At 42.2% G+C, this 72089-nt stretch overlaps 1 protein-coding gene across 1 annotated transcript; it reads left to right on the top strand.

Annotated features, from left to right (window-relative positions):
• Positions 1-17461: 17461 nt before the first annotated feature.
• LOC149298600 (elongation factor 1-gamma-A) lies at positions 17462-40609 on the top strand. The gene is made up of 10 exons (XM_089487371.1): positions 17462-17473; positions 23704-23862; positions 24039-24102; positions 24266-24408; positions 24502-24645; positions 34470-34599; positions 37547-37742; positions 38048-38220; positions 39923-40047; positions 40403-40609. Exons 1-10 carry the CDS (start codon positions 17462-17464, stop codon positions 40559-40561), a joined length of 1305 nt encoding a protein of 434 aa, XP_089343497.1. The 3' UTR covers positions 40562-40609.
• Positions 40610-72089: the final 31480 nt, after the last annotated feature.

The following is a 72089-nucleotide window of genomic DNA, read 5'->3' as shown; positions in this document are numbered from 1 at the left end:
GTTAGGAAAGGGGGAGGGTTTAACTCTTTGTATTTCAGATCCTTGTCCCTAAGGAAGAACACCACCCCGTCTGTACTGCCACTATATTAAGGAAAAAAGAATTCACGGTGAGTATAAAATTCCTGTTTTTCTCCATGTTCAATGCACCTACACAACTATACTGGGTTATTTTTTCTCTTCCAAGAAAGAGCTTTTTTGGTACCAATTTTTTACAACATATATAAAAAAATAAAAAGTTCATAGTTATACACATGCAAATTTCTCCATAATAGTTAAGTTGACAGAACCCCCCCCCCCTAAATGTGATTTAACTATATTGATTTTGAAAATGCTGCTTTTTACAAATATAATTTTATACCGTTCTGGGAATTATATAAATACTACAGAGTATAGTATTTTGTTAAGTTTATTTTAACTTATTATATTATAATAGTGAGCACAGTATCTATGAAATATCCACAGAAATGAATAATTTTTAAAGAACTTCCGGGGGCAGACCTATCCCTGGTGGCTGCTTTCTAACAGAGCTCCCCTGGTTACAAGAGGTAATCCCTCTCCGTCGGCGGCACCGAAGTGGACGGTGTTTCCGCGGCTCACCACCGTGCTGCCCTTGTGTGCCTTACCTGTTGTCTCGCAGGACCTTCGAGGCTCGTTTTTGTGCTGCCTGGAATGGAGATTGAAGGCGGGGGGCCACTCCTGGTGGCTGATATAATCCTGCGGGGGACCACCGTGGGAGGTCAGCTGGGATATGACAGGGCAGCCACTGCTTGCTGGCCTGGAGTGCTCCTATTGCTTCTTTATAGCTGTAACCTGTGAGCCACTTTTAGTGACGTTCTGCTGTTTTGATTCTTCACAGGGCTGCAAATTTTTCCTCTGATGCTTTGTGTCCTTACTTTAGATATACTACCTCAGTGTGAGTCTGCCCTGTTTGGCTGCCTGTGCACTCTGCCACCTTTTTTACCACGGCATTCTATTGGCCCTGTCACTGGGGAATGAATAAGTTCATTGCCATGCCGCAACGTAAGACATCTCGGAAGTCTGGAAATGACGGACAGCCCTCTAGGACTAGGGATACACTGATGGACTCATCGCCGTCATTTGAGAAACCAGGGTCTCCGCCTATGCCCTCACCGGCCGCGGCCCACACGGCGTCAGAGGTGGCGAAGGTGTTGTGGCCTCTCTGATTCCAGGAGCGTGCATCAAAAATTGATGCCACCTAGGATCAATTTTTGTTGCTATGTGAGCTATTGTGTTGCCTATGTCTCACTTTCATGGTTTACGCTGCTGTCATCTTGCATCTTATTTCACATGTCCTGGTGAAATAGGGTATTGGCTAGTTCAGCCCCATGTGTGACGCATAACACTGTCACTAAACCATGTCCATAATTTTTGCTCATGGAATGTTAATGGACTCAATACTCCAGTTAAGTGCAAGAAGGTGCTGATCCGTAGTAGGCGACTGCGTTCACAAGTGTTCTTACTGCAGGAAAGCCACAGGACAGATACAGATGCGTCCACGCTTAGAGCCCCGTGGGTGGAAACATATGTTTCGGCCCCAAACAATATTCAAACACCTGACAAGCACTTAGAACAACAATTTAACCCAGATATAGCGCTTCCAGACCTTTTACACATTCCCTCACCACAACTTCCATCATTGATTGTGGACAACCCACTTCTTCATGCGACTACGGGTGTGGGAAGTGGTAAGAAAAAGACTCCAGTGGAAGGTTTCCTTGTTTCAACCATTTTGCAATAATCTGTTTTTTCAAGGGGGGCATCTGATCCCTACAGTAGTTGGGTGAGCCACGTTCGACATTTAATTCCTTTTGGGGATTTTCATAATTTTGGTCTACTGTCTTTCAGCTGTAGTTTTGCTAGTTCCTAATTGACGTTTTTTTGAATGGGTGGACTGGACTAATCCTCTGGATAGACAGCTTTAGTTGTCTTCCTCGAGGTATATCACCGCTAAATCTGTTTATGGGTTACTACGAGACATCTCTGGTAGTGCCTGCATTTCTAAAGGCCTGGAGGCATGGGTGATTCACTTCTCCTATGTTGACAGGTCAAATTTAATCAGATCTAGATTATCCATGTGTAGGCTGCTTCGGGCCAGCACCTATGTTGAAATGCAGTTAAAGATTGTTCATCAGGCGTATCTCTCTCCCCATTGTCAATTTCTTATGGGAATACTGCCCTCAGATTCTTGCCCTAAGTGTGGTCCGGCAGGAACAGACATTTATCATAACTTCTGGCAGTGTCCCCTCATACGCTCTTTCAGGCGTAGCGTACAAACTTTTCTATCTGCCCTGCATGGCCGTAATCTTCAAATCACTCCAGAGGCTGTTATTCTTGGGCTGTTGTCATTACCTTATACAACATGTTTCTTCCTGGCTGGGGGCAGAAAGAACATACTATATCGGTGGATATTATTATTTCTGTTTAGAATGGATTGGTAAGACACATCATTTAACAAAGAAAGAGACACCAAATAGTTTTTTAAGGTATGGGAGCGTTTTATTGACACACTAGACAACAACAAACAAAAATAAAGCACACAAAATAAAGTAAATAACCGTTATAATCCACAACAAAATATTCCATAAATTATATAAGAAAAATAAAGAGAATGTAAACTTATCCGTGGTGCATACTAATTGAGAACATATGGCACAACAGGTAAAGCCGGTAGTCCGTACAAACTTGAGAAATAGCCAGTCACACTGGTGTCGCCATGGGAGGTCCGAGGGAAACAGAGACCCAGAGGCACTGAACAGAGACCTGTGCCTCATCGAGGCCGGACGTCGATATTTCTCAGCTGCATATGTTGTGACAGAAACACTCGATATCTCGCGTTGGGTATCCTCCTCTCACCTTATTGTACTTTCCAGCATATACCAAGCACTCCCTCCCTCTCATTCTGTTCCTCCCCACACAATCCGTCTTTTCTCTCCACTCTCTCTTTAAATTGCTGTCATATATCACCCTCCAGGCCCTACCTCACAGAACATTCATGTATACCAGGTAAGTTGGTTCGTATACAAATATTACATCTTACGAGATATTTGCATAAATTGATGGTAAGTATACTAAGACAGAATGTTTCACGTAATAAACGCAGCCCAGTCCAGACACAGAGATACAAGTGCATATGCATGTGAAGCAGAACAAAAGTGCAGTAGGGCATGTCAAAAGAGTAATGATACATATTGGTACATGAAGTGGCATGTGTAGTAGTCTCATAGCTCCATAGCAAGAGTCATGCAGACTGCGAGCTATAGAAAAAAAAAAAAACCTCAATGAAACCAAACATAAACATAGAGTGACATTAAGCCCCGTCTGGTGCAATACCAAGCAAATTCCAATGAAGGTGAGCAGGGAAGTCAAGGGCAGCGCAATGTAATAGAACTCCAGAGAGTGGGGACGATAGATTACACCCAGTGTGCCGGAGGTATGTGTGGTGCAAAATTGAGTAAATATAAGGGGATGCACAGACTTAAACGTAGCCACGCAGTAGCGTAGAAAAAGAGTCGGATGCAAGAAAGGACTAACACTTTTGAGGACTTGACAAGGTCTTCCATGTGGCAGATGAAGTCAACCTTTCTTTACCATGCTAAGATTGGTGGGGTCCTAGGTTGTTTCCAGTACCTAGGTATGACCGCTTTAGCGGCGTTAAGGAGATGGACCGTGAGGGAGCGCTTGTATACCCCTACCCCACAGTTCTTTGACCACCTTTCTTGTCTTATACTGGGTGTCTTTAACATTCCTTTAGATATATCTAACAACTTTGCTAGCTCCAAACTCCTCTCCCTGACATCCTCCTCTGGTCTCTCTCAATGGACTAATTCCCCTACGCACGCTTGATCTGCTCCCTTTCAGATTTCTCCATATACCCCTTCCCTCTGTCTGACCACCACCTTCTATCCTTTTCTCCAGTGCTAACCCCTAACAAAACAAACTTACAGTGCTCACCTCATATTTGTAGGCCATTACCAGAAAATACCATTACCCAACTCACTTGAACTTTTCTTACCTTCCTTTTTAACCCTTTCCTGCCCAGACACAGCAGCCTCTTTTTATAACAATACACTTGCTTGATCCCTCGACACCATAGCTCCAATTACTACATGTTACCCCCGACAATTTAAACGCCAACCATGGCATACCAAAACCACACAGTTTCTTCAGAAGTGCTGCCGCACGGCTGAATGCTACTTCAGAAAATCAAAATCCAGCGAAGACTTTACTCACTATAAATTCATGCTTCACACCTACAACTCTGCCCTCTCTCTTGCCAAACAGCTCTACTTCTCCACTCTCATATCCTCCCTTTCTTACAACACATGATGTCTTTTTTCTACCTTCAACTCCCTTCTCTGTCCCTCCACACCCACACCACAAACCTCTCTCTCACTGCCCAAGATCTTGCTACCCACTTCAAAGAGAAGATCGAGACTATTAGAAAAGACCTCTCTTCTTTACAACCCCCTCCAACACCACCCACCACCACTCTCTCAACTCCTCCCATACTAACTGCCTTTTCCCCTACAACTGAAGAAGAGAGAGCCACTCTTCTTTCTTCCTCTCACCCAACAACCTGTCCCCTTGACCCCATCCCATCCCACCTCACAAAGTCTCTATGTCATCCCTTGGTCCATCACTTACCCATCTATTTAATCTTTCTCTATCATCTGGAACTGTACCATCAGCCTTCAAGCATGCGCTAATCACACCCATTCTACAAAATTCTTCCTCAGATCCCATCTGTTTGACTAACTACCGCCCTATCTCTCTGCTTCCTTTGACCTCTAAGCTGCTTGAACGGATTGTGTACAATCGCCTTACTCACTTCCTCTCCTCTAATTCCCTTGACCCTCTGCAGTCTGGTTTCAAACCCCTTCACTCTACCGAAACAAATGCTGACCATTCGAGCAAAGTATAGAGTCCTTGTCTCACGTGTTTCGCTTAATCATAGACTGCAGAGAAATACCAAAACCTGTTCAGCTGCATCTACAGATTATAGAAATACCTATGCATAGGTTTAATTTTTTGGACATCACATACCACGTATCAGAACATTGCCTTATATTTGATTATGATTTTTTTCTGCAGGCTCTGTGCAGGTCAAAAATATCCCCAAATCTTGAAAAACTATTTTAAACTTTTGAAACTGTATTGAGAGTATGTTTTAGCACCCGTAACCTTCTTTTTTTTGTTTTGTTTTTTTGTTCCATAAAATAAAAATGCACAATCCTGGCAGAGAGGGCAGTAGTAACTGTAATCCTTCTATCTTCACTCTGCAACACTTCTGAGGATACTTTTTTTGGAGGCAGGTGGGAGATTCCTGGTATGAAAATGTATGCCAACAAGCATAAGGACATTTTCTGACAATTTTTTTTAAAGAAAGAACATGGCCTCTGCTTCAAGGGTCGACGTGTTGTGCATTCAGAGATGGTATTCTGCATACCTTGGATGTTACGAGTTGTTATTTGAGTTACTGTTGCCTTTCTGTCATCTCGAACCAGTCTGCCCATTCTCCTCTTACATCAACAAGGCTTTTTCGTCCACACAACTGCTGCTCTCTTGTTATTTTCTCTTTTTCAGATCATTTTCTGTAAACCCTAGAGATGGTTGTGCGTGAAAATCCCAGTAGGTATGCAAAATCCCATCTCTGAACGCACAACACATCGAACCACTCCCGTCAGCTAAGAAAAGGAAACTAAGGCTACAATTTGCACAAGCTCACCAAAATTGGACAATGCAAGACTAGAAGAACGTTGCCTGGTCCAATCAGCCTCGATTCCAGCTGCGACATTCAGATGGCAGGGTCAGACTTTGGCGTAAACATGAAAGCGTGGATCCATCCTGCCTTGTATCAACGTGCAAAATGACATCCCAGTTTTGGTGGTTGTCAACAGAGTGAGTGCAGCCAGGAGGATTCAGGTATTTTCCCTGATATGTGTGCGAAATGATAGGGTATAGCCTGTTCTGCTTTTGCATAATTTAAACAATTTTATTCTATACTGTGATCTTTTTCATGGGACTTCCTGCTTGAAAATAAGCCTCCTCTTAAATCTCAGTGATTTACTCAAAGAACCTTTTAGATAAAAGGTTCTCTGAATATTAATACTTCCGGATATACCAACCAATAACACAGCTGCAACCAACAAAAGACTCTCTACTATCTAACTGGGTAGTAGAAGCATTATTAAACACTCATCTACAGACACCAAACAAGCCAGAAGGCTTGTTTTTCCCTCAGAAATCTCATGGTGCTGCCACAACCACAAGGGATTCTGGGTAGGCGAATGCAAATAAGGTCAACAATTATCACCTTTTAATGCTTCTACCACCCCCTTAATTTTGGTGGAAGGGTTTTCCATCACCTTTACCCACCAAACCTTATGTAATTTTACTATCTAACAGCAAATTCAAAACCAGAAGTGTGGCGCTTGTGTAAAACTAGCAGTATAAATGATAAAATACATACAATAATAGAATAGCAATCAAATCGTACTCATAGAGACAATATAATGGGATGGATTTCCCTTAAAAATACTTTACTCCCAAACTAATCAAATTAAACATACCAGTAGTTCAGTGGCTTTGTAAGTAACAGCAGCAGTAAAACAGCAGCAAACATCAAAAATGATGTCACGGGCCACAATGCAGCTCCTCGTCTGAGTACCCGCGTCTCCATCGTTGTCTTCTCCCACCATCCGTCCACTCTTTATAATGCCTGGAAAAAGGGTTACTAACACCAGATTTTAGTGTGAAACATTTATTGATCTCTCTCTTAGCAGGATGGTACCTACAGTAGAATGAGCTTGGGTTAGCTGCCAGATATTTTATGGCATACTTATTACTCTCTAAAACTATGTCAACACTGATCAGTTAAACCCCTTAAGGACCACGCTGTTTTTTAAAAACATTTTTGTACCCTTTAGGACCAAGGCTTTAGCATTTTAACATTTCTGCGGTGCTCTTGTTTAGCTGTAATTTTCTCCTCACTCTGTTATGGAACCACTATATATCAGCAAGAAACGCTTATTGCTTTAATGAATATAAGCTGGCCTCGACCAATAAAGGGTTACACCTCACGCAGATACGTGGGAGACGCAAGTAGCAGTGTATTCAATTATCTATGTTTTACTAACCACAAGCGCCATCCGGCTATATCTAGTTGCAGGAAAGTATCTAACATTTGCTTCTAACGGTTTTCTGCCTATTTCCACATAGTTTCAGGATTAACCAATTAATAAGCTTTACGTAACCTGACGTCTCTCTTTCCGGACACTATATAATCTATAATATAAACAAAATAAAGCAGAGTGATTTTGGACCTGACCCAGAGTGTGTCGTGTGTCTTATTTCTCTCTCCGTGCACGTACATTTATATTCACATAATTTGGAGCAGTTCAACAATTGAAGAAAGGCTTTATTGGAAAGCATCCAAAACAGTTGGCGCCCAACGTGGGACTCGAGGAAGTTGTACCTGTCGGAGGTCCCTCCCGGGGAGAGTTCACGCCGTGAGCTGACGATTGGACCCTGGGACTGCAGCCCAGTTACAAGGTGTAAGAAATCATTTTTATACTTTTATTTTGTTCTGCACATTTTAGGCCTGAATGCAACTTGAGTGCTAGGAACATATGGTATCAATTAAGTGACGTAGTTTAGAGGGTCTTCTGTGGAATGCCGGTGTATCATATGACTGTTCCAATAGGATTCCTTTACGTATACCCTAACCAAATGTAAAGGGGTATAAATTGGCAGGACTACAAAGACAAAGGCTCTTTCCACGCTCTCACCTTCATCTCACCAAGATATTTAGCCTACAGTACCTTTTATCAACATTTGTTCCAGCATCGGTATTGTATGAATTGATAATTTGTTATCGAATAAACCTGATTAATAAGACATAGAAGCTGTGGTCTTGATTGCTGTTTGATCACTGGAGAAGCTTAGATATTCAAGACAAAGAATATTCTAACAAATTGACGAGCCAGCCAGTCTTTAGTCAGTTTTCTACGGCGAGCCTTTACTGCACGTTTGTTTTTTACTTTTCCTCTTCCGACAAAGGGGGGATAGTGTGCAGTTGTCTGAAAAGATCAAAGAGATCCTCTGACTAAAAACAAAAAACCTAGAACTTGTCTAATAAAGAAAAAAATATTTTGTTTAAGATTTGGTTACCTACATACATGAGTAGAAGATTAGTAGCTCCAATAAGTTCTCCTATAGTGGAGAATGATGAAATAATTCATGGAACAGATAAGGATAGACTCCAGCAGTTGATTAAGTTTACAACTGGAAATACCAATCCAACAATTGATATACTAGAAAATCTGAAACCTACAATTTCAGAGGATCCATTTTCTTTCTTGTTAAGATTTGAGCAGGCTTACAGATTAGTTTTTAACATTTCTGATGATGAATGTCCTGTCTCTATGATTCAAGTTTTTGTTAAAAAGTTTAACTACCTGGATCCTACTAGCATAGCAATTGCTTCGGATATGCAGACACTTGAGGATGCTGCTGCATTTATTGATAAAATCAGGAGAGAATGCAGACATGAAGGGGTTAAAATGAATGTGTCTGTGGTTAACATGGTTAATAGCAAGGATATAGGTAGAAAGGAGAGATCACATTTCATTCACCCCCCTTCTCCCCCTCAGGAATTTAAACAAAAGCAAATGCAGAATCCCAGGGGACACAGGTTTTGGAATAAAGAGTCTTTTCACTGTTTCTATTGCAAGAAACTGGGACATTTTAAAAGACAATGTCGCAAATTTCTCTATAATAAAAAATTAAAAGAGCAAAGAAAATCAAATGGATTTGTTTACGGTTCAGATCCAAATGTATATACTAACAGGGCTGTAACACCTCAAAGAGATTTACTTTACACTCCAATGATTAGGCAATTTAGGGAGATTGAAGTTAATAAAGAAGATTTACCTAATACAGGAACTACACAGGAGTATGTTTGTTGTAAGTGTCGTGAGAGCTATAATACGTAGATATATGTTGATTCAGTATACAGGGAGCTAGTATAGCAATTAACTCTAATTCGTACTGTATCCCTGCACTCTGTCTTCTATGAAGATGTTTGGAATAAGTTAATTTATTTATAAGAAAAAACTATATGAACAACATCAGATGTGTTATATGTTAAAGTTTTGTTTTATTCTGTAAGTTAAGATCCTGTAATGTTATATGTTGTATATGTTAAGCTGCAACTACATAGTGTCCATCATTTGCAGAAGTACAAGTTAGGGATATTTCCTTTCTTGCTTCTCAGGTTGATTCAATGATGTATAGAACATTACATCATGTTTTATAGTGAGGTGCTACAATAATAAATTGAATCAGCTAAGATTTTGATGCTGCATATCTGTTGTGTTTTTTAGGTTGTATATAAGAGTCGAATGGACAATGCAAATCATTAAAAAGTCCATCATGGCAAAGATACCTAACATTCAAGAAGAGATAATCTTTTTTGTTTCTAGCGGTTCTGACGGCGACCATACTGATGATTGACGGTTCTAAGGAAGATCTACAGAGTCAAGAAGATCTACAGATTTGACAACCAATGTATAGCCAATTTAACAATACTCAAGGGTTCCCAGACATAATGAAGAAGAAAAGAGAAATTGATGATTTCAATGGTCATGTGTGTTTTGGTGTAATGAAAGAGTACTTATTAGTTTGTAACATTAGAATTAACGTTACTAGACAAAGTAATGTGAGGTTAAATGTTACGATCGTGCCCAAACATTTATTTAGTTGGATTAAAGGGACCTACACACAAGATGATGATAAATTTGGGTTTTGGGAACATATCATAAACAAAGTAGGTTTATTGAGTATAGTAATAGGATGCAGTAATAATGTATGTGAAGGTTTAATACTTATGGCAGATAAAGAAGAAACATTGTTTCCTATGAGAGTATTGAGAGTACCTGTCAGTAGTACACAATTATTATTTTATAAATTAGAGTATCCTGATTTTGGTTTTTCCACAGATGTCAGAACCTGAACAGTTAGACTTGTCTGCATGTTTACATTTTGTGTCAAAAATTACCATATTTGCTCGATTATAAGACGAGATTTTTTTTCAGAGCAAATGCTCTGAAAAATACCCCTCGTCTTCTAATCGGGGTCGTCTTATAATCAGACCTCAAATAGAGGTCTGACTATGAGACTAAGATCCAGATCCCCCGCACCGCTGCAGGGGACCTGGATCCTTCTGTCTCCCCTCCATTTAACACTCCCCCCCATTTAACACTCCGCCCCATTTAACACTCCCCCCCACCCCACACACACTTACCGGTGCTTCCAATTTCCTGCTGTATACCGGGGAAGCGGTTTGACGTCCACGCGATCCGCGTAGACAACTTCCGCTGCAGCAGGATGGAGGTGTGGCCACAAGGAAGGCAGAAGGAAGACTGCTGCCCCGGTATACAGCAGGAAATTGGAAGCACCAGTAAGTGTGTGTGTGTGTGTGTGGGGGGAGTGTTAAATGAGGGCATAGGGCATTTCTGGAGGCAGAGTGCTCTTTGAAATAATATGCCTTTTAACCCCCTAAATGCCAGAGAATATAGAGAAAGGTAGAGTATGTGTACAGGTAATGTCTAATGGGGAATTGATTAAAGCAATGTTTCCTAAATGTACGCACACAAAAGGTCTGGATTGTATTGATGGTGATCCAATAGCAATCTATATATATGGAACTCAGATTAATGTTTCTCAAAAGTTAAATATGTTTTGCCACTACAGTTTCATTTATCACAAGTAAGTGAATTTCCATGGCAAAAGTGGGCAAATGAGATAAGGAAAGATGTAGGATTTTTAAATGTCTTACAAAAACAATTAAAAGAAGCACAGATTGTATTTCAAACATCAAACATGGAGGTGGAAACATCCACCGCATCAAAGGGACGATGAATGGGGCCATGTACTGTCAAATCTTGGGCGTGAACCTCTTTTCCCTCAGCCAGGGCATTGAAAATAGGTCATGGATGGGTATCCCAGCATGACAATGACTCAAAACACATGGCCAAGGCAACAAATAAGTGGCTCAAGAAGAAGCATATTAAGGTCCTGGAGTGGCCTAGCCAGTCTCCAGACCTTAACCCCCCCATAGAAAATCTATGGAGGGAGCTGAAGTTTCGAGTTGCCAAACGTCAGCCTCAAAAACGTAATGACTTGAAGAGGATCTGCAAAGAGGAGTGGGACAAAATCCCTTTTGAGATGTGGGCAAACCTGGTGAAACATCTGACCTCTGTGATTGCCAACAAGGGTTTTGCCACCAAGTAATAAGTAATGTTTTGCAAAGGAGTCAAGTACTTATTTCCCTGAGTAAAATGCAAATCAATTTATAACTTACCTGAAATGCGTTATTCTGGATTTTTTTGTCAGTGGGCAAACGTACAAAATCAGCTGGGGATCAAATAATTTTTTCCTTCGCTGTATTGGCAGCAGGATCTAATATATATATATATATATATATATATATATATATATATATAGGCAGAAGGGTCTAATATTAACCCCTTAATGCCCAATGACAACCCAGGCACGTCAGACAAGTGGTCAGGTAACAACCAATGACGTGCCAGCTTAGATCTACAATCACTTTCTTTGCTTAACCCCTTCAATCCCCTATAGACGTACCGGGACGTCGAAAAAACGCCCACAAAGAAACCCTTATGGACGTCCCGGTACGTCCAGCCCTTCGTGCAGCGTCAGGGACACATCCCTGCCGCTGCACGGGAGACCAGGCTGTCGTTTGACAGCCTGGACTCCCCCCTGGCAGCATTTTTTTAAATGAAAATTAAAAAAAATATATTAAAAAAGATAATAAAAAAATTATTAAAAAAACCTTACTTCCCATTGCCCTAGCATAACATCTAGCCAGTATAACCCTTCTGCCCCCGTTCACAACCCCCTAACCCGTTAAGCCATAGGCATAAAAATTATACAAAATTGTACACCTTATAGTATGCTCCCTGGTGCTGGGAAAGTCTGGAAAATCTATATAAATTAGGTATTTCTGAAATCTGGACACCTGAATTGATAAACTTGGAGGGGGATTTTCCATCACTTTACCTAATTTTGTGAGGATTCAGAGGGAAAATGTAAAAAAAAATTAGTTTAATTTTCTAATCTTCGCTAGTTTTTACTAAATTTCTCATTCTAAAATTTTCAGCTTATCATCCAACTATGGTATCAAACGAAAGCTCTATCTCTCCTTGAAAGAACAATATATAGTTTATATGGGTACACTATTCACAGAAAAAGAGAATCATTGCTAAACCGACATACCCCAAAAATGGCAAAATTGCTCTGGGCTTTGAGGTACCAAAAACCCCTGGGATTGAAGGGGTTAAACGGTGTTGCTGTAATACATCTATGTGGAGGCATTCAGCAACACCGAGATTGGCATTAGGGCCATGTCTGGCCCCTCTCTGGGGGCGTCAACGTCCGCCATACAGTACGCCCATTTTAAAAGAGTTTAGGAGGCGCTTTCTAACACTCACCCCGGAGATCTGTCACAACTGAGAAAGACTTTGCCACTTGCACGATGGTGGAGCGTCCTTTAAAAAAATAACTAAGTTGGGAAACTTCGCTAGAGGATCTCCACTTTGTTAGGGATATTAATGAGACAAAATAGGCAAAACCAATATTTCGTCACACACACAAAATAACGACGCTACCAAATATTGTACTACCACATCCACAATATTAATTTAAGGAGATACCCTATATTTTATCTCCGATCCTAAATTCTTTCAGATCGCCGAAAATTATAATTCAAATTAGATAGATAGCCACGATAGTCAATAAAAATATTATTTATTGTAAACACAATTTATAAAATATCTATATGAGTCACACAGTGCATAATATAAAACACAAAATTCTTAAAACATGTCAAAAATAAATCAATTCAAATACAGTATATTATCGATAGTTATCAATATGAATCGTTATTTTATGAGTCTAACACACAATTAATTTCCAGTCCACTCAGCAACCAAAAATTGATAATAATCAGGGCAGTAATAAAGATATCACTATTTCTCTTATATTAGTTTAACTAACATGACAAATTAAAATAATTTAATTGTGTCTAAGAGTATTAGTGAAGTTCCTAATAGATGCAAATAATGTCAAACTTCGTCTATAGGTAAAAATACCTTTTCATTATTGTTATTATCACGGGTTATAAGCTGCAGTCTCACAAGCTGTCATATACAATAATGCAATATACTATTTCCCGGAAACAGGGAATTCTATACGAAGAAGACAAAATTCATCTCTGTTCAGAATAATAAAACAATTATATTTACCACCATTTGTTGCTGTTGTCCAACTGGTCCTTGTAGAAATTAATCCAGATTCATTGTCAAGAAATTAAGTGGGAAGAAATATAACTTTCTACAAATTATATAGGTTAGGACTCAAGTAACTCTAAGAGTGAAATATGGTGCCAGGATCTTAAGATTCCAATTCTCTGGGGTAAATTTGGTGAATAAGTCCGTCAGGGTCTGTCCATTTCAGGGTGCGATCTTTTTTTTTTTATTAAAGACATAAGCTTTTAAAGACAGGGCTTATTATCATTGCCTCCACCTCTTGATTGGAATTCTCCAATCATAACGGTGGGTTTTACCCATTATAATTATGATTTCTACTCATATTTACACCGTTGTAATTTCTTAATTTACCTGTGAAAGACGCTCTGGTCTAAGAATTAACTTAAAACCATTACATATGTGTTTGGAATTTATCCTTGGTCACCCTAATCGCCAGGTGTTACCTCCTAGATAGTAACTCAGGTCTTGGTAGTCTTACCATGTATCCCCCATTCCAAGTTACATTTCTAAAGATATGCAGTGTCTACTCCTTAACTTTCTCATGGAAGATAACATTAATTGTATCATATATACGCTGAAACATCATTATACATGAATACTCCTTTGTTCTCAATTATAGAGGGAACAAGGACAAAAAAAAAATAATCACTATATGATTAAGTAAAATAAAATGGATCTGACTCCATTTTGTGTTCATGTAAAATACAGAATATGTGGAATACATGTTTTCTATCATAAAATATCTGACAACTTGCAGGTTGAATATAGTCAATAGAGCCCAGCTTTCTAATCACAATGTGATTAGTAAATTAGATAAAAAATACTAAACAAATTGGAAAAAAATAGCTAAAAAAAAAACAAGTGGTAATATTTAAAAATAATTATACAGTGATGTCACCATGAGAGGAACCATCCAGTTCCAGCAAAATATAGAAAAAAGTCCAAAAAGTATAAAATAAATAAAATTTAAAAAAATAAAGTTTATTATTATGAGCAAGTGCTAAAATTAGCGCTGTATCTTCCCAAAAATCTTGACATGGAAAGAGTTAAAGCATTTCAAATACCGAAGGGGTGTCGAATTTAAACAAATGAATGGTTTGATGGGGTAAATTCGAGTGGCCGGGCTCAAAGATAGGGCATAAGCACAGACTGACCAAAACAACCCGACAAACCCATGCACTGTACTCGGGAGAGGTTGCTGAACACATATTGGGGTCTTGTTCGAAAGTGACGTATACCAGGAGCTGTAAATCCATAGATACAGAAGAAAGCCCTGTGCTCAAACTCCCATCATTCTTGGGCGGCAGCAATGGCTATAGTAGTCATCAGCCCAAAATACATAGAACAAACACCGAAAAATAGTTACCTGCGCACTATCCCACCTGTGCTTATTTAGACAAATGGAGGTTTTTAGTTTCACTCCAATGGCCATTAAAATGGAAGCTCGCCTGCCACGTCATGGCAAACCTCTTAGGCGAGTCCTACACTACACAATTCACCTCGCTGCTGTGAGCTGTAAATCCATACCTGAAGCGCAATTTTTGTGATAAAAAAAACCACAAAATAAATTACTACCACAAAGTTTGTAGTGGTAGAATTAGTGCATGGAAAGGGTTAAAATACCAGCATTTGAAATACCTTGAGGTGTCTAGTTTTCAAAAATATATGGTTTGATGGGGTATATTGCATTGTCCAGCTTCAAAGATAACCGAAATAGCACATGGGGCAGAATGAACAGTGTGGAAATAAATGGTTTTGAAATAACATAACGCTACTTGTACTTATTGCCATACCTGGGAACTTCTCGGCTCTGGCTACCCAGAGCCATCCCTTGCGGGCAGGGGCGGACTGGGCCGGGGGGCAACTGCCCCCCAGGCCGCCCTGAATCCGGGCCGGCAGACTGATATTCAACGCAGCCGCTTAGTTTGCGGCTGGATTGAATGCGCCCGTCGTGCCGGTAGCGTACCTGGCGGGGGGCGGCCCGCCCCGGCTGCCGCTCATCTGAGGGGTGCCGGCGCGGCAACTGTGGCTGTGCGCCGGGATTTGAAGCCACGCCCACCATCTTCCGCACCGGAAGGACAGGACACAGAAGAAAGGAAGAACGAAGAGGAGGAAAAGTGACAGTGACAGAAGAAAGGTAGGACAAGATTAAGGGAGAGTGGATAATGTGCGAGTGATGGGTGTTATGCTGAATGTTTGTGAATGAGGGTTTCAGATAGCATGGATGTGTAAGTGTTGGGTGATAGCATGGCATAGGGAGGCTGTAATCACATTCCTTTCATGCCCAGATTCCAGCATATACTGGCTGCCTAGGCATGATAGGAGTGTGATTGCTGTTATTAATTTTTTTTGGTCCAGCTTTGGTGTGTTAACAACACTTTTATTGGACAGAATAATTATATATATATATATATATATATATTGCAAACAGCAATCACACTCCTATCATGCTAAGTCAGCCAGCACATGCTAGAACCTGGGCATGATAGGAATGTGATTGCTGTTAATTATATATATATATATATATATATATATATATATATATAAATTAATATTGTTGTTGATTTTTTTTTTAGTCTAATTTTGGTGAGTTACTTTTAATAAAGTATTTAAAAGTTTTTTTTTTGTTTTGGCCATGTGAATGCTGAATTTTCAGTTTAGGTCCAGAATTTTCATTTTGGTGCATCCCTACTATATACTAAGCCAGTCACTGACGTGGTAGGCCTACACCACATCAATGTTTGGCTTAGTATATAGTGATAGGGGTTGTAATGCAGTATTGTCAGTGTCTGGCTCAATGTATAGTGATAGGCAAGCATTGACGTTCATGTGTGCCTCAGTATATAATAGTTATGCTGTACCCCTGTCAATGCATGCCTAACCATAGAAACTATGCAGTTTTAAAGTGTGTGTGGGGGGGTGCCACATATAGTATATGCCACAGGTGCCAAATACTCTCGGTACGCCCTTGCATCATGTGGCAGTCAGACCCAATGGCTGTGCCTCAGCACTTTGTCCCACATCTTAAAAGGGGTGGGATGAAGAGCTTAGGAACAGCCATTGGGCGGTACGGTGCGTGCATGCCGGCCGCTTTGATTTCATTAAGCGCCGGTGGAGTGACTGCCGCACGACAGCCGCTTTCAATGTCGCTCGCAGCCGCTTTGGTGGCGCAATGGGCCAGTTGACTAGACTTGCCCCCCAGGCCTTGGGCTGCCAGCCCTCCCCTGCTTGCGGGACGAGGCAGGGACTGCACACAGACGTCAGCAGGCGGTCCCACTGACGTCGGGGGCGTTCCTGCTGACGGCAGCGGGTAACACCCCCATTTCAAGGAAAAAATGGGCAGGGATCGGTGTGTGTCAAGACCCCGCTCCCGCGACCCGGAGGATTCGGGTCTTGACCCGGAGAACCGGAGGCGCAGCGCTCACCCGGCAATCTCCTGGTCAAACCCGGAGAGTTCGCAGGTTTGCCCCAGTAACTTGCAGAAACAAGCAAAAAAAACATAAAAACATTTTCATTAGCTGTTTTGGATGAGTAAAAGATTTTTAAAATAAAATAATTTCTTATTTTTTTTTATAGGAAATTAGATATAAATATGATCAATGGTACATAATGGTATCTGAAGAAAGCCCTTCTTGTCCTGAAAAAAACAATATGTAACTTGTGTGAGTACACTAAATGAGTAAGGAGAAAATTACATCTAAACACGAGCACCGCAAAAGTGTTACAACAGCCTCAGTCCCAAAGGGTACAAAAAGTAAAAAAAACAGCCTGGTCCTTAAGGGGTTAAAGAATGAAACCTCATCAGCTCTTCATATTTCAACCACGGTCTTTACGTCAAAGAGATAAGTACAATATATATACAATACAATATATATATATATATATATAAAACGATTTAATAAAAAAAAAATATATATATATATATATATATATATATATATATAACAAAAATCCCACTTCCTACCGCAAGGTGTCACACATATAATCTATGCTTTTTAGCACGGCAGCGTCAACTGCGCTTTACGGTTATTTCCTCGTTTACGTTAGCCTCGTTGCTGTACGGCTCCTCCTTTTCTCCTCGTACGAAGATGGCTGGTGGGGTGAGTACTAAGTAGGTCTGCGGGAATCCAATGCCATCTTGTATCCTGGGTTACTTATTAGCCGGTGTGTAAGTCCGTGATTGCCGGGTGGATACCTCCTGACCTTATGAGCCTTCATTTTGAGTTTATTGGCTCGAAAATTGAGATGTTCCTATATGTGTGACGCCTAGTATACTTGAAGGGGCTCCCGGGGAGCTCTTTACAATAGCATAGTAAAGTACAAAAACGTTTCCCTTATCAAAGTTTCTGTGCCAGTCGAACCATAGATTTGTAAAATGCACGTGGTATATCGCAGTGATTATATACCTTGTATGGTTTTAGATAGAGTAAATGTGTTTGTCGTAAACGCAGAAGAAACGAGAAATGCATGTGCGCAGGACCGGTTCTAGCTTTTGAAAATAACTACACCTTGTGTAAGGAATTATGTATGATCGCATAATTGTTTTAAATAAAAATGCTTTAGTGTGATGTATTTTCTAGAGTTATGTTACACATGCATAGCTCTCTTCTCATTTTCCACTAATGGGCTTCTAAGAACAATGGTAGCTGTAATCTCCCAAATCGGTTTATACAGTAACATCACGTATGGGCAAAGTTAATACTCCTATTTCATAATTCACCTATGTCCATTCAAATTTAATGTTTCTTTAGCCCCATCTTATAGTTTTGTAGTGATTTGTCACAGTGTAATGGCATCACTTCAGCATACCTCTAAATTCCCCACCAAGGAGAATAATTGGGGGCTGGTTGGCGGTGTAAAAGATTTACTGTATTCCCATTGGTTTACATATACACGTTATAGAGGACTGTTACTGGGCACACACATTCTGATTTGTAGTTGGAGTCTGATTTAAAATTACATTTTATTTTCATACAACTCCTCTGTTCTGTAAATGCCTTTTAAAATGGCTTGGCTGGGAAAATGCTGGCGTTTTTAGGATTTGTACCTAGCTCACATTAGAGGCAAACGACAGCCGTCATATCCACTTTAACCCCTTCAGGACCGGGATTTTGATACTAACGTGTCGCTAAAGGACCGGAGCCGTTTTTGTGTTTTTGCCATGTCTTTCTTCAACTGTAATTTCTCTCATCAATTGGTGCACCCACACAAATCATATATTGTTTTTTTCAGCACAAGTAGGGCTTTCATTTGAAACCATATTAAGCTGGGTAGTACATTGTTTTGTTTGAAATAAACTGGAAAAAGTGGGGAAAAATGAAAAAAACGCATTTTTTTACAGTTTTGTATACATACAAATTGTACACACATTGAACCAATGGGAAAAAATTATCCCAAATATATTCATTAAGTTGTCCTGATTTGGAAACCACCCAACATGGCCAGGATTTTTATCTATTTTGACCAGTATAGGGCAAATATTGCAAGGCATGTATCACGTTTTTGGAATGTAATTTTTTTCAAATTTGGCATGGTAGTCTAATAACTGCAAGTTGTCACAGATACTGATTATCCCCCCAAAATTATATGTTTATGAAAAGTAGATAAGTCAAGGTGTACAATTAGGGTCATTTTGACACTTTTCAAACAGGGATTTTATCGCCAATTGCTGCCAAATTTTGAGGTATTTTTATATTTTTTTGGTTTTTTTGCATATGTTGCTTTAGATTTCATATTATATTTTGTATAGAATATGTGCAACTGCAGAAAAAAACACCAAATTGTGTTCACCAACATCCCCTGGTTCCAACAAGGCCTAACATGCATGGTTCATTAATTTTTTGAGGAAGCTATGAGGGCAAAACTGGAACATGCGCATTTTCGTTTTCACATTTGGAATTTTCAGAAATTGGTTTCCTGGGCCCATATCCCATTTGGGACATTTTGGAAGCCCCCCACTGTAAATTACCCCATAAAAGTATATATGAGCAGTATACAAGTCAAGGTGTTCAACTAGGGTAGTTTTGACAGTTTTCAGCTAGCCATTTCTTCACTTATGTCTGCCAAACTTCACAGGGAGATTATTTTACTGCTTTTTTAACGCATACATTTCAATGTTGCACTGAATTTCTTGCACACCATAAGTGCAACAGTGGAAGAAAACACCACATTTTGTTCACCAAGATCCCCTGATTCCAACAAGACCTCACATGCATGGTTCATGCGCTTTTTGAGGAAGCTATCAGGGCAAAACTGGAACATGCGCATTTAAATTTTTTTTAAATATTTTTTTTCATCAGATTACTTGTAAGTGACGGGTTTAGGCCGCTGACATCAATCAGGGAGACCGATCAATAATCAGCGACTTAAAATGTCACCGACAAGTGATCAGGTAATAATTATGATTATTTCATTTATTAATAATTTGTGTTTTTTCATTATTACCCTAGATGACCCCTCTCTCTTTGTAGAGCAGGGTCATCCGTGGGCTGCCATAATGATCCGATCACTCCTATTGGCCAGGAGCGATCTGATCAGCCCAGCCCAGCATTTGACCTGGAAGCACCCTGGACTTTCAGGTCAGTGCTGTTATTTTTTTTTATTATTATTTTTTTTTATTATTATTATTATTATTTTTTTTTTTTTTATATATATATTTTTTTTAACTCTTTCAATGCTGATGCTCCATTGAAGCACAGCATTGACTGATATATTTAGTCCCCACAAGCTTGTGGGGACTAATATTAACCCCTGCAATGCTGCGATGGGGGTCATACACAATCGCAGCATTGAAGGGGTTAATTGAGGAAGAGGTGGGGTAGGGGTTAACTGAGGAAGGGTGGGGGGGTCTGGTCTCCACATGATATCAAAGAACCCTGTCTCCCTGTCCCTGAAGCTGCCTCTGGCAACTGGGACACAATCTCCAATAGACTGGAGATTGTAGGACTGATCAGAGGACTTCTGGGGGGTCGTTTTTGCTGTTGCTGGTCTGCCTGGAAGACCACCAGCAGCAGAGCCCCCTACAAAACGGGAATTAACCCCTTCAATGCCGCGATTGTCGCTGCATTGAAGGGGTTAACGCTGCACTGACGCTCTCATGGAGCGATCAGGCAGCCGGGGGGTGTTGGATCAGGTCCCCACACTTGTGTGGTGACCCATTCAACACCCCCCCCCCCCTTCCCTGAAGCTGCCTGTGGCAGCTGAAACCGCGATTGCAGATTTTTCTGCAATCGCTGTCACTGCCTACAAAATCACTCCGTGGGAGCGATCATAGGCTTGGGGGCCGTCTTAGACAGGCTGTGCTGTCTGCCCAGGAGTCCTGGGCAGACAGCAGCAGCAGCGCCCCCACGATCACCGCGATTGTGGTGATGTGGGGGCGTTTTTTGGAGGAGACGTACCTGGTACGTCCCGGTCTACCAGTGACTGTTAACCAGGAAGTACCAGGTACGTCCCGGTACTGAAGGGGTTAAAGCATATGCTACCGGAGTTACCTTATTTTTTCTATTATATGCATATAGTCGTGCTTTTTTATTTTATAATGCTTCTGAGAGAGTTATAAAGTGTTATAAGTGTGCTTAGTTTTGTTACTCTTTCATGGAGCAGTGACGTTATCTGTTAATTGGTAGACCTCAGTGTACCTATGCCACTCTGGCCCCCCAGCTATGCCTTATAACCCCTATATGCCCCTTGATATGCCCGACCCCGACTTACTCCCCGTGTCCCTGACTCCTTGGTGTCTCTAGTAGGGTCAGCCAGTGAGCGTCTGCGCGATGTGAGCAGACAACCTCTGCTTCTGGTCGGCACTTTCGCTGGAGCTTCTATGACTGAGCACCGGATGGTCATGTGACACCAGTGCTCCATCATAGAAGCCCCAGTGGAAGTGCCAGCAGTAGCAGAGATTGTATGCGCGCATCGCACAGACGCCCACCGGCTGCCGGAGAGAATGATCAGGGTCCGCTGCGGCGGATCCTCCTCTCAAACTCCGCTGTGCTGGCTGGTACTTCTGCCAGGGCTTCTATGGTGGAGCACCGGAAGGTCACGCTGGTGCTCCATCATAGAAGCACTGGCGGAAGTGGAGGACAGTAGCGGAGGATGTCTGTGCGGATCTAGATGTTAGTGTTATTATCTGATAAGGGGTATTTTTCAGAGCATTTGCAAAAAAAAACCCCTAATCTTATAAAATCGATTCAACTGATCAGTAATTCAAATTGTTGCCAACGAATTTCATTATCGATTATCTGTTTTATCGATTAGTTGTTGCAGCCCAAATACCGTATTTGCTCGATTATAAGACGACCCCCCCCCAAAATCTGAATATTAATTTATGAAAAAAAGAGAGAGCCTGAATATAAGACGACCCTATAGGAAAAGTTTTACCAGTAAATGGTAATTCATGTAAACTATGTGAACAACTGTTTGTTAATAAAAGCTAAGATTGAGAAAAATATTTTTTTTATTTCCTTTTTTTACAACCTGCCCCCCTCCCAGTTATGCACATCTGCCCCCAGGCTTGCCACTCTGCCCCAGAAATGCCTTATACCCCCTATATGCCACTGTGCCCCATGATATGCCTTTTAACCCTCTAAATGCCACGGTGCCCCATGATACACCTTTTAACCCTCTATATGCCACTCTGCCTCCAGAAATGCCTTATACCCCTATATGCCACCCTGGCATTTAGGGAGTTAAAAGGCATTATGGGGCAGAGCGGCATATAGGGAGGTATAGGGCATTTCAGGAGGCAGAGTGGCGTATAGAGGGTTAAAAGGACTTTCTGGAGGCAGAGTGGCATTAAGGGGGTTAAAAAGCATTTCACAGAGCACTCTGCCTCCAGAAATGCCTTATGCCCCCCATTTAACCCTCCCTCCTCCAAACTTACCGGTTCTTCTGATTCCCCCGGTGCTTAGTCCGGGCAGCGTGTAGAGCTCTACGCGATTCGCGTAGACAACTTCCGCTCTATACGCTGCCCGGACTAAGCACCGGGGACTCAGAAGCACCAGTAAGCTGGGGGCATACACAGGAGGATCCAGGTCCCCTGCATCTGGATCTTAGTCTCATAGTCAGACTTATTTGAGGTCCGATTATAAGACGAGGGGTATTTTTCAGAGCATTTGCTCTGGGGGGAAAACCTTGTCTTGTAATCGAGCAAATAAAGTATATGTGTTTATATTTTGATTTTTTTTTTTTTTTTTGTGACAGTGGGGATTTATTTTTACATGTTACCAATTTTTTTTAAATGTTTATTTTACTAATCACATTGTGATTAGTGAGCTGGGATCTATTGACCTGCATGTTGAAAGACCCTCTGTGAACTCTATCTGACAGTTGGCGGCAATGCCATTTACTGATGGTGCTTGTGGTTGCTATTCGGAGCAGGGGGTTGTGTTATTGACATGCCTCGATATCGAGGCATGTCAGCAACACCGATTTATGCTTAGGAAGCGATTGCTGATCACTTCCTAAGTTCTTTTTTTTGAGGGAGGGCTTTCCTCCCGTCATCTACGGCCAGCCTCGCTTGTGAGGCTTCCGTGGATGCTGCAAAGCCGCAGATCACAGCGATGCTGGTATTTAACAGCAGCCCGTACATGTAGGGCTTTGCCACCAATGCATTGCATCATGACCCTGTACACGTACAGGCTTTGTTGTAAAGGGGTTAAGAGGGAAGGGCCTTAAACCCTCTTCCAGGTGATTAAACTTCTCTGCTGTGCAGTCCAATAAGGCTAATGCCTGAACATCAGATGTCGCTGATAGAATAATAATGACCAAGAAATCGGTGCACACCCAGGGAATAACATTCAAAAAGGCCTAAATATTGGGGATTCTGTATGGCCATATATTGCTACTATGTCAAAAGTACATACCGTATTTGCTCGATTATAAGACATGGTTTTTTTTTCAGAGCAAATGCTCTGAAAAATACCCCTCGTCTTATATCGGGTCGTCTTATAATCAGACCTCAAATCCAGATCCCCTGCAGCTGTGCTCATATATTGTGAAGGTATCCCCAGCGTTTATGCCTTAGGTGTTTTTTTAATGTTATTCGCTGGATTTCTCATTTATTTCAAAGATGCTCCATGTATATTACTACAATATTGACTTGGTAACTTGTAAATGTATTGGTGATCAACTTCATTCTAACATGAGGAATGAGGCAACCTACTTAATGTTTTTGGGTAAAGAGTAAATGGTACTGCTTTCCCTCCAAAGCAGGAGGGAAAAACAGAACGCGAAGGTGTTAATTTTGCTAACTGTTGAATACATGCATGGGTGGCTTTGCGTTACTTGTCATATACGTAAATGTGTTCGCTAAATGCATTGTTTTTCTTGTCAGACTCTGTACACGTACCCTGATAACTGGAGGGCATACAAGCCACTCATTGCTGCCCAGTATTCAGGGTTTCCAATCACTGTTGCCGCTTCTCCGCCAGAGTTTCAGTTTGGAGTGACAAATAAGACACCAGAATTCCTCAAAAAATTTCCTCTTGGCAAGGTAAGATTCAAATGCACGCTTGTACATGCTGAAATTTAGCCAGGCCGTGTGTGGGTGGAGTTATAGAAAAGATTTGTATTTAAGTGAACATAGGCGGGGGAGAAGATATCTAACAAAATACATGGAACATAAGACGGGAGAGTTGGCATAACTTGCACATCTTGTTCTGTTTTTAGGTCCCAGCGTTTGAGGATAGTGAAGGTTTTTGCCTGTTTGAAAGTAGTGCCATTGCTCATTATGGTGAGGGCCTAAAATGTCTTCCTTTTACCGTTTCTCTGCTCCGTATGTTCCGTGTCTTGCATTTTGTCTGCCTTTTCCTGTCTACAACAATATGTATTCCTTACCCACCTTTTGCTTTGTGTAAAATGAAAAATTCTCAGTGTTCACAAATGTTTTCTTGCAGTGGGAAATGATGAACTGCGTGGTACATCCCGTGTAGAGCAGGCTCAAATCATTCAGTGGGTCAGCTTCTCAGACAGCCATATTGTACCCCCTGCTAGTGCTTGGGTGTTCCCAACTCTAGGAATCATGCAGTACAACAAGCAGGTATGTTTTATTGCCTTCTTTTTTTGCCAAGGAAATATGTGTAATATATACAGTTGAAATTCATCTTGGAATTTTCTCCCCAATCCTCCCCAGGCCACAGAACAAGCCAAGGAGGAGGTGAAAAACGTGCTGGGTGTGTTGGATGCACATCTGCTAACACGGACTTTCCTTGTGGGGGAGAGGGTCACGTTGGCTGACATTGCAGTAGCATGCTCTCTTCTTTGGCTTTATAAACAGGTAAATGACAACTTATCTCTGTCTTGCTTTTCTTAGAAGCATTTAAGGTAAATGTATCTCTGCCTCCAAAGTTTGGGTCGGTAAAGGAATTCAATTAAAAATTCAATGAAAAAATTATAAAAGCATATAATACAGTAATGTAGATTAGACATTTTTAGCTTTTGTTCCAATAAACTTTCTCTGGTGGATGAAGGGACAGTTTGTTGCACTTGACAACCCTACAGAAAGCTTATTTAAGTAATCCAAGTATGTTAATACACATTCTTCAAAAATGAAAAACTTACCGGAGAGAGAAACTGGAACCTTTGCCCACTGCATGGTTTGATTCGTCCCACTGAAGGGGAATCTGAAGTTTGTATCTATGTAAAACTCTACCAGCCTGTCCTATGTGCATCGTAAGAAATTTCCAAAGCAATAGTTTGGTACATAAAGTCTTAGCTCTGAGAATGATGAATTTATTGTTGATTGTGTAACAATAGGAAGGAAAGTTTAACTTTTCATTTTGAGGAATTACCTAAACAAGTAAAATCTATTAAAGCTATAATGGAGTCTATGTAAGGAAAGGCCCTTAGGGACATGTTTTGTTCCTAACCCCCCAATATTTTTTTGGGCCTAAAAATAAAAACATCCTGTATTGGAGAATCTGTTGCACGAATAGATAAATCATGAAAAGAAACATTATGTATCTTCAAGATGTAAGTGTATTTTAAGACTTAATTTATTAATGAGAGCCTTGGATTAGCCAGGAATTCTACTACCTCAGTTGAAGATAGTTCAGGCATCAAAGATCCTATAGATCAAAAGACAGAGGCAGCCATGTGATGTTTATCTTCAGGGTACAGCCCTATTTTGTCTACAGTGACACTTACAAAGTCTCAAAGATTGTGGCTTCTGTAGATTGAAATAGATTTAAAAGGCAAAACTCGGCAACCGCTCTGTCACGGTCAGGACTACTTGCCAAGCCGTGACTGTGTGGAGGGCATGAAGTGGTTAATAGCACCAGGCCTCTGGATTTACTAACTTGACCCCTTAACAAGGCATAAACTACACCAAATTAACCCCCGAATCCTGCCTGTATCCCCCCAGGTAGTCTGCCACCACTCAAGATTTTGATACCGGATTCGTGAGAAATCCGAATTAGAACCTTTATCAACCCACCCCGGGCAACCAACATATATATATATATATATATATCTATCTATCCCGTAGAACTTAATAACAATACGGTAACGTGTTATCCTCTCTTAGGGTTTGTGGATATCGATACTAGAGCCCAAAGACAGACTTGGATTTGGAATATTTTAATAACAAAAAGACAAAGATTACACAGTGCCAGAATTACAAAAACAAGACATACAAAAGAAAAATAAAACAGCAAACAGTTCTTAAAAACAATAGGACTTAACCCCTTAAGGACCGGGCTCATTTTTTCTTTTTGTACCCTGTGGGACCGAGGCTGTTTTAATACTTTTGTGGAGCTTGTGCTGTAATTTTCTCCTCACCCATTTAGTGTACCCACATAAGTTATATATTGTTTTTTTCAGGACAAGATGGGCTTTCTTTAGATACCATTATTTTGATCGTATCTTATTTACTATAAAAAAAAAACATGATGAAAAATTGAAAAAAAACACATTTTATGACTTTTATTTGAAAAATCTTTTACTCACCTAAAAAAGCAAGTAAAAAAACTAGCTAAAGAGATTCTTCTACTTGTCCTGAGTTTAGAAATACCCAATGTTTTTATGTTTTTTTTGCTGTTTTTTGTAAGTTATAGGGCAGTAAGTACAAGCAGCGTTTTATGATTTCCAAACCTTTTTTTAACAAATCTGGTCAGTCTGCCTCATCTCCTCTTTGGAACATCTTTGAAGCCGGTTAACTCAATTTAACCCATTCAAACCATATATTGTTGAAAACTAGACACCCCAGTGTATTTCAAATGCTATTTTAACCCTTTCCATGCAACAGTTATTCAACCACACTTTGTCAAACTTTGTAATAGTAATTTTTTTTAATTTTTTTTCACACAAATTGTACTTTAGTTTAGGGCTGCAACTAACGATTATTTTCATAATCGATTAGTTGGCCGATTATTTTTTCGATTAATCGGATAAAAAAATGAATGTAAATTTTTCATTTATTTAAAATAATGTAATAAACAAATTATATTAAATACAAACGCAGAATAAAAAAAAACTGATAAAATGCATTTCTTGCCTTTATTTCGCAACCAGCCCCCCCCCCCCCCCCCAATTTATGCACATTTGAGCCCAGGCTTGCCACTCCATCCTCCCCAGACATGCCACACTGCCTCCCAGACATGCCACACTGCCCTCCCCACATATGCCACTCCACTCTACCCCCAGATAAGCCACTCCACTCTACCCCCAGATCTGCCTTATACACCCTGATACACCACTCTGTCCTCCCCAGACATGCCACACTGCCCTCCCCACATATGCCTTATATACCCTATATGCCTTATACCCCCAGATATGTCACTCCGTCCTCCCCACATATGCCTTATACCCCCCAGATATCTCAGAGTCACAGACCATACTTTTATAAATAAGTACTGGGTTAATCTTCACTGCCCCCAGGACTTATATTCCCCTTAGTTTGCCCCCCTTTATCTCTAACTGCACCTTAAGTTAACTTTAATAAATTAATAAAATTAACCCTCAGTCCTCATCATTAAATTAACCCTAAACACCCCATTAACCATAACTGCCCCTAAATTAACCCTAAAGACCCCATCAACCACAGCATCCCCTAAATTAACCCTAAAGACCCCATGAACCACAACAGCCCCTAAATTAACCCCAAACACCCCATTAACCATAACTGCCCCTAAATTAACTCCCACCTCCCCTAACTTTCAGAAGCCCAAATATTAATTTTATACTTACAGTTAGATGAGTGTCACAGCCATGTGGTTCTGGCCTTCTGGGAGAAGGAAGGGGGCGGGGCCAGTTGTCACAGTGATTACAGGGATGGACTGGTAAGTAGGAGCTGCTGCTGTGAGTCAGACTAAACAGATTATATAATGAGGGGTATTTTTCAGAGCGTTTGCTCTGAAAAAACCCTCATTTAATAATCAATAAAAATCGATTCAACTAATCGATAATGAAATTCGTTGGCAACGATTTTCATTATCGATTATCGATTTTATCGATTAGTTGTTGCAGCCCTACTTTAGTTATAGATATACAGGTTCTGGTATATGTCACTGTCAAACACCCCAATGTGTGTTCAGGAACATCTGAGTACAGCGATACCCCACATGCATGGGTTTGTTAGATTGTTTGGCTGGTAAAGGGCTACTTTTGAGGCAACACAGACTTTTAGCATCTGGTCATTCTGCCTCCATCTCCTCTTTGGAATATCTTTGAATCTGGTTAACTCAATTTAACCCCGTCAAACCATATATTTTTGAAAACAAGACACCCCAGGGTATTCCAAATGCTGTTATTTTAACCCTTTCCATGCACCAATTATACAACTACACTTTGTCAAACTTTGTAATAGTAATTTGTTTTATTTATTTTTTTCACACAAATTGTACTTTAGTTATAGATATACAGGTTCTGGTATATGTCACTGTCAAACAACACCCCAATGTGTGTTCAGGAACATCTCCTGAGTGCAGTGATACCCGACATCCATGGATTTGTCGTGTTGTTTGAGATTTAAAATGCCACATTTGGGAAGTGCGCTTTTTTTTTTCTCTCCATTTTGGTCAGTCTGTACCTATGCCCTATCTTTTTTATATATATATAATTAGACACCCCTTGGGTATTTGAAGTGCTTTTATTTTAACTCTTTATTGAGCTTTTTGACAAATTTTAGCACTTTTATAATAAACATATATTTTTTTTTTTTTAATACTTTTTTTATGTTTTTTTTTTACACATTTTGCAGGTACTGGATGGTTCTAGTGACATCACTGCATAATTATTTTTAAATGTTAGCACATTTTGTTTTTTGTTTTTTTATATATTTTACTAATCACATTGTGATTAGAAAGCTGGGCTCCATTGACTTGCATGGTTGAATGCAGTACCTGTATTCAGCCTGCAAGTGGAGCCAGGGTTCTCTAGAGGGTCTGGAGACCATCTAGCGAACTCTTTCATCTTTATTGGGGTTTTTTTCCCGGGCCGCCGCCATCTTGCTGATGGCGAAGATCACCCCGGCAGCTGCGGCTGTGACCGCTCTCCGGAGTTTCTCTATATCTCTATCTATATCTCTCTCTCTATATATCTCTCTATCTCTCTCTATCTCTATATCTCTCTCTCTCTATATCTCTATATCTCTCTCTCTCTCTCTCTCTATATCTCTATCGCTCTCTCTCTATATATCTCTATCGCTCTCGGATTTGGAATATTTTAATAACAAAGACAAAGATTACACAGTGCCAGAATTACAAAAACAAGATATACAAAATAAAAATAAAACAGCAACACTTAAACACAGAACCCTCACTCACGAGTTTCTCCAATAAGCCGGCCTGTGGGAACTCCTTAAGTCCAGATGGTTTCTTACGATGTTGTTCCGATCAGAGTATATCATGGAGTTCTCCTTTGAGGTCGCTCCATTGTCCCTAAATCAGACTTTTGCAAGCAAACGCCCCTCTGACCACATGACTGATTATATGACACCATCCCCAAGAATCGGGTCCCATCTTTGATGTGCCAATAAGTTATGGTGGGGTAAAGGTGATGGAAACCCCTCCACTTAAGATAGGAATGGAATTCCTATAACTCAGGGTCCTTATCTGTTAGGCCATGAATCACCACAGGGGTCCTTTGGGAAGATGACACCTCTAGCCAGAACAGATACAGAGGGCATGCACCAAAAACACATTTAAATCAACCTCAGATTAACTCATTGAATGCTTAAACAAAGAAACTAACCACCTCTGCTGGGTTACCCTTCCATGCATCCACTACATTATCAGTTAATCATGACAAGCTCCTTCAACTGAGCCCTGCATGGTTAGCAGTGGAAGTTACATGTGATGCATGTATTTCAGGGCTCGACAAATCCCAGGCACCAGGTCGCCATGGCGACAGAGAATTTTGTCCTGGCGCCTAGGTTTTCTCAGCCTCTTACATCCATAAAAAAATGTGGATGTAAGAGGCTGAGTAACCACACGGGGGCGCTGCTGCTGCTATCTGCCCAGGAGTCTGGGCAGACAGCACAGCCACTCAGAGCCCGCCCCCGAGCCTGAGATCACTCCCACGGATCCTGTAGGCCAGGGGTGTCCAACATGCGGGCCAAATGCGGCCCGCGAGACCTCGAGGTGCGTCCCGCGTAAGATCGGCAGCCAGGGCAACCGATCTTACACGAGCCGCACCTCAAGCCCTGCTACTTACTTGTGGGAGGGTCTTCTGGACAGCACAGAGGAAGCAGAGTTCACGTGACTTCCTACTTCCTCTGTGCTTAAGCTGAAGTCTGTGAGCGGCATCGAGGGAGCTGCACTGCAGGTAGGGGGGTGGGGAGGGTGTTTGAATGAGTGTGTGTGATTGAGGGAATGAATCTGTGAATTAATGATTATATGAATAAATGAGTGTGTGTGATAGCATGGATGTGTAAGTGCTGGAACCTAGGCATGATGGGACTGTGATTGCTGTTAGCAATCACACTCCTATCATGCCAAGTCAGACAGTACATGCTGAAACCTGGCTAGCTGCCCCCCTTGTGTATTGATGCTGCCAGCAGTATGGGGTCTGCACATCACTTACAGCCATCCTGTACCAGCGTGTATTGGCTGACTTGGCATGATAGGAGTGTGATTGCTAACAGCAATCACAGTCCCATCATGCCTAGGTTCCAGCATTTACTGGATGGGTGTGTAAGTGCTGGAACCTAGGCATGATGGGACTGTGACTACTGTTAGCAATCACACTCCTATCATGCCAAGTCAGCCAGTACATGCTGAAACCTAGCTAGCTGCCCCCCTTGTGTAGTGATGCTGCCAGCAGTATGGGGTCTGCACATCACTTACAGCCACCCTGTACCAGCATGTACTGGCTGACTTGGCATGATAGGAGTGTGATTGCTAACAGCAATCACAGCGAGCACAGTCCCATCATGCCTAGGTACCAGCATTTACTGGTTGCCTAGGCTAACATGCCAAGTCATATTGCTAATTTTGTCCAATTGTGTGTTACCTACTTTTATTAAACATGTGAGTTTTTATTATTATTTTTAAAGGTGGGGGTCATTTTCGGTTTTGGCTAAGTGAACCCTGAATGTTTTGGTCCAGAATTTTCATTTTAGTTCATCCCTAGAATAAATCTAGGGAATCCTGAATTTGTAGTCGCAAAACTTTCAAGGCCCAGAAATCAGTGAGAGGAAGAGTAAAGGTTTTGTGTCATTTTACTTTATTTTAATCTGCATATTTTATTAAAGGCCATAATTTTTGTCACAGTGAAAAATGAGTGCGGCCCGCGCACGTATACAATTCTGATGAAGTGGCCCACTGCAGAAAAAACTTGGACACCCCTGCTGTAGGCTGAAATCGCGGTTGCTGCAAAACCAGCAATCGTGTTATCAGCTGCCACAGGCAGCTTCAGGGAAGGGGGTTGTGTGTTGATTGGTTCCCCACACAAGTGTGGGGACCTGACCCAACACACCCCTGCTGCCTGATCGCTCCATGAGAGCGACAGTGCAGTGTTAACCCCTTCAATGCTGCGATCGCGGCATTTAGGGGTTAATTCCCGTTTTGTACGGGGCTCTGCTGCTGGTGGTCTGCCTGGAAGCCCAGGCAGACCAGCAACAGCAAAAACGAGCCCCCACAAGCCCTTTGATGATTCCTGTAGGCATGGAAGCCTACAGCAGTCATCAGAGACTCCCCCTGCAATGGCTGGTCTATAGACCAGCAATTGAGTCCCAGCCAGGGGCAGCTTCAGGGACAGGGGAGAAGGTTCTTTGGTCTCCACATGAGTGTGGACACCAGCCCCAACACCCCCCTGCTGCCTGATCGCTCCATGAGAGCGACAGTGCAGCGTTAACCCCTTCAATGCCACACTTGTGTATGACACATTCGTGGCATTGCAGGGGTTAACATTTTTCCCCACAAGCTTGTGGGGACTAAATATCAGTCAATGCTGTGCTCCAATGGAACATCAGCATCGAAAGAGTTAAAAAAAAAACAAAAAAAAAAAAAAAAAAAAAAAAAAACAGCACTGACCTGAAAGTCCAGGGTGCTTCCAGGTCAAACGCTGTGAGTTTAGTAAGTGGGCTGATGATGATCAGATCACTCCTAACCAACTGTTTAAAAAAAATCCTGGCTCCTAACTTTTTTACCTGGCGCCTAGATTCACAACAAATTTGTCAAGCCCTGATGTATTTACTATATTAAGCTCCCTGCTTGGGGTATGCCTGTTTTTGTGTCTGCAACCAGGTTCAGTGAACTCTGGCCTGCTGAATGTTGCTTTCTGCGACAATTAGACATGCAATGTTGGTGGCAGAATGTTCATAACCAGTTGAGTGGGAAATCCTTAGTAACCACTCAGATATCTGTGATAAGACCCTGCCATTAGGCTGGTGAGTTCACTTCTGCTGTCTGAACAAACTAAGATCGTCGCTTCAAATTTCAGAAAACTGAAGTAGTTTGGTAGGCACTTCCAACACTTTCACCATGTAACTTCATGTTGCAGTTCAGATAGCCAGACAATATAACAATAATCAACAGAAGTACAAGCTCTATAACGGGCGTCCAACATGCGGCCCGCGGGCCAAATGTGGCCCACATGACCTCGAGGTGCGGCCCGCGTGAGATCGTTAGCCAGGATCACAAGAGCCCTGCTGCTTACTTGTGGGAGGGTCTATTCTCTGCTTCCGTCCTTCCTCTGTGGGGAGAACGAGGGAGGCCGCGCCCCCTGCTGAAGTTTGTGATCGGCATCGAGAGCTGTAGAGCAGGTAAGGGGGTGGGGGAGGGTGTTTGAATGTGTATGTCAGATTGAGGGAACGAATGAGTATATGAATGAATTTGTGTGTGATCGCATGGATGTGTAAGTGCTGGAACCTAGGCATGATGGGACTGTGATTGCTGTTAACAATCCCACTCCTATCATGCCAAGTCAGCCAGTACATGCTGAAACCTGGCTAGCTGCCTCCCTTGTGTATTGATGCTGCCAGCAGTATGGGGTCTGCACTTACAGCCACCCTGTACCTGCATGTACTGGCTGACTTGGGATGATAGGAGTGTGATTGCTTACAGCAATCACAGTCCCATCATGCCTAGGTTCCAGCATTTACTGGTTGCCTGGGTATAAAAGTGTGTTTGCTGTTAGAAATCACACTCCTATCATGCCAAGTCATATTGTTGATTTTTTTTCCAATTGTGGTGTGTTACTTTTAATAAAAGTGTGGTTACACACTAAAATTGGACAAAAAATACAATGCCCAGCTAACCAGTACATGCTGGAATCTGGGTATGCTTGAGATTGCTGTTAACAATCATAATATATCATTTTTTTTGTACAATTTTGGTGTGTAACTTACTTTTATTAAAAGTGTGTGGGGGGTAATTTTCAGTTTCGGCTAAGTGAACCCTGAATTTTCGGTTTTGGTCCAGAATTTAGTGCATCGCTAAAATAAATAGAACTATTTTATTTTTACTTATCCAGAATCCTGAATTCGTAGTCACAAAACTTTCTAGGCCCAGAAATCAGTGAGAGGAAAAGTAAAGGTTTTGTGTCATTTACTTTGTTTTAATCTGCATATTTTATTAAAGGCCATATTTTCTCACAGTGAAAAATTAGTGCAGCCCGCGCACGTATACAATTCTGATGAAGTGGCCCACTGCAGAAAAAACTTGGACGCCCCTGCTCTATAACATTGAAATGCTTTTTAAAGATTCAGCTCTGATTTCGGCAGTTTATATTTTAAGGAGCAAGCATTCTAGCAGACAGGCTAAGTAGGTGTTACTACCCCGAAGAAGTATATTCTCTGAATATAAACGTTTTCCAAAAAATTGAGTACAGGATGGGAAAACCAGAAATTGGGTTTAATTGCAACAAGATAGGGGCCAAAGACATCTATACTTTCATACTAACAATTTGCATCTAGAGATTCTAGATGCTTTCACTCAAGACTGCTTTCTCGTCTTGAATATAGTTATGCTGTGTGTCCTGCAAAATAGGAAGACATCAACAAACAGGTCCCTTTCAGAAAACAAGCCAAGACCCCAGGGCCTTAGACATAAAGGCTGTTCAGATTGTTTCAGGCAAGAAAAAGATGTTTATTTCAGTCTTTGGTCAGCTTTTCAAAGAGCTTTGCATAAGCTTGCAAATTGTTCTGACAGTAACTGGTGCTTTATAAATAAATGTAATGTAATAATCTCAGGAATTGTTGCAGATAAGTGTCATTTTTTCAGATTTCCCTCTTGTCATTTTATGTGAGGAACCGTCTAACATAAATTTGAGAATTTAAGAATCTGAGAATTGGGAACTCTGGCTGTACATGAGCCTTATATTTTCCATGCAAGTAAGGTTGTATTATGTTTGCCTTCTTCAGACTAAGTTTTTCCAGTGCAGTTACTCTTGACTTAGAAATTGTACCATCATTCTATCCAAAGATTTTTTCATCCCTTGGATGTTACAGGTTGCTTGACTGTTACGCAATATACAATTATGTAATATTACACACACAATACACTCACTGACCACTTTATTAGGTAGACCTGTTCAATTGCTCGTTAACACAAATGGCTAATCAGCCAATCACAGGGCAGCAACTCAATGCATGTAGATGTGGTCAAGCCTACTTGGTGAAGTTTAAACAGAGTTTCTATTAAAATTTATATCTTTATCTAGGTGTTGGATCCCTCATTCCGTCAGCCATTTGGCAATGTCACAAGATGGTTTGTGACTTGTGTGAACCAGCCACAGTTCCATGCCGTGCTAGGAGAGGTGAAGCTGTGTGACAAGATGGCACAGTTTGATGGTAAGAGCCAACTACAAATGATCAAAGGTTTATTTTTGATTCCTCTTGAAGTTCACCAGTGTTCCTATATGAACATTTTTGGCCTCAAACCTTTCAGGTTGGTAGTAAATAAGATAACGAATATATGATTCAGTCGAGAAACTAATCTTAGGAGGCCACTGATCACCATGCTTCTTCTGATTATAAAAAAGAGGGTTTTTTTCCAGAGCAAATGCTCTGAAAAACTCCTCTCCTTATATAATCTGACCTCAAACAGAGATCGGATTATAACACTAGAATCCAGATCCCCCGCAACGCTGCAGGGGACCTGGATTCCCCTCACTGTCGGCCGGTGGGTGTCCGTGTGATGCGCACAGACAACTTCCGCCTCTCTCCTCCACTTCCAAGTGAAGGTGAGTAACGGAGGCTGTCTGTGCGCATCGTGCAGACCCCCACCGGCTGACGGAGAATCGAGGTCTCCTGCAGAGGATCATCCTCTCTGTCAGCCGGTGGGGGTCTGCACGATGTGCACAGACAGCCTCCGTCACTGCCCTTCACTTACACTGAGGCTTCTATGAAGCTGCAGTGAAAGTGCCTGTCGGCAACGGAGCCACCCTCCCATACACCACTCTGCCTCTCTCCCGACTCCCTGGTGTCTTGTGAACCTCCGTTGCTGAAAGGAGGCAGAGTGGAGTATGGGAGGGGGGGGGGGGAGGCAGAGTGGAGTATGGGGGGGGGGATGAGGCAGAGTGGAGTATGGGAGGGGGGGAGGAGGCAGAGTGGCGTATGGGAGGGGGGGAGGAGGCAGAGTGGAGTATGGGGGTGTAATGAATTTCAGGGAGGCATATCTGGGGGAGGCAGAGTGGTGAATCAGGCAGTATAATGAATTTCAGGGTGGTGCAGGGCATTTATGGGGAGCGGAGTGGCATATCAGGGTGCACAGTGGCATATAGGGAGGTATAAGGCATATAGGGGTATAAGGCATATCGATATTAGGCATAAGACATATCTGGGGGTAAAAGGCATATCAGGGGGCTCAGTTGCATATCACTGGCATATAAGGAGTATAAGGCATATCAGGGGCACAGTGGCATCTGTGGCATATGAGGTATAAGGCATATATGGGGCAGAGTGGCAAGCTGGGGGTCAGATGTGCATAACGGGGCAGTTTGGTAAATAAAAGAAAATATAAACAAGGCTTTTTTCTCAGTTTTTATTAAATATGAAAAATAGTTAACATATGAATTAATATTTACTAATAACTTTGTATTAAAACCTAGTTTGAGAAACACTGTTCTTGTAGCTTTTATTATGTCAGTAAAATAAGAAGGTGAATAGAGAGAGGCCATTGCAATAAAGAGATGAAAGTGTAAATTGTACGTTTTTTATTGCATTATTTGAAATTAAAACATATTTTTTTTATTCGATTAATCGGCCAACTAATAGATTATTAAAATAATCGTTAGTTGCAGCCCTACGTTACTATTAATCATTAGACGTGCACTGCAAGCAAAATTGATTCAGATTTTGGCCGAAATTCAGAAGTCTTTTTTTATTTTTTTATTTAAATGTTATATTCTGTATGACATTTCATACTGGACTCGCCTATTTCCTTCTGGACTCGCCTTTCGTTCTAGAAATTAGTTTCCCTCAGAGTAAAGCCAGTTAAAGAGATGCAGACGCTGGCACATGCAGCCCCATGAAGCAGGACTGGATTTCCCCGATATTAGATAGATATCATAATGCCTGGTTTTGCCACCAATATTAGTGAAGAATAATATATATGATACCGACGAAATATAATAAAAAAAAATCTACAAATTACAGGTTTGGCTAGTAGCATAAATGGGCAACTGTCTATCAATTAAACTCTACTCGGGAACAGGGGGAAAATGTCTGCTGCAGTCCCTGTAATACACTACAGTAGTCACTACAAGGAAAAATTCCCAATGGCTTTTGGACCCATCAATCAGCCATAACAATTGAGACCACCCCCTTCTTTTGGCTACTTCTACCCATCAGTCATTAATATTTACCCTCCTTACTTTACTAAAATGGCTTGTAATAGCAGCAACAAATCTAATTAATACAACCCTATATTTTCAGAACTTTTGCGATTCAATTTCGTTAGTCTCGTCGGAGATTGCCCTAGTTCTCAGCGATTCATATGAACGCACAAAACAGGCAATTTAAAAATAAAGTCCGTACGAAAATGAATGCACAAGTCAATCAGTATTTTGCTATGTTCCTTCAAGGAAATGACTTGGGATGAAAAAGCATTGTCCGGAAGTACTGTGAAAATACACCTCTTTGTGGCTACGCAGGATTCTGTGTATATTAAGTCTTCAGCAGGACCAGGAAAATTAGTGAGCAAGTTGTAGCTCCTGGAGAGCCAGTTACAAGGATGGTACTTACTGATCTGCTTAGACTTGTGTATGATGTAGTCCCAAAACAATGTTTATCTGACACAACCTTTTAATGACTTCTTTCACCTTAGGCTGTACCATGTGATGGTCATCCCCTTCGAAAAGTGTTCTAGTCATAGACAGGGCTGACCCACATTCAGACACTGCTTCTAATGATCGAAAGGAAAGGGAGAGGATTTAAAAGTAAACAAAAAATCTTTCAAGAGCTTTGCCAAGATACTCGGATTAATAAATTAAAAAAAAAAAAAAAAATTATCCTCTAATTTAAAAATTACTGTAACTTACCTTTCAAACTGCTTTATCATATTGAAGCTTTCATATATAATTCTTCACATGGCTTAGCTGACAGTTTCATACATTTGAAAGGTTGTCCTGTATTGCAGTAGACCTGAAAAAAACTGGCTGCGTGATACAGGTAAAAAGTAGGTGCTGATTTTGGTTAAATAAGTACCCATTTAAGTTCAGTTGTAATACTTATTTTAAGAATAAAATGTGTACTGGTGTTGCCAATTAATGTTAAACTTCTACAATAAAACTTACAGCCAAAAAGTTTGCAGAACTTCAACCTAAGAAAGAGACTCCTAAGAAAGAGAAACCAGCAAAGGAGCCTAAGAAAGAAAAGGAAGAGAAAAAGAAGCCTGCCCCTCCTTCAGCTCCCGAGGAAGACCTGGATGAGTCTGAGCAGGCCTTGGCAGCTGAGCCAAAATCAAAGGATCCTTATGCACACCTCCCAAAAAGGTACCTGTATATCAGAGTCTGGTTACCATCACATATAGTCAGTAGCAGCCCTGCATGTCTCTTACCACATTACATTTTTAAATGTCCTTGACCACTCTGTAAATACAGGTTAGGTTTGCCCTGGATATTAGTGATATGTCTTTCAGGATATTTCACTGCATTACCAGTAGATTTTGCCGATCTTCTGGCACTTTTCCTTGAGAGAACCCCTTTTTCAAAATGTTTTAGCTCTCCTGCAAACACAATGTGGCTAATCTCCGGCCTCCAGTAACATACATACACTCTCCTGCCATTGTTTTTAACAGCTCCTTCATTATGGATGAATTTAAGCGGAAATATTCCAATGAAGACACTCTGACGGTGGCTTTGCCTTACTTTTGGGAGCATTTTGACAAGGAGGGTTGGTCAATCTGGTACTCAGAATATCGATTCCCTGGAGAGCTCACTCAAACTTTCATGAGTTGCAACCTCATAACAGGTAAGGTTGGTTGTTTATGTAGACATATAACATTGTCAAATCACTACAGTTTTGAACAGTTGATCATTTGTGAAAGCCCCCACCTCTTCGAAATGCCCATAAAATTGAAATATCACCAAATTTAAGATTTTTGAGATCTTTCAGGATAAGTGATTTAGGCAATCCACTACATCTGTGTCCTTATTTAGATAGCTTTCTGCATTTGTCTTTAGTCTAATTATTCCTTGTGTATCTCTAATAAAACTTTTTAGCTATATGAGTGAAAGGAGAGTGCTTTAATATTCTTCTAAAAGAAAAAATGAAAGCACTTGCATGACACAGATCTCGACAGGAGAGTGCTCCCATTGAAAGAAGTGGCAACACTTTCTACTCATGTGTGCTGGAGTCTGAACATAACCCAAACCCTAGCTTTCCCTAAGACTTGGTAAACTTTTTCTCCTGGAGGCATTTGGGGGTGGAAATGGGCAAACGCATATGGAGGGATTCTGCAGAATCTTGAATTACTGTGGGTTGTTTTGTTTTGTTTTGTTTTATCACACCAATGCAAGCAACATCCTCACTTATTACCAATGTAATAAGTTCTGGGATCGAATTCCTTAACCCCTTAAGGTCCATAGACCGGTCAGGCATTTAACGACCTATGACGTGCCTGACACGTCATTTCATTAAACAAGCTTACAATCTGTGATCACTTTCTTCGCTTAAACGGTGTTGCTGTAATTCCTTGATGTCAAGGCATTCAGCAACACAGAGAAGCTCTCCAACCTGTCTTGGTTCTCTTACAATTGTTTAAATGCATCTATCTCTTTATCCGAAGCTCCAGGAAGATACCTCATATGAGCTTCCTCCAGAAACACAACTTAGTGTAGCGTCACCAAAGACGTCATAATGTGTTCCAGGGTAGCACTACCACTTTTCTGAACCTTTGACAATGACTTATAGCAGTCGCAATACATGCCAGTCATTGTATAATGTAGTAATCGGTCTACGGGAAATCTACTGCACTTTTGTTTGTGATCGCTTCTAGCCAATCACATGCACAGGTAGTTAAATTATTTAAACCATTACCTTTTTAAGGGGTTAGATTTTTTTTATATGTAATGTTTAATGCCTATTAAGTGGTTAGTGGGGAATTAAGGTTAGGTAGGAGTTTAAAAAAAAAGAAATTTTAAAACAAACCGTTGGAGTATGTTAATATCAGGGCAATTTAATAGACTTTTGGCAATTTTTTAGTGATACTAGCTGCGGATACATTTATATACCTGTAAAACTCAATTTTTTCATTTATTTTTATCCATTAAAAAGCCCCTCCCTAAAATAGACAGATGGGGAGTAGAAAACACAAATTTGTACCTATGTAGCATAAATTGGCACTGATCCTTAGGGGTTAATAAGCCTATGATTTTTTTTTTTTGTTTTTATAATTTAAATTAGCAATACGTAATGTGTAATGAGAAAATCAAAGTAGGCAGCGTTAAGCAATGTCTCAGAGAAAGCTGAGGTCTATTCACATGGGATAGCTTTCCTGCCACTGTTAGACCATAGAGGAAAGGAGCTGCAACTCTCTAAGGTAAGTACTACATTTGAATAGCAAGTTAAATGCTTCAGCACTATGTATAGAGCAACTTTCTGACACAAACCAAAATGTGCATATAAAGATATAAGGTCTGGTACCAAATAGTTCATTGTTTTTAACTTTCAGGTATGTTCCAGCGTCTTGACAAACTGCGTAAAACTGGTTTTGCCAGCGTCATTCTTTTTGGAAGCAACAATGACAGTTCTATATCTGGGGTATGGGTTTTCAGGGGCCAAGATTTAGCATTTACGGTGAGTTTGGTTTTATTTTCCTTATTTGTGTAGTGATTTGATTTTTATTTTTTTTTTGTTTCAATTGAACTGTAAAGTTACACCTGTGCTGAGAAGTAATAGTACTAAGCAACCACTAGTGACACTTTACTATTAGTTGTGCTACATGGGGTACTTAAATACTTGTATAATTGGAATGAAAATGGCTACTACTGGACAGATGGCTAGATGACCGCTTACAATTGGTGCCGTGTTTACAAAGGAGGGTGGCTCCCCGAACTACCACTGTAACTGTAGCAAAACTAAATTGTTCTGGCTTTCAGTTAACTAATTTGAAAACGAACCCCATGCTTCAACTAATTTCCTCTGTTTACAGCTTTGTGATGACTGGCAAATAGACTATGAATCTTATACTTGGAGGAAGCTTGATCCTGACAGTGAAGAATGCAAGACCCTTGTGAAGGAATATTACTGCTGGGAGGGTGAATTCAAACATGTGGGCAAGCCTTTTAACCAGGGCAAGATCTTTAAGTGAGAACCCAAAGAGAGAAACGGTCACCTTTTGTCTCTCTTAACCTTTTAATTTAACAAAGGCCGCAAATAGAAAATAAATCTTGAGTCAAACAGTGTGCCCGTGTTTTTTTGTTTTTTGTTGTTTTTTTACGCCTATGCACATAGTCTCACATTATTTTTCTTAAGAGCTTCACATATGCTTTAAATATTGATGAAACCATTTAACAAATTGCTTCATGCCTGTGGGGATCAGATTGTTGGTTGTTTTTTTTTTTGGTAGCTGTGTTGCTGATCAGTTAACAAGACAGTACTTCTTCTCAGTCACTGTTCTTTTAACATATATTTTTGACAGCTCACCCAACATTTACAAAGAGGCAAGTGAACATGTTCTCACAACTTAGTGTACTTTGCTTATTTTGTATTCTAATACATCCAGACTTTATATGGTAGTATAAGTTCATTATGTTCATGTAGTCACTCACACCAAACACTGCCAGTCACAACCGCCACTCACTCGCAAGATGGCGGCACCCATTAAAAAAAAAAACAAAGTTGAAAAGAATCTTCAGGAGAGTCTCTCCAGACCCTCTAGAGAACTCTGGATCCACTTGCAGGTTGAATACAGGTACTGCATTCAACCATGCAAGTCATTTAAAAATTTGCTAAAAAAAAAAAAAAAAGTGCTAACATTTAAAAATAATTATGCAGTGATGTCAGCAGAGGAACCATTCAATACCAGCAAAATGTAAAAAAAAAAAGTCTCCAAAAAAGAATAAAATAACTAAAATAAAATAAGTTTATTATTTTGACCACAATGTGGTTAGTAAAATATAAAAATATGGAAAACATAATTATGCATTGATGTCGCCATCAGGGCAACCATCCACTTCCAGCGAAATGTAAAAAACAAAGAGTTGGAGTGTGTGGCCAACTTATGAACAGCATGGGCGTGTGAGACTGCTGCTCTGCCTACCTAACAGGATTTAGGCAGCCCAAACAACGTTTTGAGAGAGAGAGAGAGCCAATATCACCCTATGGAGGGGTAGAAGATGCAACCTCCCACTCAGAAGCATTTCACTCTAGTGATGGGAAGTTCGGATCATTCAGTGTGACTGTTTCCCAGTCCCTCCCTGCAGTCACACTAACGCTTGGCCCCACCCCTTTCATTAGAATCAATGAACCCGCCTGCCTACTCTAGTGATGTCACTGAAGGCAGAGAATCGTTCAAAGATTAGAATCTTAAGGGGATCCGAATCATTGACACCATACTTAAATACATTAATAATCTTCACTGCTGCCAGGCTTTAGATTCCCCTTAGTTTGCCCACCTTTACCTCTAACTGCACCTTAAGTTAACTTTATTAAATTCATTAAAATAACCCTCAGTCATCAGCATTAAATTAACCATAAAGACCCCATTAACCATATTAACCAATGAAGGTTATTAATGTATATAAAAGTATGGTGTCAGTGATATTCTCTGAATGATTCGAATCCCAGTAAGATTTGGATCCCACTAAGATTGGGATCCATGTAAGATTCTCTGCCTTCAGTGACATCACTAGAGTAGGCAGGCAGGAGGGTTCATTGACTGTAATGAAAGGGGCGGGACCGATCGTTAGGTTGCCTGCAGGGAGGGACTGGGAAACAGTAACTCCTGTGAGTCACACTGAATGATCCGAAGATTCGGATCATTTCAATGAGCGACTCAAAATGATCCGATTCACTTTACTGATCCGAACTTCCCATCACTAACCTTTATGTCACAACTGGTACAGACACCAACTAGAAATGATTTTTGTCTGGATTTTGTTATAACAAAGAATGTTGATCTACTGTCAAACATTCAAGTGGGGGAGCACTTGGGTAATAATGATCACAATATGGTGTTTTTTTAAATTAACTCAAAAAATAAATTGCACATAGGGAATACTAAAAAATATAATATTCAAAAAAGCCAATTTCTTTTTTTTTTATATATCAATATTTATTAAGCTTTTTTTCCCAAAAACAATATATGGCTTTGTTCTATACAAAAATTAAGCCATACATAAACACAAAATACACAAACAACTAAACATAGGACAAAGATAAATAAATAGATACATACAAATAGTTAAGAAAAAGATGGAGAGAAGGCTATCCCAAATACCGATCGTATTTAGGCTTCAAGGAGGTATATAATTTTTTCCTGTCATACAGTGGCAGTACGACTGGGTAGTGTTCTCTCCTGTGGACAAGATGCTTAAAAGAATAGAAAGGGTTAAGTCACGGAGAACTCCTCCTACTTACCCATAAAACCCGGCTTCCCCTGAACAGCCCCAGTTTTCTTCTTGTCCCGTACAGGGACGGACTTGATGCTGTGCTGGGGAATTTTCCCCGAAGATCAGAAGTCTGGTGAGGCACACGGGTTGTTGCCTGGGGGTTTGCAGCCTCCGATTGCTCCCCGGGTGGTGAGCAGAGCGAGGTCCCCTCCGTAGCGATGGACGTTACGGAGGGTTGTGTTGCAGTTTCTTTTCTTCGCGGCTGGCAGAGGAGCATGCGCAGTAGGTGGAACACATGCCCGGGTGGCGTTGCGTTCCACCGAAGATCCGATAGCGCTACTGAGCATGCGCGAATCGGATCTTCTGGAGGGCGCCAAATTCAAACCTATAAAGGTTGTTTTTCGTTCCTGTCTGTCTGCATGGGCATTTCTCAGCACAGGATACCGTGTCACCAGCCCCCCACACGGTTCTGAGGATTTGGAGGTAAGATTATTTTATCTTTTCCTTCAATATTCTCTTCCTCCAGAAGATATATATATATATATATATATATAAAAAAAAAAAAAATTATTTACGCTTGTATTTTATCTTTAACCAGATGTCTAGTTCGGTTTCACCTGGATATAAAGGCAAGAAATCTGCTCCCATTCCTAGAAGTCCACTTTTAAATCAAAGCATGTGGCTTGCTCTGTGTGCTACTCCTCTGCCAGATGGATGCAGAAAAAAGATGTGTAATGCCTGCTCGGCAGAGCAACTCATTAAAGACAAACAAAAGGACTTGCAATCCTTCCTGGGATGGTTTCAGGAAAACCTAGCATCCAGGTCTCTGTGGCTCAAGCTCAGTCGAGGGTTCCGGGTAAATCTGCCCGTAAACGCAGGAGATCCCGGTCTTCCTCCAGATCAGATCTCTCATCAGGAGAAATTTTGCAATCTTCGTACTCCTCTACCTCGTTCAGTTCTGAGGATGAAGCGGTTTTTCCTCCCCAGGAGCTTCACAGATTCACTAAGGAGGTGACTCGCATGTTATCAGACAAAAGAGCTGGATAAAATCAAGGGTTTTCCTATACTTCCCAAGTTAAGACAGCTAATGGAAAGAGAATGGAAATACCCAGGGAAGAGGGCTTTTTCTCTCCAGGCATTTTAAGCATCTATTCCGGCTTTAAAGTGAAGAGCATTGGGATGAACCCCCCAAGGTGGACGTCCACATAGCCCAGCTGTCGAAAAAGACGACCATTCCCATTGGAGGTGTCTCAGGTCTGAAGGACTCAATGGATAGAAGAGTCGAGACTTCTTGCTGCTGAGCGGCAGTGGCCAGTACAGCAGTGTCTAGAGCACAGAGTTGTTGGATACAGGCCCTGGAAGACCGTTTGCCGGATGATCAAGATTCCGAAATCTCCAGACTACTAAAAATTTGCGATTTTCCAACAGTTGTTCTTACAGATTCCTCTCAAGAATTGGTGAAGATATCCGCTAAGAATATGGGGTTACCGTCTGGGGCTCGTAGAGCCTTATGGTTGAGATCCTGGACGGCGGATTCAGCCTCCAAAGCATCTCTATGTGACTTACCTCTTGAGGGGAGTAAATTGTTCGGAGCACCATTGGAAGATTTAATCAAACAAATGTCGGAGACCAAGAGGTCTCTTCCTCAGGATAGACGTCCTAGATGGAATAGGAGATATCCGTACAAGACAACCAGGCCTTTCCAGACGTCTTCCAAATCGCAGAATTTTCGGAATTTCTACGGAGAGAGAAAGTTCCAGGACCGTCCCACAAAACAAGAGAAAATAAAGTTCTGACAAAGTGGGAGGAAGGCTGCAGCAGTTCAAGCATATTTGGGAACAGACTATACACAACAGTTGGATTCGGAAAATCGTTTCAGAGGGGTACAGGATCGGTTTCTTCTCCCTTCCCAGAAGTCAGTTCCTGATCTCTTCATATCCTTCCTCGGTGAAAAATGTAGCTCTACATTCGGCGAGCCTATCTCTCCAATCAAAAGGGGTTATAGAGAGAGTTCAGATTTCTCAACGCTTCCAAGGAGTCTATTCCAGACTGTTTCTAGTCCCAAAGCCGGACGGATCCTTTCGACCCGTTTTGGATCTAAAAAGAGTCAACAGCTGCATCCAGTATCGCCACTTTCGTATGGAGAAAATTTCTTCAGTCACCCACCTTCTTCAGAAGGGAGACGTCATGGCTACTTTGGACCTGAAGGACGCTTACCTTCACGTGCCAATTGCAGAGATTTTCTCAAGTTTGCAACCCGTACAAAAGGAAGAATTCATTTCCAGTTCAAGGCCCTTCCGTTCGGTCTGTCGTCGGCCCCAAGGATCTTCACAAAGATTTTGTGTCCCTTGACGGCTTCTCTAAGAGAAAAAGGGATTTCCATCGTTCCTTACCTGGACGACTGGCTCATCAAGGCCGAATCTTCAAGGGAGCTCCGGGCGGATCTAGTCACCACAATGCGATTGCTGGAAGTGCATCAACCGCAGCAAATCCAACCTCAGACCTTCCACCAGGATCCAATTCCTAGGCCTAGAGGTGGATTCGATTTCCCAACGTATATTTCTTCCTTCCAAAAAGATCAGGAAAATCATGAGAGGTCAGGTCGCTTCAATTACATCCGACTTGCTCTCTCAGGAAGGCCATGATCATCTTAGGTCTACTGACAGCTTCCACCCCAGCAGTCAGGTGGGCAAGATCTCAACTACGTCCCCTTCAGTGGGATATTCTTCAGGGTTGGTCCAGGCGAGAGGATGACCTAGACCGGGACATAACTATCTCGAGTCAGGTCTTATCCCAACTTTCCTGGTGGAGGACCTCTTCTCATCTTTCAGAAGGCCTTTCTTTTTGTCCTCGCAATTGGATAACTCTTACCACGGATGCTTCCGGTATCGGTTGGGGCACCCATTTAAGTTATGACTTCAGGCAAGGAATCTGGTCTCCGGAAGATTCGCTTCGTTCGTCCAACTACCGGGAACTAAAAGCGGATCTTAAAGCACAAGTAGCCTTCAGGCCCCGATTGGAAGGTCGTTCCGTGAAGATTCAGTCAGACAACGCTACAACAGTCGCATATAGAAACATATGTGGGGGTACACGAGTAAGGAGCCTGCAAGTTCTTTGTTCGACCATAATGAGTTGGGCCCAGCTTCACTTGGAAGACTTATCGGCACCCACAAAGGAGGCTGCGACAATTTCATTGCAGACGATCTAAGCAGGCTAAGATGGTCTCAAGCAGAGTGGTCCTTGACCGAAAGAACCTTCACCTCCTTGGTTTCAAGATTTGGCCTTCCAGATATAGATTTGATGACCTCCAGGCGAAACAGGAAGGTACCGGTTTTTGCCTCAATCAACAGGCAGGATTTGCCCGACTTCCTGGACGGTCTGTCCATCAAGTGGAACTTCCATCTGGGATACGTGTTTCCGCCTGTCGCATTAATTCCCCGTGTCCTCCAGAAGATTCGTGCGGACATGGCTCGGGTATTAGCCGTTATCCCTTACTGGCAGAACCGCAGTTGGTTCTCCCTCCTAAGACAACTGAGTCTAATGTATTGGGAACTGCCTCCCTCGGGTCAATTGTTGGACGGCGGCAATCTTCCTCCAGATCATCTCCACATGTTCAAGTTGACGGCCTGGCTACTGCAAGGATGATTCGTCGTGGTCAGGGTTTTACGGAGGATCTTTCTGACTTGCTGTTACGATCTGTCGGGCTCTAATTCAAAAAATTATTTTCGGGTCTGGAAGAAGTTCCTGCTAGGGATGTTTCGGTTTTTTCTCCTTCCATCAGCTCCATTTTGATGTTTTTAAAAGATGTTTTTTCTACGGGCCTTAGTGTCTTGACTCTAAATGGTCAGATATCGGCCAAAAAGTCATTTTTTTCTTGAAGACCTGGCTTCTCATGTACTGGTTAGACGTTTTTTTAAGGCCATTACAATTCAACGTCCTCCGAGAAGGACTCACTTCCCGTCCTGGGATCTTACCGTAGTTCTTAACGCCCTTTGCTCTGCTCAGTTTGAAACTATGGAACAAGTGTCGTTGAAACTCCTCTCTTTAAAGACTGTGTTCTTAGTGGCGATTACGTCCGCCAAACGTGTAGGTGAAATCCAAGCCCTTTCATCCTCGAACAAGTTTACCATCTTCCATCAGGATAAAGTTGTTCTCCACCTACAGCCCTCCTTTCTTCCGAAGGTTTTGTCAAAGTCCCCTATTAATCAGCCCTTGGTGCTTCCATCATTTTTTCCGTCTCCTTCCTCTACGGATGAAGCTAAGTGGCATATGTTAGATGTTAAGAGAGCACTAGAGTTATATATTGCTAGGACTTCCTCCATCCGTTCCACCGACCAGCTTTTCGTTTCTTGGTATGGTCGTTTGGCGGGTAAGGCTGCCACTAAAGCTTCCTTGTCAAGATGGATCACGGAAACTATTCAAGTGGTCTACCATGTCTCTGACCTACCTTTGTTATCTCCGATCACGGCCCACTCAACCAGGGCCGTGTCTGCCTTTTGGGCTGAGAAGGCTTCCGCTTCACCAGAGGATATTTGCAGAGCAGCTACGTGGTCTTCTTTCAATACATTCGTTCCTCGCTACCGGCTAGACGTCTTCTCATGCTCAGCAGCGGATTTTGGGCGTAAGGTGCTCCAAGCTGTTGTTTCCTGAGGAATTTATTGCCCTCCCCTTTTTTACGGGATCTTGTTACATCCCAGTCTTACTGCCACTGTATGACAGGAAAAATGGGAATTTTTAACCCACCGTAAATTCCTTTTTCCTTAATACAGTGGCAGTACGGATTTCGCCCCCCCTTTATTCCTAATTATTTTTGCAAGCAGTTTTGTGTTCTTGTTACTTACTGGGGCTGTTCAGGGGAAGCCGGGTTTTATGGGTAAGTAGGAGGAGTTCTCCGTGACTTAACCCTTTCTATTCTTTTAAGCATCTTGTCCACAGGAGAGAACACTACCCAGTCGTACTGCCACTGTATTAAGGAAAAAGGAATTTACGGTGAGTAAAAAATTCCCATTTTTCCAGTAATCTGGTCGCGCCCAGTTACATTTTACAATGGTGTATTGTGATTGCTTTTATCTCCTCCCATTTCGGCAATTTTTTACTTTTCCAATTTTTCGCTATATATAATTTTGTGGATAAAAGAATATCAGTGATTAGGCTTTTATGTACATTTGAAACTTTTGGCCAGTCCTAAGTGAAGTAGGGAAGAATCCGGTGATAGAGGTAAATTTACCCCAGTTAGTTTCTCAATCTGACAAAGAACCTCTATCCAGAGAGCCATCATATAGTGGCATGTCCACCAAATGTGTAAAACTTCCATCATCCTTTCCACATCTCCAGCAATTAGCTTCGGTGTTTTCGTACATTTTTGCTAACTTTACTGGGACAAGATACCATCTATAGCATACTATAGCATCTATAGCAAGTTTTCTGTTATATTTAGACAGTGTATTACACTATTGACCGATCTTATTGTGTTTATCCAAGTATTCCAGGAAATATTCCTATTCAAGTCCTTCTCCCAGGTCTTAATAGCCCTCACTGGCATATTTTCATAATTAGATTTAATTAAATTTAGACACTTAGTAATCATCCCCTTGGTATTTATCATGTTGTATATAGAATTTAATAGTACCCATTTCTCTCCATTATTTAATATGTCATATTTTGAAAAGAAGCCTTTAATTCTTAGATAGGAAAATAGCTCTTTGGTAGGGAGTGAATATTCCTCCTGTATCTGGGGGAAGGATTTACATTTCTTATCAAATTATAGATCCTGGATAGTTAAGATTCCGGCCTGTTTCCACATTGATAATTTAATATCCTCTATCCTAAACTCTACCACTTCCAGTGGAAGAAAATCCGCTATACTATTATGAAGGGCTAACTTCTTCCTAACCATTCTCCAGATGCCTAGAATGTCTTTTAATACCAGAGATCCTAGTCCTGCCTCACAGCTACTTTCTACTACTCTAGTAGACCATGGCAATACTGCTAGCCCATCTAGGCCTATAGCTATCTCCTCAATTTGGTACCATACTTCTTCTTTTATTCCACTAATCTGAGCCGCCATCGCGTGTGCTACCATACAGGCCTCTTGATATTCATTTATATTTGGGACTCCAAGGCCCCCATCGTTTACTTTCCTAGATAGGAGTGTCAACCCCAATCTTGGCTTCTTACCTTGCCAAATAAACTTGTTAAATGCTGTTTGGATCATTCCTAGCCATGCTTTAGGTATCGCAAGCGGTATCAACTGGATAAACCCGGATTGATCACGTGAAATTAAATCCGGAATTACTTCTTTTAGCCTTTTTGCTAGTATTGCTGCATATATTTTAATATCGCTATTTAAAAGTGAAATTGGCCTATAATTAGAGAAAATCTCCGGATCTTTGTTAGGTTTTAAAATAGGGACTATATTAGTTCTTGGCATATCCGGGGGGAAAATCCCCTTTTCTATTATCTCGTTAAAGGTTTCGCTGAAAAAAAGCAAATTTCAATAATATAAGGGCAGCTTTACAACATATAAACTGGCAATAAACTCTTTAGTGAAAAAATCACTGAGGAAAAATGGAATATCGTCAAACAAATATTAGAAAGGTACGCTTCTCAATATGTACCACTGGGTAATAAATACAAAAGAAACAGATTGAAACCAATGTGGCTTAGTTTGGAAGTAAACCAAGAAATTAAAAATAAGAAAATGGCTTTTAAATCATTTATATCGGACAAATCAGAGGCATCCTATATAAGATATAAGGAAGCCAATAATGCATGCAAAAAGGTGATTAGAAGGGTTACACTAGAAAATTAGACAGTTCTTTCAATACATAAATTCTAAAAAAAAAATAAAAAAAAAATGAAAGTGTAGGTACACTGAAAAAAGAGATGGGTGTGTTAGTTAACGAGAACCAAGAAAAAGCAGAAGCTTTAAATAACTATTTTTCCTCAGTATATATTAAGGCACTGGATATGCAAATAACTACTGCAAGAAAAGTGTGATTGGATGACTCAGGAAAAGGTGCTGCAGCAACTAAATAAAGCTCCGGGGCCTCACGGTATTCGCCCACGAGTACTTAATGAGCTAAGTCTGGAAATAAGTGAACCTCTGTTTTATATCTTCTGGGATTCTTTTCTTTCAGGAATTGTACCAGAAGATTGGATGAAGGTAGATGTGGTTCCTATATTCAAAAAGGGTTCAAACTCTTTGCCTGGAATTATAGACCAGTGAACTTAATTTCAGTGACTGGGAAAGTATTTGGAGGGTTATTAAGGGATAATATTAAGGAATTCATTGGGAAAAACAGTATTATTAGCAAAAATCAGCATGGTTTTTTGAAGCATAGGTCATGTCAAATTAACTTAATTGCATTCTACAAAGAAGTTAATGGAAGTGTAGATCAAAGTGTTGCAGTGGATGTCATCTACTTGGATTTTGCCAAGGTGTTTGACGTGGTTCCATACAATAGGTTAGTATTCAAACTGAAAGAAATTGGTCTAGATGCAAATTCTTGTTCTTGGGTAGAACATTGGCTTAGTGATGGAGTACAGAGAGTTGTGCTAAACGGTAATTTTTAAGCAGGACAAAAGTGGTAAGTGGTGTCCCTCAGGGTTCTGCTCTGGGACCAATTATATTCAACATATTTATAAATGATCTTGCAATAGGCATTGAAAGTCATGTTTCCGTGTTTGCAGATGACACTAAACTCTGTAAAGTAATACAATGTGAGTAGGATATTACTTTGCTGCAGATGGATTTAGAGGAATGGCACATGAAATTTAATGTAGATAAATGCAAAGTTATGCATTTCGGGGTAAGGAATGCACAAGCAACTTACATTAAGTTAATTAAGCATAACAACAAATGAGAAGGATTTGGGAATTGTTGTGGACAACAAGCTAGGCAACAATGTGCAATGTCAGTCAGCAGTTGCTAAGGCCATGTATAAAAAAGGGGCATCAATTTGCGGGATAAAAATATAATTTTGCCTCTTTATAAATCAATGGTAAGACCACACCTTGAATATGCTGTGCAATCTTGGGCACCTATTCTAAAGAAGAATATTATAGCACTGGAAAAGGTTATTATAAGACGACCCCCCAAAATCTGAATATTAATTTATGAAGAAAAGAAAAAGCCTGAATATAAGCTGACCCTATAGGAAAAAAGTTTTACCAGTAAATGTTAATTCATGTAAACGATGTAAACTAATTTTTTTAAGAAAAGCTATGATTGAGAAAGATATTTTGTTTTTATTTCCTTTTATTTTCCAACCTGCCCCCCTGGTTATGCACATCTGCCCCAGAAATGCCTTATACCCCTATATGCCTTTTAACCCTCTAAATGCCACTGTGCCCCATGATATGCCGTTTAACCCTGGATATGCCACTCTGCCTCCAGAAATGCCTTATACCCCTATATGCATTTAGGGGGTTATAAGGCATTTCAGGAGGCAGAGTGGCGTATAGAGGGTTAGAAGGCATTTCTGGAGGCAGAGTGGCATTAAGGGGGTTAAAGGGCATTTCATAGAGCACTCTGCCTACAGAAATGCCTTATGCCCCACATTTAACACCCCCCCACTCCCTCCCTCCTCCAAACTTACCGGTGCTTCTGAGTCCCTGGTGCGTAGCCGGGGCAGCGTGTAGAGGTCTACGCGATTTGCATAGACAACTTCCGCTGCAGCCAGAAGGAGGTGCGCTTAGCAGCGGGGGTCCTGCAGTGCTGCAGGGGATCTGGATCTTAGTGCAATCAACCCGCCTAACCAGAGACCTCAGCTCTATTAACCTTCAGGACTTCTCAATCAATTTACTCCCTCTCCTCTCTCCAATCTCAAACATGTCATTCCCTAACAATGCTACCTCTGTCTATAACGCCACTCTCATATCTGCTCTTGAGCATGTAGCACCAGTTACTACTTGCTGCTCACGACGTTCACATTTCCAACTCTGGCACACGACTGTAACCCGACACCTACGACGATGTTCCCGCACTGCCGAACTTAGTTGGCGAAAGTCTAATTCCATGTCTGACTTTCTGCAATACAAATTTATGCTACGTTCCTACTACTCTGCTCTTAACCTTGCTAAATAAACCTATTTCACCTCCCTCATCTCCTCCCTGTCCCACAACCCTAAACGACTAATACTTTCAATTCCCTGCTTCGACCGATCCCTACTACCCCTTCCACTAACCTTTAATGCATCTGACTTTGCCACATTCTTCAATAATAAAATTCAAACTATCAGAGATGACATATCTGCACAGTCACCTCCCTCTGACTACGCACCCTCCTTCCCACTGACCTCTTCTCCCCTCACTACATTAACTAATTTCTCTGCTGTCACTGAAGAGGATGTACATGCTCTTCTTTCCTCTTCTCCAACCACATGCCCCCTTGAACCCATCCCTTCCCATCTCACCCAGTCTCTTTCATCTACCCTTGTCCCTACTCTAACTCATATCTTCAACCTTTCCCTCACTACTGGATCTGTCCCATCGTCCTTCAAGCATGCTACTATTACTCCTATCTTGAAAAAATCCTCACTTGACCCGACTGGTCTCTCCAACTACCGTCCCATCTCTCTGCTTCCTTTCACCTCCAAGCTTCTTGAAAGAATTGTTTATATACAACTAAGTAAGTTTCTAGACTCCAACTTCCTGCTTGACCCTCTTCAATCTGGTTTTCGCCCTCGACACTCTACTGAGACCGCCCTTACTAAAGTTACTAATGACACTCAATCGAAGGGCCACTACTCCATGCTAATCCTACTGGACCTTTCTGCTGCTTTTGACACTGTGGACCACCCTCTTCTCCTTCAAAAGCTTTATGATCTTGGCCTCCGTGATACTGCTCTCTCATGGCTCACTTCCTACCTCTCTGATCGTACCTTCAGTGTCTCTGTCTCCAGTAACTCTTCCCCTCCCTCTCTCAGTTGGGATACCCCAAGGCTCAGTTTTAGGACCCCTTCCGTTCTCTCTTTACACTTCCTCCCTTGGCAAACTGATCTCATCCTTTGGCTTTCAATACCACCTATATGGTGATGACACCCAGATCTATCTATCCTCCCCTGATCTCTCTCCCTCTGTCTTAGATCGTGTAACTAACTGCTCTGCATCTGTCGCTACCTGGATGTCTGAACGTTTCTTGAAACTCAACCTCTCCAAAACTGAACTCCTCATCTTCCCTCCCTCCAATGCTAAGATTCCCCCATCTATCTCCCTCAATGTTAATGGTGCAATCATCTCCCCGTCTACTCATGCACGCTGTCTTGGTCTCACCCTTGACCTTTCGTTCACACCCCATATTCAGTCTGTCTCTAAAAACTGTCGCTTCATCTTAAAAACATTGCCCGCATCCGTCCATTCCTAACACAGCATGCTACTAAGGCTCTTGTCCATGCCCTGATTATCTCCCGTCTTGACTACTGTAACTCTATCTTAGCCGGTCTCCCTCTTAACCGTCTCACCCCTCTACAATCCACCATGAATGCTGCTGCCAGACTTATCTTCCTTACTAACGTTTCTCCTCTCTGTCAGTCTCTTCGCTGGCTTCCTGTGCGCTTCAGGATTCATTTCAAAATCCTCACTCTTACTTTCAAACCCTTTAGAGCGGTCCCCTTCCCTACATCTCCTCTCTCATCTCTAAATACACTCCTAACCGGTCTCTCCGCTCATCCAATGATCTCCTTTTATCCTCTCCTCTGATTTCTAGCTCTCATGCCCGCTTACAAGATTTCTCAAGGGCTGCCCCTATCCTCTGGAATGCCCTCCCCCAGTCTATCCGTCTCTCCCCCTGCCTTTATTCCTTCAAAAAATCCCTCAAGACCCACTTCTTTAAGGATGCTTACAACATAGCACACTAATGCCCTCCCATACTCCCATATTCCTTTAGCTTACCTTTCCTACTCCCTCTCCTGCAATACTTATACTAGTCTGGCTGGTCTATCCCCAACAGTGGCACTTTTACCTATTGTGTAATACAACCCAACTCCCTCTAGACTGTAAGCTCGTTTGAGCAGGGCCCTCCTCACCTGTTGTCTCTGTTAGTCAATTTGTTACATACTACTTGTTATGTCCTGTCTACCCATTGTACAGCGCTACGGAATTTGATGGTGGTACATAAAATAATAAATAATAATAATAATCTTTGCAGCGATTGAGGCTGCTGTGTGTCAGAGGAGGGGGGTCTCCCCCTCCATTGCAGGGAGGTGGCATATACCGTATTTGCTCGATTTTGACATTAATTTATGAAAAAAAACCAAAAAGCCTGAATAATAAAAACTATGATTGAGATGTTATTTCCTTTTATTTGCCAACCTGCCCCAGATATGCCACTCTGCCTTCCTGATATGTCTTTTAACCCCCTATATGCCACTAAGACTACAGAAATGCCTTTTAACCCCCTATATGCCAGACTTGTGTAACTCATTAGTGTTACAAGGCCTCAGGTGTGAATGGGGAGCAAGTGTGTTAAATTTGGTGTTTTTGCTGTCACACTGTCTCATACTGGTCAATGGAAGTTCAACATGGCACCTCATGGCAAAGAACTCTCTGAGGATCTGACAAAAAAAATAATTGTTGCGCTACATACAGATGGCCTAGGCTATAAGAAGATTGCCAAGACCCCGAAACTGAGCTGCAGCACGGTGGGCAAGACCATACAGCGGTTTCACAGGACAGGCTCTACTCAGAACAGGCCTCGCCATGGTCAACCAAAGAAGTTGAGTGCACGTGCTTAGCATCATATCCAGAGGTTGTCTTTAGGAAAAAGACGTATGAGTGCTGCCAGCATTGCTGCAGAGGTTGAAGGGGTCAGCCTGTCAGTGCTCAGACCATACGCCACACACTGCATCAAATTGGTCTGCATGGCTGTCTTACCAGAAGGAAGCCTCTTCTAAAGATGATGCACAAGAAAGCCCGCAAACAGTTTGCTGAAGACAAGCAGACTAAGGACATGGAGTACTGGAACCATGTCCTGTTGTCAAATGAGACCAAGATAAACCTTTTTGGTTCAGATGTGTCGAGCATGTGTGGCGGAAAAACAGGTGAGGAGTACAAAGACAAGTGTGTCTTGCCTTGTCTTGCAGCCAAGCATGGTGGTGGGAGTGTCATGGTCTGGGCCTGCATGAGTGCTGCCGGCACTGGGGAGCTACAGTTCATTGAGGAAACCATGAATGCCAACATGTACTGTGACATACTGAAGCAGAGCATGATACCCTCCCTTCGGAGACTGAGCCGCAGGGCAGTATTCCAACATTATAACAACCCCAAACACACCTCCAAGACGACCACTGCCTTGCTAAAGAAGCTGAGTGTAAAGGTGATGGACTGGCCAAGCATGTCTCAGGCCCTAAACCCTATTGAGCATCTGTGGTTCATCCACAAATGGAAGGTGCGGGAATGCAAGGTCTCTAACATCCACCAGCTCTGTGATGTCACCATGCAGGAGTGGAAGAGGACTCCAGTGGCATCCTGTGAAGCTCTGGTGAACTTCATGGACACTTTGGGCCCAATTTGGACATTTTTGGGGTGTACTTTTGTTGTCAAGGTTTAGACATTAATGGCTGTGTGTTGAGTTATTTTGAGGGGACAGCAAATTTACACTGTTATACAGGCTGTACACTCACTACTTGACATTGTAGCAGAGTGTAATTTCTTCAGTGTTGTCACGTGAAAAGATATAATAAAGTATTTACAAAAATGTGAGGGGTGTACTCAATTTTGTGAGATACTGTATCTGGGATGTTCAGCAATATGTAAAAATGATATGTGTCCTGGAAAACATGGCCGATGTGGTCAGCCTAAGTGTGACCTCCGGGGCAGGGGCCACATGGAGCCCATGCTACAGATATCTGTGTTTCTGAATGCCTTGGCATCGAGGCATTACCGCAAAACCAATTGGTAGATTGCTTTCTACACCCATTTAAATGAATGACGTGCCAGGCTATTATGTTTGAACAGATGAGGAAACCAGGATGCAGGGAATGAGGAATCTGTCTCTTTAGTGAGCTCAACAGGTATGGATGACTCCTGAGTAGGAGCGGAGTAGACAGCACAGTGCAACAAAAAGCAAAGTCCAGCAGTAAGGTGTAATCGGAGTAAGCAAAAACAATCCAGGTTGAGAGCAGAGAGATCAGCGTGGTCAAAACACGTATCAGAGAGACATACCTGTAGACTGCAGACTGAGACAAACATAATGTGTGGGGCACACAGGAGTTGAAGCAAAGAGAAGAACTGGAAGCAAAGAACAGAAGATCAGAACAGAGCATAAGGAAATTCAGGAATCGATCGTAGCAAACAGAAACTGTAGCAAGACACAGATATGCAGCTCTGCAGCCGAACGTGACACAGGCACGTCAATTGTCGTCAATGGGATGTTTTTCCGTTGTATGTCTGGAACGTCCATTGTTGCCAACAGGTTAATGTACAGTGTACTATAACAACCAAATATGACAAATTAAAATATCAGGCCTGCGTCTGTTGTCAGGTTTCTAAATTAAAGGGACTTGTGACAAATTGTATAGATGTAAACGGGAAGATTTGCATAACCACTATGCAAGCAACAGGTTAAAACAGGCAATTGGGTCTACATAGGGTTAATCTACCCTCAGTGGAAGGGTGTGGTCAGGGATTTTAAAAGAGGTAGCCTTCAATGTTTTTGGGTCGATAGAGGAGTACATGCTGGCTGCAAACATACTTGATTTAGGTGCCTGAATGAAATGTTATCTTTTACATGCTTAGATTAGCTGAGTACTTGTAACTGTGAATGGAAGAAGAAAGCCTTGGTCCTGTTTAGTAAGTTCTCCTAATAGGAATTTTTGTTTTTTGTTTAATGTTCATACTGAACCTTTATTGATGTAAGAAAAATGGCTCACGGCCTAAATTGTGTTTATCGTAATGCAGCAAAGTACCACACAGAGGCACCAAACCCCACAGGGCTGCAGTGCTCAAATTTTTTGTGATTCACCAGAGAGTTTAGGGGCGTTGGATACAGTTTCTCAAGTTAATGGTTGGACCATGGATAATCAAAAAAGAAAATAGTAAAATTAATTTCATCTTTGTTGAAGCAAAGCAAGTACACACATAATACACAAGCAATACAGCCTGACACTTTTATCCTTAAAAGAACTTAATTAGGCTGATGTGCTAATTTTTCAATACTTTACTATTTTTTAATTATCCATGGCCCAGCCTGTTTACCCTCTCTTTCTGTCTATCTGTCCATACATTTTTTTCAGGTTTATGAATAAAATCCTGGGCTATACACTGCACTCCCTGGCACGTCATGACTTTAAACAGGTATAGAAAGAGATCTCAATATATGGTGTATCTGAATTTATCTAGATGGTCTAGATGGTACCAGGTGATCTAGCAGGTGACGGATCCCAGGGCCCTCCCCTGATAGAGCGACTGTGAAGTGGTCAGTACCCATGCCAGGAGGAGTCAGGGTTGTCTCTAAACAGGGTAAAAGGGGACAGAATGGTGGACAAGCGAGTGCCAGATCTGAAGAGTGGCAGGAATAAAGGGGCGAGGCTGTTGGGTCGTGCCATGGTAGCGCTCTCATTGAGATGCCCACCAGTTCACTCTACACCCCTATCCACTATTTTTGCTGTAAATTATGTGACCACGCCACTACACGGAGTAAGTGGCAAGCTCTATAATAAGCGCGTGGGAAGGATTAATGTGCAAAATTTTATTCGTGGTGCGCATGAGCTCCAGACAAATCGCAGGAAGGCGATACAGGTAGAAGTGAAGAAGGAAGGCGGGATGTGAATAGGGAAAGTTTGAAATAAATACAAGAGAAGAGACATGATGTTCATCTTAATCGTATTCATTCTATCCAACCAGGAAACCGTGAGCTTCGAGCAGGAGGACAAATCATATTGCAGGGTTGCTAACAAGAGGGAGAGGTCGGCCGTCAGCTAGATCCCCAGGTACTTTAGTCTGGAGGGCTGCTATCTGCCATTGGCAGATTGATGTTGCAGATTTCAGATTTGGAAGTGTTGATCTTAAACCATAAACACCATAAACAGGGAACTCTCTCAGGATGACCGGTAAAGAGGTCCTTGGGCGAGTGACTGCAAACAGAAGGTAATCTGCGTACCCAATGATCTTATGCTGGGTCTTCCTCATTTGCAGGACCCCTGTATCTGGGCACAGCCTGATGACTTACATAAGCGGTTCCAACAAGAGTACAAAGATTTGTAAATTTACTAATATAATTAGTAAAATTAGTAAAATTCATTGGAAAAAAAGAGAAAAAAAATTTAAAATTAATAAATAAATAAATTTGGTAACATGTAAAAATAATTCCCCACTGATGTCACCATCAGGAGAACCTTCCAGTTCCAACATATTGTAAGTCTTAAAGTCTATATATATATATATAGATATGATATAAAAAGTCTACGCACCCCTGTTAAAATGCCAGGTTCTTGCGATTTTAAAGAATGAGACAGAGATAAATCATGTCAGAACTTTCTCCACCTTTACTGTGACCTACAACGTGAACAATTCAATTGCAAAACAAGCTGAAATCTTTGAGGGGGGACCTCACAATCACCTGGTTGCATAAGTGTGCACACCTTTAAACTATTGCTTTGTTGAAGCACCTTTTGATTTTATTACAGAAACCAGTCTTTTTGGCTAGGAGTCTATTAGAATGGCATCTTGAGGTGGCAATATATGCCCACTCTTTGCCAAAACTCTCCAAATCTGTCAGATTGTGAGGGCATCTCCTGTGCACAGCCCTCTTCAGATCACCCCACAGATATTCAGGTCTGGGCTCCCAGCCATTCCAAAACGTTAATCTTCTTCTGGTGAAGCCATGCTTTTGTGGATTTGGATATGTGCTTTGGGTCGTTGTCGTACTGAATGGTGAACTTTCTCTTCATCTTCCTAACGGACGCCAGAATGTTTTGTGCAAAAAAAGCCTGGTATTTGGAACTGTTCATAATTCCCTCCACCCTCCAGCCAGTGGCGACTCTAGAAACAATATATAGGGGGGGCACACAAGACACCACAGTCAAACTGGGGGGGCATTAATAATTTCCACCATTAAATCATACCACTGAAAAAACACACACACACACACATATATATATATATATATATTGCCAAAAGTAATGTGCTATGGAATGATACTTTTGTTATTGGACAATACAATACTTGATCATTCAACATGGGAAGCCTGAAGCCACAATTTAGTACGACTAATCCTTGAAATCCTTTAAACACAATACCTTAACTTTTCCACTAAATGATTTCAGGGCCTAATATTAGTCCGTGCTGCCGATATATATATAAATATATATATAACTATTAGACCCTGCTGCCGATAGCAGGTATAGATCAACACATTAACACACAAACCCAGCTTTGCATGTATAGACCAATTGAAATTCACTTGTGATCTCAGCACTGAAGGTATATATCAAATAAACAGAATCAGACATACAAATCCTGTATTTGCAGGTATACAATAATAATATATGAAATGTAGCATTGCAGGTATAGATCAAATCAATACATGGAAACAGCATTGCAGGAATTAATCAACTGAACAAGACATACAAACCCTGTATTTATTACATAAATAATGTATGGAAACATAGCATAGCAGATATGGATCTACAGAAGAACACACAAACCAAGCTTTGCAGGTACAGATCAATTGGAATTCACATAAAAACACGGCATTAAAGTTATATTTAAAACCCCCTAAATTACAGGGATAGATCACAGGTTGCACACCCCAACCACGCTGCCCACATAGAACCTGGCCAGCACCCAGATAACACACATAAGATTTGCCATCTTTGTCCCATATACACCCTGCCTGTGCCATCCTGTTCCCCAAGGCTCAAACATCCTGCTAGGGCCATCTTTGCCCTTCCACAATTATACATCTATGATACACACAATCACATTAACTCATGCTCTCCCTCATTCAGACAAATCATCCACATATTAACTCATGCTCTCCCTCATTCAGACAATTCATCCATTTTAAGAAACTACACCCCTTGGAGCTTCAAATGAGGGGCTACATGTATTTCTAGGACAAAAGTTGAGTGCACAAATAATGATGGAATATGTCGCTTTGGCTTGAAAATATGTTTTTTCTAACCATAGCGACATGTTCATTTGTGTCTTGCACACTCCAGGTTTGTACTAGAAACACATGCAGCCCCTCATTTGATGCGCCAAGGGATGTCGTTTTTGCAAATGTGTAAGTTTTGTGCCATAATTTAACTTCCTACGTGAGCAGTAATGCCACGTCAAGGCTTCAACCCTAATTACTGATCATTCACACGCCTTTCATATCTCCATTCACTCACAGAAGCACACGCCATTCTTTCCATACATTTACTCACAGTAGCACACACCATTCTTTCCCCTTACAATCCCAAAGAAATGATGGTAAAGGGAGAAGAAAAAATCACTTTTACAGCAAAAATAAGTTTTGCAGTAAAAATGCAAGGCGCTCCAGGGATGATATGGTTACTCACGTACCGCACAGGCTAAATGGCTGATTTTAATAATATTTGCAGTTCATCAGGATTTCAAAAATTGCCTCCCTCTACCGTTGGCTAAATTTAACCCCATGATCAAAGGGATCATAGGATTAAAAATTAGTATCGGCCATTTTTAAAAAGGGAATGTGACTTTTTATAGCTATATGATCGCTGTGGTAACATTGGCTACCACAGTGATCATTTAGCTAGAATACTTAAACTTTTTTTTTTTTTTTTTAAAGTTAAACTACTTTATGTTTAAATAATTTAATTTTTTTTTACATTTTTTTTTTTTTAACTTAATATTTTTTATTCTTTTTTTACAATCTATAAAAGGCGATTACCTTTCCAATGGTATATGTTGGGGGTATGTAGCTGCTTAGATGCCTGAGATACAGGCATCTAAGCAGCATGCCCCCATACCTCTTTAACTGACAATTGTCAGTTGTTAATAAAGTTGCGCGGTGACGTCATCACGTCATTGCGCGAGACGTCACCGGGCAGATCGGGTGGCCCCGGTGATGCCCTTCAGTGTGAGGGGCAGATCGCCGGGGTAGGTGGTGATGGAGGTCCACAGACCTCCATCAAGGTAAGATAGTGCTAGTGACGGCATGGTGCCGTCGTTAGCACCTGACTGGGACTGCTAGCGACGGCACCATGCCGTCGTTAGCAGTCAAGGACTGTCCTGGGTGGTTACAAATTTGGCGGGGGGGCAACAGGGGGGGCAAGGAATAACCTAGGGGGGGCAATTGCCCCCCCTTGCCCCCCTGTAGCGACACCACTGCCTCCAGCTGAAGAAAAACAGCCCAAAAGCATGATGCTGCCACCACCATGCTTCACGAACGATATGGTGTTCTTTGGGTGCAGTGTTGTTTTTGTGCCAAACATACCTTTTGGAATTATGGCCAAAAAGTTCAACCTTGGTTTCATCAGACCATTACACATTTTTCCACATGCTTTTGGGGGACTTGATATCTGTTTTTGTAAACTTCAGCAGAGCTTGGATGTTTTTCTTTGTAAGAAAAGGCTTTCGTCTTGCCACCCTACCCCATAGCCCATTCATATGAAGAATACGGGAGATTGCTGTCACATGTAGCACACAACCAGTACTTGCCAGAAATTCCTGCAGTTCTTTTAATACATAGTTACATAGTTATATAGGCTGAAAAGACATGCGTCCATCAAGTTCAGCCTTTCCTATATCTATTAATTTGTTGCTGTTGATCCAAAAGAAGGCAAAAAAAAACAGCACTAACCAGGGAAAAAATTCATTCTTGACCCCAAAATGGCAGTCAGATTTCTCCTTGGATCAATAAGCTGTTTCCCCATAATGAAAGATTAAATCCCTGAATATTATGTTTTTCCAAGTATTCATCCAGTTGCTGTTTAAACGTCTGTACAGACTCCGATAAAACTACCTCTGCAGGCAGAGAATTCCACATCCTTATTGTCCTTACTGTAAAAAACCCTTTTGTCTGCCTTAGACTAAATCTCCTTTCTTCCAGTCTAAATACGTGACCACGTCTCCTATGCATAGTCCTGTTTATGAACAGATTTCCACACAATGATTTGTATTGGCCCCGAAAATATTTATATAATGCTAACATATCCCCTCTGAGGCTCCATTTTTCTAAACTAAACAGATTTAAATTTGTTAACCTTTTTTCATGGTTGAAGTAGGCCTCTTGTAAGCCTCCCTGACCAGTTTTCTTCTCGTCTTTTCATCAATTTTGGAGGGACGTCCAGTTGTAATGTCTCTGTTGTGCCATATTTTCTTCACTGTTTTCCATGGTATATTTAATGCTTTGGAAATTCTTCATGGAACGAGTTAAAATAGTTAAAATACTACTGTAAGGACTTACCTGCCTCCCCGCTCCCGCAACACATCCCTCTCTGGTGGCTTCCCGGGTAGCAAGTACTCCCGCTGCCCGTCCGCAAACCAAAACCTGAAATGGTGTGTTCCTTCAAGGAACGCACTCTTATAACCTCGGGTGATCTCTACCTGCATTTCTCCCGATTTCTTCCTGGGACTTCCACTTCTGGGTCACCCTTGGTTGGTATATTTTGCTACTTGCTTGTGCGTTTGATTGTGACTAACTGCTCTGTTTTGACTCGGCTTGTTGACCTTGTTCCTGTCTCACTGATTCGGCTCCTTATTCCTGCTCGTCTGGTATTAATTCGGCATGTTGACCTCGTCTCTGGATTCTGATTCGGCTTATCCTGCCTACCTGCTGGACCCGACTTGTTCTCTGGCTTTCTCTTGGTTCCTATTTGGCCTGGCTCACTTTGCCATCCGGGGTCCTACCTCATCAAATTATTACAGTAAGGGTCACCATGGATCCCGCGGAGATTGGCCGGAAGATGTCTGCCTGTGAAGCCTGTATAGAAAGTCTGGATCATCACATGGACCAGTTTGCTCAGCCCTTGCAAACGCTCCTGGCGAGGACCGATCCATCACGTGGTCCTCTTCCCTTGACTGCGGCCGCGCCTGCTGCTGTTCCACCGCCGGGTGACCCAGGACTTCATACCCTACGTTTGCCTCCTCCTCCTCCTCCCAGATACGGAGGCAATCCAGCCACCTGTCGTGGATTCCTAAACCAATGTCTCCCCACTTGTTCCCATCTGACAGAGCCCGCGTGGGATATGTCATCTCCCTACTCACTGACAGGGCTCTGGCCTGGGCAACTCCTTTGGGAATGACATTCTCCATAATGACTTTTTAACCACTTTCCGTCAAGTATTTGACAGGGCGGGTCTTGGCCACTTTGCCTCATCAAGTCTCTTCTCACTGCGTCAGGGTACACGCAGTCTATCTGACTATGCCATTGAATTCCGTACCCTGGCTGCAGAAGTGGCATGAAACAACGATGCCTTGGTTGCCGCCTGAAAGACGAGGTGGCTGCCTGGGACCTGCCCATGGATTTAGAAGAGCTCATTGCATACATAGGCCTCCGGGAACGTCAGGTGCAGCAAGGTCGACAAAAGAGGCCTCCAGTACATTTTCCCCCTTGACTAGCACCTTCTGAACCTGCTTCTCCTACCACTGAAGAGCCCATGCAAATTGGCTCTACACATCTCTCCGAGGACAGATCCCTTCGGCACCCCCAGGACGTCTGTATGTACTGTGGCAAACAAGGACATTATGTGCGCTCCTGCCCCGTGAAGCCCGGAAACTACAGGGCTTAGGGAGGATTGGGGAGTCTCCTCTGGGCCTTTCTGCTGTTTTTCCCAATGACCAGGCGTCTCGTATGTTTGTGCTTACTGCTCTCACCGTCTAGGAGAGAACCATTCTCGCCCTGGCCCTTATAGACTCTGGAGCCTTTGGAAACTTCATCGACCGTGACTTCTGTAGGCTCCACAACGTACCCTTGCAGGAGAAAGCCTCCACGTTTTTTGTGAAGGCAATCGATGGGTGGCCTCTCCTACCTGCAGGGGTGACCCATGACACTACACCTCTTTGTCTCCAAGTAGGGGGTTCTCCATAAAGAGAAGGTGGTATTTCATGTGATTTCCTCTCCGGCTGTTCCCATAGTGTTGGGCTACCCTTGGCTACAGCTACACAACCCACACATCAATTGGTCAACCCGTGAGATCACCTCCTGGCGGTGTTCCACTTGCATCTCTCCCCAACCCTGTGTATTGAAAGTTGCCTCCTTTGAAACTACCATCTTACCTTCACAATATCAGACCTTTGCTGTTTGACAAAAAGGAGGCTGAGTCCTTGCCTCCCCACAGTCCTTATGACTGCCCTATCGACCTGCTTCCCGGTACTATATCCCCACGGGGTAGAGTGTATATCCGTTATCCCCAGCTTAAACCGAAGCCATGGAGACCTATGTCCGTGAAAATCTCCAAGAAGGCTTTATCCGCCGCTCCACGTCTCCTGCCAGCACGGGATTTTTCTTTGTTTCCAAGAAGGATGGAGGTTTACGTCCGTGCATTGACTATCGAGGTCTTAATCGAATCCCCATCAAAAACACATACCCTTTGCCACTCATCTCTGAGTTGTTTGACTGCCTCAACAGCTCAAAGGTTTTTACGAAATTAGATCTACGGGGTACAACCTCATTCGTATCCATCAGAACGAGGAGTGGAAGACAGCTTTTAATACCTACTCTGGTCATTATGGTAATTTATACAGTAATGCCGTTCGGTCTCTGTAATGCCCCAGCTGGTTTTCAGGAATTTGTAAATGACTGTTTTTGGGACTATCTGCACCAATTAGTTGTCTTCTACCTTGATGACATTCTAATCCACTCGCCTGATCTGCTTTCTCATCGAATACATGTAAAGAAGGTCCTGACACGTCTTCGTGAAAACCGATTATACACGAAACTAGAGAAATGTGAATTCAAAGTCAACCGTGTATCCTTCCTAGGTTACGTCATTAGCGATACAGGGTTCGAGATGGATCCTCATAAGCTCGAGTCCATTGTGCAATGGCCTCAACCACAGGGACTTAAAATACAAAAAAGTGAAGCGCAATATTCTAATTAAATATAAGTATTATACCTCTGGTCAGGTGGTGCTGCAAAGACACAGGAACAATAAATATGCCCATACATAAAGTGTGATGATCTCCTTAGGAGTTTCTTTATCTACAAGTACCAGTGTGGGATAAAGAAACTTATTATTTGGGTGCGCAGACACTTGTGTGGTTTTCACAGGGACTTAAAGCCCTCAAGAGATTCCTTGGTTTTGCCAATTATGATCACCGATTCATCCGGGACTTCTTCATAACTGGCCTACAGCTGCAGTCCAAGCCTTCCATAAACTAAAGACCCTGTTTGTGTCCGCTCCGATCCTCGTTGTCAGGAAACTGGGTCCATACGGACGACCCAGCGCGCCCAAAGATGGAGTTCAGGAGTTCAGTATGCAGTAGCGGAGTCTCAGGACAGGGCCTGGTTGTCAGGCCCGGCGGGGACCACCTACCTCGCTGCAAGGTCCGTCGCCCCGGACTGCGATCCCCGTCTGCCGGCCTCCTCGCGACGTGGCCGCACGGTCCCAGGACCGTGCGCCACGCCGAGTCTAGGGTCCCGCGTCGCAGGAACCGTCAGACAGGAGGTCTACTCCTGCCCGCGGACCTCCCGATCACGGCGCGGCACTGCCTCGTGGCAAGCCGCGCTCCCAGCCTCGCGGTCTGCGTAAGCCCCGTTGATGCAACCTCCCTCTCCAACAACCACCAGAGGGAGGGGCAGGAGGTAGACACTGCTGTCTCCCTCCACTCAGGTGTAGCAGCAGGGAGGGGAACAGGCACTTAGTGTGGGAGGGGATCAGGTGCTAGGGGGTGGATATCTCATTACCTGCCCCTATATAATCCCCACAAGCCTCTACACCAATGCTTCTTTGTTAAGCTTCAGTTTTGCGTATAACCTCTCTCTATTACTTGAATCCCTGGTATCCTGACTATTTGGCTTTAGTCCCACGTTTATGCTGTCTGCTGCCTGCCTTGACCTTTGGACCGTGACCCCGACTCTTCTCTTGGATTTGCCCCTCTTTGTACTGCGTTGCTGGACTTTGTGTAGTGCGCCACGCTCAGCACCCCCCCACCTGACACTGGTGCGGGACGACTGCACTCACCCAGATGTTGAGCATCTAGCGTTGTGCAGCCAGACACCAGCGCCCTAACATAGCAGCGGATGTAGACCAGAATGAAGTTAAATCATGCAGGCTCCCTGGAACAGGCATGAGACATAGCACAAGACTCATGTGCAGGATGCTGCAGGCTGGAAGAGTGTAAGCTAAGCAGAGGTTATAGAAGAAACATAACAAGCAAGGGATAGGGAGACCAGGCAAGGGACATAACAGACAAGATATACAGGGCACAACAAAGGACAGGGAACAAGGCAAGGAACACAGGGGAAGGAGTGAGGAGCCAGAATCCTCGGACGCTTCTCCTTTAAGCAAGGTTAGGACATATTATCTGGGACATGGGGAGAGGAGAGAGGAACCAGAATCCTCAGATGATTCAGGGAAGAAGGGCAAAGGTACATAAGAGACAGATGCACATGGATACAGGAACTAGCCTAGGACTAAAAAATAACAATTGGAGATTCCATCACATCTTATGGCGATAGTATGGCCATACTATGGCCCACCACTACGCCAAAGTACTCCAATGACGGTGGGTCCTAACGCTAAGTCCTGCATACGAAAGTACTGATAAACTAAACATTCAATCCAAACACAGAACCGAGAAGGACATAGCTTTAGACTGCAGACTGAGACATAACGAACAAACGGGTGGGACACACCTTATAAAGGAAACAGGAGGTGAAGCAAAGAGCAGACTGGAATCAAGGAATCACAGGTTCAGGACAGAGCATATGCAAATCCAGGAGTGGACCACAGCAAAACATGGGAACTGAGGCAAGGCAGGGAAAAACAGAGATATGCAGCTCCTCAGCCTGGATGGACCCTGACACTCGTACATCCTGATGTATCTGAACTCTTTGTAATCGAAGTAGATGCTTCCGAAATTGGGGCCAGAGCAGTATTGTCCCAACGCAAAATGTACAAAGGGCCTCTACACCCCTGTGGCTTCTTCTCAAAACGATTTCCCCTGCAGAGAGGAACTACGACATAGGCAATCATGAACTACTGGCAGTCATTCTCGCCCTTTCTGAGTGGCGTCACCTTCTGGAGGGCTCCCATATCCCTGTTACCATCCTCACGGACCACAAGAACCTCCAGTATATTGGTGATGCCAAGCGACTAACACCCCGACAAGCACGATGGTCCCTGTTTTTATCCTGCTTCAATTACATAATCTGCTATCGTCCGGGATCCAAGAATACCAAGGCCAGCGCTTTATCGCATATGTTCTGTACAGCCTCAGAGGAAAAGCCTGACCCTTCGTACCTACTAACCATATCATCTCTGCTGTCACTCTTGCCGTTGCCTCTCCCCTTCTACAACGCATTCAAGCCAGTCAACCCTCTGCTCCAGCCCAGACCCCTCCTGACAATTTGTTCGTGCCCCCTGTATACTGTGAGAAGATATACCACAAAGTTGCACTATACCACAAAGTTTGCGGGCCACCTTGGTTTCCGATGCACCTGTCAGTCTCTGGGCCAACGTTTTTGGTTGCCCGCCTGGAGACAGGACGTTGCAGAGTTCCTTAAATCCTGCCACATGTGTGCTATGACCAAGACTCCCCTTTCTGGTCTTCTATTGCCCCTTCCAGTGCCCAATCATCCCTGGACCCACATCGCCATGGACTTTATAGTGGAGCTACCTCCCTCGCCATACCACTATACTTACTGTCAGGCCCGGACTGGGACAAAAAATAGGCCCGGGGATTTAAGACTGAGCAGCCCATTTTTATCTATTTATTTTTAAAGCCCACCCTTCATGTACCATCTTTGCATTTCCCCAAATCACTTAAACATTCATGATAGACACAAACACTTACTCACTCATTCACACAAATCAATAACACATATTCATGAATGCAGTCTCACAAATCATTCAAGCAATTTATCCACACATGAATTCATTAATTCTCATACGCATTCACACAATTCATCCACACATTTATTCATTCATTCTTGAACGCATTCACAGTACCCCCTCTTCCCCATTTCTCAATATGTACCCCCTCTATCTCCCCCTTTCTATCTAACCCCTCTCCCCCCTCTCACTGCACCCCCCTCCCTTACCTTGTTCCCGGAGTAAGCAGCAACTGCGACCGGGTCCGCCACTCTAGGAGGCCGGGCAGCCCCCACCAGGGCCGGCCTTAGGGGTGCGCGGCCGCACAGGGCTTAAATTAAAACATCAGGGTTTTTTTTTTAACTTTATTTAACATCCTCCATGTTAAATAAAGTTAAACAAACTTTATTTAATATGAAGGATGTTAAATAAAGTAAACCAAAAAAAACCCCCGATGTTTTAATTTAAGCCGTGTGCGGCCGTGCACCCCAAAGGCCGGCCCTGGTGGAGGTTGTCCGGCCTCCTAGAGAGGCAGACACGGTCGCAGTTGCTGCGGGCTTAAGGTGCAGGTGCCCCTTATGCCCTGCGTTAATGCGGCTGCATAGGCCCAGTCAGTCCAGTCCTGACTGAGCCTATTTTAAGGTAGGTGCCTGGAGCTGCAGCTCCATCAGCCCCTACTTCAATCCGGCCCTGGGCCGCCCGGCCCACCGGGAAAATGCCGGTGTGCCCGATGGCCAGTCCGGACCTGCTTACTGTTGTTGACCAATTCTCCAGGATGGTTAATTTTGTGCCTCTCGTCAAATTACCGACAGCTAAGTAGCTTGCAGTTATCTTCGTCAGAGACGTCGTTCGACTCCACGGCCTTCCCCAGGTGATTATTTGCGATCGTGGAGTCTAATTTGTTTCCCAATTCTGGAGAGCCTTCTGCAAAGCTGTGGGTATCACCCTTTCCTTTTCCACCGCTTATCACCCCCAAACCAATGGCTGAACGAACCAACCAATGCCTTGAACAGTATTTGCAGCCTTTCATTAATGACAACCAGAACGATTGGACTGACCTTCTTCCACTCGTGGAATTCGCCCTAAACAATGCTGTACAAAGCTCTACCCAGCATACACCTTTTACTGTGTCTATGGTTTCCACCTGACTGTTCTTCCTAGGGGATCCCCTGATTTGAGAGTTCTTGAATTGGATGACCATCTTAAGCGGCTATCTTCGGTGTGGTTCGTTCTCCGTCCATTGCTGACTCTCTGGACCAAAAGTAGTACTACGATCGTATTATCCTGAAAAAAAAGAAACAATATATAAGTTGTGTGTGTTCATGAAATGAGAAAGAAGAAAATTATAGCTAAACACGAGCACCACAGAAATGTTCAAACAGCCAAAGAAGTCTATTCTTATGAGGCATGTTAAAGCCATTGACATTAAGTGACATCAGACTAAAATTGGCCATAGTAAAAAATTGGTGGATCTACTTTAAGCAGTTTCTGAAAATGAAAATTGCGGGGAATAAAAATGGTTAAACCCCAATAAACGAAAATTAATAGACCCCAAGGGAAGAGTATTTCAATTTGTATGTATAGTTTGAGAGCCGCAGCTGACCCTTTAACACCTGAGGCTCTTGAGTCCATGTTTAGTCTTGTGTTGCTGTTCGACCATGTCCAAGGATGATGAGAGTTGGATATTTTTTGTAGCAAGTTCATTTCCTCATGAATAAAGGTAGGGGAGCGAACAGGAGAAGTGCCGGTGTGTCTTGTATCTTGCTAGATGAACAGTGCAGTTCCGTATTGTATAAAGAAAAAGGGGTTATCCATTTTCTTCTTCTCTTTCTTCCCTCCGACTAGATGTTGGCGGAAAATCAACTTACACTACATAGAGAAAAAAAAAAAATGGCACTTACAATGTGTGTGTGTCAGGACTCATCAAAACAACTACCCTAAATTAACCCTAAACACCCCATTAACCATAACTGCCCCTAAATTAACCCTAAACACCCCATTAACCATAACTGCCCCTAAATTAACCCTAAACACCCCATTAACCACAGCATCCCCTAAATTAACCCTAAAGACCCTGTCAACCACAACAGCCCCTAAATTAACCCTAAACACCCCATTAACCATAACTGCCCCTAAATTAACCCTAAACACCCCATTAACCACAGCATCCCCTAAATTAACCCTAAAGACCCTGTCAACCACAACAGCCCCTAAATTAACCCTAAACATACCATTAACCACAACTTCCTCAAATTAACCCCAAACACCCCATTAACCACAGCTGCTCCTAAATTAACCCTAAACACCCCATTAACCATAGCTGCCCCTAAATTAACCCTAAACACCCCATTAACCATAACTGCCCCTAAATTAACCCCCACCTCCCCTAACTTTCAGCAGCCCAAATATTAATTTTATACTTACAGTTAGATGAGTGTCACAGCCATGTGGTTCTGTCCTTCTGGGAGAAGGAAGGGGGCAGGGCCAGTTGTCACAGTGATTACAGGGAGGGACTGGTAAGTAGGAGCTGCTGCTGTGAGTCAGACTAAACGGCTTATATAATGAGGGGTATTTTTCAGAGCATTTGCTCTGAAAAAACCCTCATTTTATAATCGATAATAATCGATTCAACTAATCGATAATGAAATTCGTTGGCAACGAATTTCATTATCGATTATTATCGATTTTATCGATTAGTTGTTGCAGCCCTATGCTGGATCATCAACTTTGATGTTACTCTCCCTCTTACCCCTTTTTTTTTTTCTGTACCCTTCTTCTTTTGACATGTTAAAACAATAAAAATTGATTTACCTAAAAATTTAGGCTCATGAAAGACACATATGGACACTCTTAAGGCGTTGTCCTAGCCCCTTTCTGAGAATAATCACTCAAGATGTTCGTATTAATTTAAAAGTTCTTAAACAATTTATCAATACTTCAAATAATTACAATTTTTAAAAATAATAAACACTTAAAATAAATAAGATATATTGTGATAAAAGTGCTCAATACTGGCAGTGAAATACTCTTTTTTACTGTTTTAAATAAAGACAAGAGGCTGGATATATATACGCAGATAGCAGTTTATATTGGAGTGTGCTGGCGGAACAGGAGAAACATGACTGGTCAATAAGTGTGATAACGGCAGATTCAGACAGAGGACCACAGAATCGACTTCAGACGGGACCACAGAGCAGACTTCAGACTGGGGACCACAGAGCAAACTTCACAAGGCTTTAACTCCTCAGACAAGATACATGGCTGGCACATGGCAGGGAGACCTCAGGCAGGGCACACGGTAGGGAGACCTCAGGCAGGGTACACGGTAGGGAGCCCTCAGGCAGGACACACTTAGTTAGGCAAGCCGGGCCAATACTAGATCACAGGGACAAGATCCAAATTGGAAACCGAGATCAAGGTGAGGACAAGCCGGGTCAAAATGGGTAGAATCCAACAGAGGACTGCGAGGAACAGCACAGGGTCATGAAGCAGAGAAACAGCTAAGCTGAATAGACCATGAAGCAAAGGCCTCAACTAAGGAGCTCAGCAGGTATTTAAAGGCAAGGCTAACTTCCAGATAACGTGGCTCAGCTGTCCCAAATAATTGCTCCTAAGAGGGAAGCTTGGCTACTAGTTTGCTTTACTTTTAGTATGAACTTTTCTTTGATGTCATAAAAATGAATGTGGAGGATATTATTATTACGGTGGGAGCGATCTTCCAAGTCGCCGAGTTTTGATCTGAGGGACTCAAGTTCAGATTGAAGGGTGGCAGGAACTGTATTATTACAGGTGCATATTCCTCCATCTTGTCTTCGAGATTATGTGTCTGTCCACTCACAGTGCTGCTACTACTACTACTGCTGCTGCCATATCACTTTCCCTACTCAGAGGGATTAATTAATCAAACTGGTGCAATTGTTGAAGTTGAGGCCTATAGCATACTGCTGGATGTGTGTATACATTGGTGCAGTTCTGCTGTTGTTGGTGGTGGTCATCCTGCAGTGCAAAACAGAGTGGATTTGAATGCTGCTGTAGTTGAAAGGTAAGTCCAGAAGTTGTCAGGGATCTCCTCCTTTCCAAATCCTAACATGCCCCCAAATTGTATCGGAGCTGAACGGGCTAGAAATAAAGTTTGTAGCCTGAAAATTAATACGACAAGAATTAAACATTTTGTCCGAATCAATTTTGCTTGTTGTGGACAAGTCTGCTCACTGCATCAGAGGTGGCTAGTGTCTACTCAGATCTCAAATTTCACTTGTTGAGCAACAAATAAGCTGAGACATCAAGTCCTCATGATTATCTGTAGCTATGCTTATGAAAGGGAATATGAGCCAGCTTGGC

This window comes from Sceloporus occidentalis, unplaced genomic scaffold, assembly GCF_023333645.1.
Source record: "Sceloporus occidentalis isolate IW3139 unplaced genomic scaffold, rSceOcc1.0.p SCAF_32, whole genome shotgun sequence".
NCBI lineage: Eukaryota > Metazoa > Chordata > Lepidosauria > Squamata > Phrynosomatidae > Sceloporus > Sceloporus occidentalis.
The sequence above is the reverse complement of the archived record's forward strand: the minus strand, read 5'-3'. Positions and strand labels throughout refer to the sequence as shown.

Bases quoted from the DNA above. Each gene is read 5' to 3' on its own strand.
- LOC149298600 (XM_089487371.1), top strand. The intron at 23,863-24,038 runs GTAAGATTCAAA...TTCTGTTTTTAG, and splicing joins AAAAATTTCCTCTTGGCAAG to GTCCCAGCGTTTGAGGATAG. The intron at 24,103-24,265 runs GTGAGGGCCTAA...GTTTTCTTGCAG, and splicing joins TAGTGCCATTGCTCATTATG to TGGGAAATGATGAACTGCGT.